The 56,733-nt window shown below is 36.3% G+C and overlaps 1 protein-coding gene across 2 annotated transcripts; it reads left to right on the forward strand.

The window, feature by feature from the left end:
- Window positions 1-15,322: 15,322 nt before the first annotated feature.
- Window positions 15,323-41,338, forward strand: LOC18443756 (Protein phosphatase 2A, regulatory subunit PR55). 2 transcript variants are annotated; one of them, XM_020673176.2, is made up of 14 exons: window positions 15,323-16,115; window positions 18,960-19,072; window positions 19,187-19,282; window positions 19,389-19,508; window positions 26,269-26,469; window positions 26,920-27,011; window positions 31,854-31,972; window positions 36,235-36,358; window positions 36,534-36,657; window positions 38,928-38,996; window positions 39,114-39,205; window positions 39,302-39,379; window positions 40,013-40,080; window positions 40,556-41,338. In XM_020673176.2, the coding sequence occupies exons 1-14, from the start codon at window positions 16,007-16,009 to the stop codon at window positions 40,690-40,692; spliced, it is 1,542 nt and encodes a 513-aa protein (XP_020528835.1). In that variant the 5' UTR covers window positions 15,323-16,006; the 3' UTR covers window positions 40,693-41,338. The 2 variants fall into 2 exon arrangements, with proteins under 2 accessions (XP_020528835.1, XP_006854000.1); XM_006853938.4 differs by having other exon boundaries at window positions 15,568-16,115; window positions 26,269-26,472.
- Window positions 41,339-56,733: the final 15,395 nt, after the last annotated feature.

Consider the following 56,733-nt stretch of genomic DNA (forward strand, 5'->3'; position numbering starts at 1 on the left):
GAGTGTTTGAAGTGTGGAAAATATGCCTCCATAAAATATAGATTAACATGTATGTTCCGAATTTCCAAAGTTAAGTTATTTTTGGAACTTAATTTAAAGCTACTGTAAACTGAATCATGCCTCTTTGGCATCCATATTCATAACTATCATGCCATGGTTATGAACCATTGCGATTCTTCACTTCTTTGAAAGTTGTTCTTACTTCTTAGCCCCTTATAAAACGATGCGTCTTTGGGGTGAACCGAACGATTTTGCTCAACTAAGGTTAATTCTCGACTCTATAAAGGGAATTAACGTTGGATACCTAATAATTCGGATTTGTATCAGCAATCTCCAATCCAGATCGATGATTTTAAAACACTTGGTTTAAGTAATTTTTATATTTTTACCCTTTGTTACTTATATCTTTGATAGATCAGCCTTAAGAGATGCTTAAAGTAACAAATTGCCTTTTTCGATTCAACTTCTTTTAAAGGGAAAGCTTTACATGTGACGCCATCACATATAAAGTGTGTGTGGCCCTTGCTTTCAATCATTAGATCTGAGTTGATGGCTAGGATGACTTGAGTCACAATGTCACAAGTTGCCTAATGAGCATCGGATCTTGATCTGACAGTTTATAATGTTTTATTTTTAATTTTTATTCTATAAATCACTTGCAATGAAGTTAGGGGCATGGATACATCTGAGAGTGTTGGGTGTGCTTTTAGTCTTATATAGGGCTAGATACATTTCAATGACCGCTCGATAAAAATTGAGGTGCGAACGTCCACTGGATAACTCATTTTGGATGAATGACCAAATAGGCTTTGCCTTTTAAGATATGTTCCTCAGTCCTCATACAAAACTAAGTACGTTCTAACAAACAATTGATTGAAGATGTCAAATATGTAGCGGAGTCCGTAACATATGCTAGATAAATGTAACATATGCTGGATAAATGTTTTAATAGACAATATGAGCATGTCTTGATAACACATGTTCATATACGTCCCTTGAAGATATTCATGTTAAGGTCTTATATACATTAAATTTCAAGAATGATTTAACTTGGGCAGTATTTGGACTTGGCTTAAACCATGTTTGCATCTATAGTCAGTTGAAATATGCTTCGATTGACACCCTAGAACTTCATGTTCTGAAATGAAGCTGAGATTCTCATGGATCCATGTTCGGGGCATTATAACCTTTCTCCTAAAGTTTCATATCAATTGGATATAGCTTAACCTATCATCTACATATCCAGGTAGTTAAAGCTGTTAGGAGATGGCTTAATCCATCATCCACTATCCCCGCAGTTAAAGCTGTTTGAAGATGGCTTAGCCCATCATCCACATATCCCGGCAGTTAAAGCTACCTGGAGATGGTTTAACCCATCATCTGCATTGCTCGGCAATTAAAACCTTAAAATCTTTATGCACCGTGTGAAATTTGGTTACAAAAGTGGGGATTTCTTAATCGATATGGGGTGTTTTCTCATGAAAGCAGAATCGTTGGATTCTTGACTCATTGCTTCAACACCCTTAAAAGGTGCAGCATAGATTAATTTGAACAACGGAAGTGGGTTGCATCCACAATCCACTATTATCGTTGACGAGTTCATGATTTTGTTCGTGCAAAATCATGGCTAAACCCGAGGTTCGCATGTTCAAAATCCAAGATAAGTATCAGATGGAAATCATGATTATCGTCAAGAGATACCTACGTGAACAAATCAAACAGCAAGATTATCATCGATTCAAACTCTCGATTGAAGAGGGGTTCGCACATTTTGATAGACACATTTTAGCAGTTCTTATTTTTCTTTAGAGAGAGGCATTCCTACAAGGTTTTACCTCAGTAAGAATCAAGAGTGGGAAAATAGAGTGAGATACTCGGGACATAAATAGAGAGATATCATCTTCTACGATCCACTTGAGACCCGTTCTCCTTAGAAGACCGGACTTGAAAGTTAATATCCATGTGTACATCCACAGGTATATGGGCCAACATGTGCCATTGATATTCTCTCCTCTATTGATATTTCTACATATTTTTCTTCTTTAGAAATGAATGTATAGGTTTCAAGGCCATAATCAAAGGTATTCGACTCATTTTCTTTTTTTTTAGCTGATGTAAATTATAACAGAGGATTAAACCTCTGGAATTGTTATGTTCCCCGTATATAAATACAAAAACCTGTGTTTCTATGATATGGAATATACGAGCAAATTTGACCTTGAATGTGATCTTCTCTGGTTTCTGTTTGGAGTTTACTTTTTGTTTAAACATTTTAAGAATCACACTTTTCCGAGCGTCCAGACATGAATGTACGTGATAAAAAAAAAATTTATTGCAATGAAAAATTACTGAAATACCTCATAAATTTTTAGGGACATTTTTGTCATTTATTTTCAAGAGAAATATTTGTTTTATTTTTTCTAGGCGCACCCCAATAAGAAGATGGGACGTCCCAAATATCACTCAAAAAATGTTTATAAAAAAATTAAAAATAAAGGTACTGGCGTACCATAGTGACATGAGCATTCCTAACCGTCCATTCAGATCAAACGAGAGATTATATATAATTTATGTTTGAGTGGGGTCACATACAACACTTTCCCACTTTTAAAAACCCTCCAAAGCATGGGGAACTTCTGCTTATAAATCACAGTGCCATTTTCAGATTTTGGTAAGCCTATCCAATAATAGGGAAAAAATCATTTTTAAGAAGCCACTGCAAGGAATCCGCATTTCAAATACCAATGTTTTGCTATAGCTTAATGCCCATCAGATTTTGGTGTTCCAAAGTACTAGGATCTCATGGGGCTCTTTTGCATTTTCTCGAATTACCACAAAACTTTGGGCGTTATAATTCTCTAGGCTCTTAAATATTGGTCTAAATTTGAGATAATAATGCTTTTGAACACTAATATTTTGTAAAAATTTGCATCTTCATATGTACTATCCATTAAATATGGAAAAATATATAAAGAGATCATTTACTTTTGGAACAAGGGGATCACAATCACTATTATCCATCAAATTTCAAATCCGATGGCTATAAGAGTGTCACTTACTAAATTCAAAATTCAAAAAAAAAGAAAAACTCAAACTTTTTCATACACCTCAAGCCATCCAATTTGATATTTAATGACTAAAAGTAATTGTGACCTCCTTGTAACAAGGATAAATGGACTCAGTATACAATCCCATTAGATATTGGTGTATTCGAATGGCAATATCTTGTAAGCAAAATTAATGTTTTGTAGTGTCCATGTTATGTTTGACTATGGTCCAAGAAGGATAAAGACCTTAATCTTTCCTTAACCCAAGCCCGAATAAAAGATGTGGGTTGTTAGGTAGGCAGCGAATATATATATATAAAAAAAAAGAGAATGAGGCAAGCACTGGATTCTTAATGGCTAACTCATACAATGAGCATGGGTATCATCCAATTAATGACTAATGTCAAATGCACTTTTCAAGAGAACCTCCCATTCACGGCTAATAAATGTGTTTTTGGTGAAAAGCTCCCCTTTGAACAAAACAAAGCTTTTGAACAAAGAATTTCAGCAATTGAAACTAGACATCGACAAATGGAAAAATGCATTGTTCCTTGGTGCAGGTCTTGTAACTACCTACAAAAGACAGAAATATTCTTCCAAACAGAGCTAGGCCAGCACTTGTCCACCTCTCTCAAACAACTGAGCTCGACTGCATGTTTTTCAAAATCGTCTCTAAGAACAAGGCATCTTCTTCCACATTGACTTCTGGTTTGTTGAATGAAAAGGCACGAATTACGTCCTCCATAGCCCCACCTCCAAATTGTGCGATATGCATAACCTGGTCAAGCACCGCAAAAGAAACAACACCTCCATTGGGTCTGAGATTACCTCCAGAATCCGTGCTCGAGTTTGATACCTCTCCTACCTCAAAGCCTTTAAGAATATGACATTTAGCAGCTGACATATACCACTGATACACCTGAAGTTCAATTCCTACTGTTGAACTACTCACCAAAAAAGGAAAAATCCCAAGTATGAGATTTAAAGACATGCCTACTCTCTAAAGGGAACCCAAATATCTAGCTCCAAACAACTAATCAATGATATTATACATGATAGATGATATTTTCTAAACAATTAACAATACAACAATATGTGGAATATATTAATTTTAGATAAAATGTTTTTACTAATAGAATTAACAGTCAGCCAATCATACTGTAACATTATAAAAAAATGCCAACCCCCATTTTTGGATGTTAGGGATATTTGGTTAATCATGACTTTTTAACAAACAACTTCTTGACTATTGAAAACCCTAAAGATGGCTTCTACGGAAATAGAAATTGGGGCATTTGGGCACTTTAGATCTATAGTTAGATGTACCCAATTTTTTTTGAAAGTTGATCATCTAGCATTTGGGGTCAAACTAATTCAAAAAGGGGTTGGCGCTGACTAACTTAGGGGGCATTGCTAATATAAGATATCTATGTGTGTGTCTATTTTCTTGGAAATATGAAAATATGATACATGAGTACATGCTTTCCCATAATGGTGATCTGATATATTTTGGAAATCAGCTTTGCAATTCTCAAGAGTGAAAAAAATCGGATATATAAAATTAACACAAAGTAAGATTATAATTTGTAATTATTGTATGAAAGCCATTCAACAATAATTTTATGTCATTACCTGGTATCATTAGGGTAACACTAGATAATTTTTGTCTAAAATTTCTATAAATACAATAGTACTTACTCACGAGACAAAATGTATAATAGATTTATTCGGAGCGTATAATGGAATTACTAAACACAAGAACTATATTAGCAAATAACAATAACTGTAACCTAAGATATGGGATTTATTGGCAGAAGATGAAAACAAAAGCCCACAATTGGAATATTGAAACAGATTTGAACCATTTGGATAGCCTCAAGATTTTGTTAGATTTTTAGATTGAAATAAAAAATACTGCAGTGTCAAGGCAATACTACCATAAAAAAAATTCAAGTCAGACTTGAAATTTTTTTTATGAAAGTGCAGCTCTCTCGCCCCAGTACAAACCTCAACCCATGACCCAATAACTCCGTGAAACCTCATAAACCCTAAATCTACTCTCTCTAAATAAACATAGCATTTTCATCGTCTCTCTCTGAAAAAACCAAAGACGCTCAGGCCCCATCCATGGCAGCCCTAGTGTCTTTGTAAAGCCAATACCCTTTCTCTATCTACAAAAGGCGAGTCTTTTCTCTCATACCACACCCCCTTCTCTTCATGAATCAAGAGAAGCTCGGGTTGCAAAAACCAGAGAAGCTCAAACCCCATCTATGGAAGCCCTAGGCGGCATCTTTGTAAAGCCAAAGCCCTTTCTCTCTCTACAAAAGGCAAGCATTTTCTCTCATACCACACCCACTGGCTCGGGTTGTAAAAAACCAAAGAAGCTCAAGCCCCATTTATGGTAAAGCCAAGGCCACTTTCTCTCTCTACAAAAGACAAGTCTTTTCTCTCATACCACACCCATGGGAAGCCCCTTCATTCTCTTCATGAATAAGTAGAAGCTTGGGTTGCAAAAAACTAGAGAGTTCAAGCCCCATCCATGGCATCCCTAGGCGGGGTTTTTGTAAGGCTAAGGCCATTTCTCTCTCTACAAAATACGAGCATTTTCTCTCATACCACACCCATGGAAACCCCTTCTCTTCATGAATAAGGAGAAGCTCAGAAGCTGTTACAAGTTTGCTTATTGTATGGAAGCAAATTGTTTACTGCTGCGAGAGATACAAGAAAATCTTTTGGATTGGCAAGATAATTTTGGAAGGGCAGAATGCGACTTTGTTTTAGTATGTTAACTCCATCCAAACAGTTTAGCATAATAATAAAAAAAAGATGGCAATGTTTCTTAATTAAGGATGAAGAAACTTATGATTTTTTTTCAATGTGAAGGTTTTTTTTATTTGACATCCAAACTGGCCCAAAAATATTGAAATAAGTAGCAATTCATCCAAAATATTTTCTTGTAAAAAAATTACTAAACAAATCCAGATATTCAAATCTTACCTTATTCCCAGTTGCCTAAATCTTTCATTAAAACTGGATCTCTCTCTGGCTCTTTATAATGATGATTTAGGTTTGGAGGAAAAGAAAATTCTTCATTCCATTACTTTTCCTCTAACTCTACCTATTATTTGAGATATATGGTTGTTTTTATATTTTTTATTTGTTTTTTAGAATATGTTGCTCATATTTTTTTTAATTCTCCTTTTTAAGGGAATATGTTACTAGATTTTTTTTATTCATTTTTTATTAAATCAAGATTCTTAATTTAGTCCTACTGTTAATGTGCTTATCTTTAAACCAAAATTCAAAGATATTAAATCAATGAAGACAGTAGAAGTTTTAATAAAGTTATAGGGAAGAAGTTTTTTTGAAAAATATAAAATATAGATTTATATTAGTTTCATTAATAAAAGACAATTTTTGAAGATCTTTTAAAAAACCTAGAGTTCTCAATACAATTTAAACAATTAGGGATTCTTGAAATAACCATATTTTAATTAGAAACTTTTTTTTGACTGAAATTATCAACTTTTATTTCTAAAATTTAGACCAGAATTACATCATTCAGAATAGAAATAGACTCAAATGAAACACCTCTTCTGGCTAAACCATTGGCAATACCATTGGCCTCCCTATACACATGATAGAAAGATATCAACAGCATCTCGGCCAAAACCAACACTTGTCCCCAAATAGACTGGAGCGTCCATAGAATTCTTTGTTCCTACCACCGTATCACATTTAAAGGATCCTCTTCCATCATGATAAAATTCTCTTGATTCATAGATTTAATGAACAATAGTCCTCTAAGCAGCACTGTGAATTCCGCAAAATTGGCAGTTGCATAAACAATAGGTCCTGTATAAGCGAGAATAATTGTCCCAGTCAAACCTCACACCACTCCTCCAATACCTACTTCGCTCGGATTACCAAGAGAACTACCATCAAAGTTCAACTTTAAGCACCCTTGAATAGGAGGTAACCACCGACCTATAGGCCTTATCCTTACTATATTAGAGAAAGCAAGGTTCACTAAATTTAACTTTTCATCAATCTTAGTAATACCCTTAACTTCTTTAGTTACAGATAGCCGGGTCCAAGTGGGATGGATTATATGCTGAATGATACAATCATAAGAAATGGCAGACCTTTCAAAAGTGCGTCGATTATGCACTTTCTATATGTCCCAACATACTGCCCCTCTAATTATTTGCCACAAGATCGACCTCAGCTTAAGTAAAGCTTGAAAGACCAATTGTGAAATACTACCCATCACATCTTGAGGTAAAGCCACCCTGAAACCTAACAAATTAAGAAATAATTCCCAAATTTTCGAAGCAAAGCTATAATGTATCAAAAGATGTGAGGCAGTTTAATCATCTTCTTTGCACAATAAACAAATGTTGGGAAAAACCTTACCTCTCTTGATAAGATTGTCTAAGGTCAATATCTTATTTTGCCCAATCAACCAAATAAAGCATTGTACTTTATGAGGCATCGGCCACTTCCAAACTTCAGCAATTTGTGGCAAAGACCATCTGTGGCGATCATGAAACATGAGGGAATACAATCCATCATGTTTATGCTCCCGTACTCGTCCGTAATAGTACTGGAAAAAAATACTTCCTGCAGCAGCGATAACAATGATGTAAATTGCATCAGCATATTCTCTGGAACTATGTCATATTGAAATTGAATATTCTATACCACTTGCTTTCCTACTAAATTGTAAGTATCAATTATCAAGGCATTAGGATTAGAAAATGAGCTTTACATAAAAAGATATCTCTCGAATAACTAAACCTGGATGAACTTCTTCTACCGCTCCAATCCAAGCTCCAAAGTCATCTACACCATATTTTGCTATAAAAACCTTACATAAAAGCCGATCTTTGAAGAAAAGACTTTGCCACTACCATTTAATTAATAAAGCCTCATTCATCATAGAAATTCTTCTAATGCCTAGGCCACCTTTACGTTTAGGGGTACAAACCCTATCCCTTCTCATCAAGTGGCATTATTTTTCCTCCCCTAAAGAACCCCATACAAAATTACACATCATCCTTTTGATCTTCTTAACCACACTCGACGGTATTATCAAAAGGGATATTTGATAAATATGTAAGTTTGCATGCAGGACCTTAACAAGGTTACTCTTCCCCAAGAGACGGGTATTTCAGCTTCTATAAATCCAGTTTCACATGAGCATACTGAATCACTTTATCCCAAACTGATATAGGAAACCTTCCATCATAAATTAGCATCCCTAGGTAAGTAATGAGGAATGTATCGACCTTACATCCAAGAGTCAGAGCCAGCTCCTAAATCATATCCGCACTTAACCCCAACCAAAGAAGGTTTGGTAATATTAACTTTTAGCCCTATAGGTGATTCACAACACTTTAAAAATCTACCAATATTCTCAATATGCTCCTTATTTTCCTTAGAAAATATCAGTGTCATCTGCATACTATAGATGAGAAATAATAGGTCCATCCTGACTGATAGGAAAGCTCAAAAAGTTACCTCTATTCACCACATTACTAATCATAAGACTAAAACACTCTGCATATATTGAAAACAACAAGGGTGATAAAGGGTTTCCCTGACGGAGATCTCTAGAGGCTTTAAAAATCCTTTTGAGCAACTATTAATAAGCATCGAGAAGTACGAAGAGGATAAGCAACCATAAATCCAGTTACATCATTTCACCTCGAAACCCATCCTATTCAAAACTTCTAAAAGAATGCTCCACTCAACCCTGTCACATGTTTTCTTCATATCCAATTTAATCACCACACCTGGTTCTTTACTTTCAACTCTTGAATGGATACATTCTTGAGCTACAAGAATGGAATACAATCCATTCTAGGGGTAAAGCGCACTTCCGAGGTGAAGGAGTTATGGAAGTATTCAATGACAACTCGATCACGACCATCATGATTATCCTATTCAACCCCTTGTATCAATAAACCAGAAGTGTCATTCTATCTCCTACGAGCACTAGTAATAGTCTGAAAATACTTAGTGTTTAAATCACCTTTCTTGAGTTATTATGCTCGCGACCTCTACCTCTAAGAAACTTCTTCAACCCTACAGAGTTCATTCAGGGAATAACATTTTCGATCCTAGATAGAACACTTTTCTCAAAAATTACCCCTTCACTTTGTATAGCTCGATCAATCCCTTGAATTTCTTCCAACACACTATCTATTTTGGCTCTTAACTGGTACCTATTTTTTTTCTTCCATCCAATCAGCTCATGCTTAACATTAAGTAATTTTTTGTATAGCTAAAAGTCTAAAGAACCATAGGTGATAGTATTTTCCCATGTTGCTCTAATGAGATCCCCAACTCTTACTTCATCCAACCATCATATCTTCAATCTAAAAGGCTTTAGGCTACCCAAGGAGTTACTTGAACTCAGTAATAGCGACATATGGTCAGAAGACAATCTTGGTCATGATAAGATTTACAAGACTATTATTCGTCCACATATACAATGCACCCAACAATGGCCTATCAAATAGTCTATGATTCGCGAGAAAAGAATTGAATAGTCTGATTGAGGAATTAATAGGGCCTCCTAAGGAAGACTCCTTAGGCGATTTTATCAAATTGAAGTCTCCCCCAACACAAAAAGGCAAATTAAACGCTGATAAAGCCCCCAACAAATCATTAAGAAACCCTTCTTTGAGAGCCACAATATTTGTTCCATATATATTCAAAAGGCCCCACGAAAAGTGGGGCACGTGACCATTGAAGAGCACAACTAACCATCTATCACCTTTAAGAACTTCAAAACTTTGCCAAATCTGGGGATTCCACAAGACGCACAAACTACCCGAAACCCCTATTGAATCGATACCTCAAAACAAATAGATCCAGAACCCCAAACTTCCCGAGCCCCTAACACAATAGGATTGAGAAGCTTGGTTTCTTATAAAATTGACACATCTAGTTTATACCTCTGAACCAAAAAAAAAGACGACCCTTTTTCCCACCCACATCCCCTAAGCCCCTTACATTCCGATTTAAAATTAATATAAAAAATGGTTGGATGAAGAACCTGGACCTTCAACGTCATGCTCAAAGAATTGACCCTCCAGCACGCATGCAACCTCCGAAGAGTCCGAGCTTTCATCAGAACTAACTGCTACCAGATCATCTTCATTCGAATGATGCTCTCTAATCAGCAACTGAGGGCCTCTAGCTCGCTCCCTGGGAGCCGACTTCTTTTCTTTGGCTCTGAACGACTATTGAACCACGCTCTTCCCCTAACTAGGAGAGCCCACAACGCAAGAGTATTTGCCTTTGCTCCACCGTAGCTACCTTCTCGACAACCTTCTCATCCTCTTTTCTTGCCATTCTCTTTGCTCTCTTGTTGTCCCTGATATCTTGTAACACCACCGCTATCAGAACATTATAATCCATACCCATATCATGAAGCATCACATGGTTCAGACGATCCTCCTTCTCACCCATTTCAACATTGTCTGGAGAAAATACAACACCCTCCACCATAAGCAACGAGCCTTCTTAGTGAGGAACAACAAGGAATAGGAGGTTTGGTCTCAGCCACCACTAGAGCCGACATGGGGTCGAAGAAATCAGGGTCAAACTTCTGACCCCCTTCACTCCCCACCTCTGAAATAGATGCCCCAACCTCCACACCCAATTCCCCCCATCATCTCCTACAGATTCTGATACTAAAATAATATCCATCGGGTCAACCAACAATGGATCAAACAATTGGCCTCCCTCTAGGGATTATCCTCTTCTTCGCAGCTCTCCTACATAGCACAATCTTTATACTATCAGCCAACAACAACAGTCACAATAACAAACTAGATATGTTCTATGAGGCTGTCAGAACAAGCTTCAACAGCGCCCGCGCTTGCACAGGATGACGGCACTCCACTGACTTCGGGGCCCAATCCACAATCTCAACCTCCTTCCTGAAAAAGTAGCCTTCAAGTCGATCCACCTTCCAAATCTCTACAGGATATCTCCCCGCCAAGCTGTCCACTCCAGCCACCTTTTGAGAGTAACACCTCAAATTAAGAGAAGACGGTGATGGTCCCGCATGATCCACCCTAGAATAATAGTTACAATTGTTCATCACAATCCCTTTATCCAAATCATTACCTTTAGTAGAAGATGACCAGCCAGCCCTCCTTATCCTCCGAGAAATGGCCAACCAGAATCCACACTTTTCAAATTTTCAAATTCTTTGCATTCCATCTTTGACGTTTTCTCTGTATGCACTGATTACGGGATGGTCATACACAGAAACAATTCGAATTTAGCCGATCCTTTACACCAACCGGTTGAATCCCAGCCTGAATATGCTTATCTCTCCTTCTTCTGACTACAGTCCACCCTTCATCAACAAACCCATCAATAACATCTGTCACTACCTGTTGCCGATAATTCACCTGAGCAACCTCAGACTCCAAGCGCGGTCCTTCCAAGCACACATCAACCAAAAGGAGATCGTGGCCCACTTATAATCTGATTTTTCTTGGGCAAGGAAGACCCAAAAATCTTTTGATTCTCACCCTTACGAAAGAATATTGGGACCTCCTAGTAGTTTATTATCAATGTCGCAAAAGTCTCAGAAGGAATTGACAATTTTTTTAAACACTGCCACATTCCACACACCCAGGGAGTAAACTTCTGACAAATACGACATGCCCCACCCTCTTTTTGCCCAATCATTGAAACAAAAAGTATCCTCTAAAGGTGGACAGAAAGAGCCTACCAAGATCATTTACCAAGATCTACCGAGCACTCTCACCGATGTCAGGAAAACCCTTCAAGTCAAACTGCACTCTAGGTATAACAACCCCATCTCGTAACACCTCCACCACCGATCTTTCTCTCACCATCTCTCTATCTATCCTCCAAATCGGATGTAGAACGTTCTCTCCTCTCTCTCTCTGTCCTCCAAACTCCAAATCCTTTAATCAGAAACTTGCTAACTATAATTCGATTTAGTTTGATTATAGGAAAGGACAAACAAGATGCAACATGTGGAGCATTGATTGTTTTATTCGCATGTGATTTGTGGGAGACGAAGAAAAACTAGGGACATGTTGTTCTAAAAGAAAGTGCTTTCCCAAGTTCAAGGGAAAGTTTTCATTGAGGTAACTAGTTTTATCACCTGAAAAAGCACTTTTACATAAGAACTATAGGCAACAATGGAAAAATGTTTTTCCAGCTATCACAGAACGTCACACTTTTCCCAAAAAATAAATGTGGAAATGCTGTAGTCCCCCCCAAACAACGACATCTTGTCCTAATAAACCAAGGGACCAAGTCTCCGAAGTGCATATAGTGAAAAGATACGGATTCGCCTAAGTCTAACCTAAAGCAATCACTTCTATATTTTAGTTTTGAGTAAACCATACAATAGTTGGGTACTTATAATGAATAGTAACATAGGTGGAATCTCAGCTGTCAGATCTTCATCATGTGGTTCAGAATGCATATCATTATATGAATTTTAATATTTTCTATAGAAATCATATCATAATGAAATTTTAGAGGTATGTACTAAAAAATAGGGTGCACAATTAACAAATATATAAAAACCTATTTTCTAAAATATAAAATGATCAAAATACCCCTAAAAATGATGGGGGTAATTTGGATATTTTAAATTATTGAAAATAATGTTTTTATATTTTTATATGGTGTGCAATAGTGTTTGGTATATACACACCCAAAATTTCATCATAGTCAGACTTATATAAAAAAAATTAAAATTAAAATAGTGATATTTATCTTGAACCACTCGATGAAGATCTGACAAATGTGATTCCACCTATATTAGTATTCATTATAGCTGCCCAACTATTGTTAGCTTTTTCTTTTTAGTATTTGAGGATACATAGATTTTTCTCACTAGAACCTCGTACAATATTTGATAAAGTTTCTCTCACTAGGACCTCGCAAAATAATTAATAAGAAGTCTAAAAAACCACAAGAATTAAATTAGCCGATACATATATGGTATCATAATGTCCCTTCTCCTTTTTTCTAGCTACAGAAGCAATGGAAATGTCTACAAATTTGGAGAAATACAATTGATTGCATGTAATTCATCAATTACATATTCTAAAATTCACATGGTTTATCAGATAGAAAATTATGCAATAAAAGCATTTACTTTTGGCATAAGAAGGTCACAATCTCCCTTCGACAGGATATAAAATCGGGCAGCAAAATTGGTGCCAATGGCTGGGTCAAAGTCCAAAAGGAATTTTTAAAAAACTTCGTGATATGCTCCAAGTTGTCGGATTTTACAATTTATGGGTAAGGGTTGAGAGTTCTTCGTACCAGAACTAAATGATCTCATAATATACAGCCCCTTACAGAAACCATTCCAAAATTTATGTCGATTTGTAGAAAATATCCATTGGAAGATTTTCACTTGTATAATGTGATTTTAGATTGGTTTGTGCTTACTTATTGAGAGAGAGAGAGAGAGAGAGAGAGAGAGAGAGAGAGGGAACCGACTTGATTGATTTAGTGTTGACTATGGCAATGCCCTCTCATATTCGAATCACATGTTGGCCTGACTTGAATGGTTAGTGTGTTGATTGTTACAATGCTATGTCTCATATTTGAATGGCATGCTGACTCACTGAAAGAGAGGTTCTATAAATGCAATGGAATTATATTACTCTTGTCAAATTGGAAAAAAAGAAAAACCCCACATTAGTCTAAATTTTATTTTTTTCTATGCTAATAGAATGTTAGCATTTGGGGTCGTATAAGATTATATACTCTCAAACGAGCAAATGGACCATCTGCTCCCGAATGAGGAAATGGTACATTTGCTCTAAAACATAGCTGGGAGTACTTTTAGGCCCTATATTTTGTATATGTATCGTGTTCAACGTAGCGACAAACCTAGAAAACATATAAAGTTCAATATATACTTTCAAAGTGCTCGAAATAATTCATCCCAAGATTGAACACATCTATCTAGGTGTATAGGAACTCATAATTTTCCACTTTTTTCTTTATCTTTTTTGCCATTTTTCAAACAATAGTAGATGGGTTATCAAAACCTGAGATTAATAAAAATCCTTCGGAGTGGGTCATATATCCAAGAGAGCAAGTGTATACTTTGCTTGTACAAGAGTATAGTTTGTGTGCCCCAATAGATTTGAGTGGTTTCCATATTATGTATACTATGCTTCGGTGTGAGCCAATTGTCTACTTGCGCCCTTTAGGCAAAAACATCCACTTCATAGTTTTTTTATCTTAAAATTTGGGAATCCACTTTAGAATCACTAAATGCACAAATTTCAAAAGGACAAGAGGTATATACTATTTTACATGTTAATGGGTTATGACTTATGACTGAAACACTATAAAGTTTTTAAACATCTTAATGGCAGGTCATTTTTAATTATGGGGGATGATTTTCCAACGGTTTCAAGAAGTTGATTCAACCATTCTTGTAGGTTGGTTTGATGGGTTCAACAGGTTACATCCCTAAAATTTTGAGGTCCAAAATAATACTGGAAGCCAAGTTTTTGCCCCAATAATCAAGTATACAATTTGTTCCGTAGGAGCACATAATTTTTGGGCAGCTAAAAGACGACATTTGCTTTCCAAATTTTAACACTTATTTTTGCTCCCATGTCCCCCATTGCATAGTGAATATAGTAAAGAGATTGTATACTTTCTAACAATGTATTTTTAATACAAGAGGGTTACGATCATTATATATGAAATTTGACAGCTTGGATGTGTCTTGAGAAGGTTTATTTTGAGGTTTGTACCCAATCAATCACACCATCCGATTTCATACTTCCGGCGTGTTTGGCACTTAGACTAACTAGGATAAAAATATTCCTACATTTAGAATTTTTCATGAAAAAATAGTTTTATGCGAGTCAAAAGTATCAATAAACAATAATCATAGTGAGCTCCTTATGCTAAAAATAAACGATCTCATTATGTACGTTTCGTGCAGTGAAAAGTACATTAAAAAGAGAGAGATTCGAGGTTGTTTAAGCATCATGGTGCAAACTCACGCATTTAGACGAGAGAGAGAGAGAGAGAGTTAAGGAGAGTGGTTTAGGCATAGCGAAAACTACATTTGCTTTGTCCAAACGGGAGTGTCATTTTTAAGTGCCAATCACATTTCTAACATTTCTTTTGCAATAGATAGAGAGGGAGAGTTATTTATAAGTTCTCTCTCCTCTAAAAAGAGAGAGTTATTTATAAGTTTTTTCTCTCATTTACCAATAGAGAGTACGTTTTCTTTATCTAGGAGAGAGAAAATAAAGAGAGTAAGTTTTTTTTTTCGAAGAGAAAAAATTTCCTCTGCTAGAGAAAATAAGTCTTTTTTAAAAAAAATTATAATTTTTTTTCATTTTCACTCGGACAAAAAAATAAATTCTCTTTCCTCTAAATAAGTTTTCTCTCTCCTCTAATGAGATAGAGAGAGAGAGAGAGAGAGTTTTTATTTACAAGTATCTCTCCTTAACACTTGATAATTGATATTGATCGGCGTGTCTCCATTTTAAGCAAGGGGTCACTGAATCCTTTCACATAAAAAAAAAACCCCTCACTTTTACTCCTTATTCCCCAAAACTTACTCATAACATCATCATTACATTATGAAATCATTGAGGGTTTTTTGGTCATTGATCCCAATTTAACTAAAGCAGCTAGGGTGCAAGTGCTGGTCCTAAAAGCCCTGGCCAAGACGATTCTCTCTCATCCCTATCTCTCTCCTCTCTCTCTCCCTCTCTCTTTCTCTCTCTACCATTTGCCCTTCGCCATGCTATCGCCACTACAAAAGTCCATGTCTCAGTAACCCACCCTTCTCTCTCTAGGAACGATCTATACCTACCTTTCTCACATGTGACGCCATGATCTCTGAAAAGGCCTGAATCTCTCTGATCTTCTGAGTCGCCATTGATTTTGGTGGAGAAATGATCGCCAGTGGTGTGGAGGCTGGCCCTTCCGAGCCTCTGCCCCCCCTTGAATGGAAGTTCTCTCAGGTTTTTGGAGAGAGAGCGGCAGGTGAAGAAGTCCAGGAAGGTATGGGTCCTTGATCTTGAGAGCCCCAAATGATTTTGTGATTGGGTTTGTTTCGTGGCATTTTGAATTGGGTTCTTACTATTTGTTTGATGGGTTTCAGCTGCTCAATTGTCCTTGATCTAGATTTTTGTCCTTAGTTTCTTCGTTTTTTTGATGATTTGGTTTGGGTTTTTACTGTATTGATTCAATTTATTGATCTTGGTGATATGGGTTTTCTTTTGTGGATCTCCTTGACTGATTTAGATTCATTAAACATTATGTGTTCCTAGTTAGAACATTTGAGTACTATGGTATTGTTACTAAATCATTTGCATGTTTTCTCGTTTAGATTTCTCTGATGAATTTAGTTTGACTCACTATTGCAAGATTTACTTTTTACGGAGGTCCGTGATACTTATTCCTTTGTTGCATTGCTAAATTGCTTTTGTCAAATACATCTTTATTAGGGCCCAATTTATGGAAACTTGAGTCGATTATGGATCTTCATCATTGATGGCCAATTTTCGGGAAGTTTCCTCAGTGTTTTTCTTCCAATTGTTGATTTTGTGTGATAGAATGTGAATAAAAGCTAGGGTTGTCATTAAGCTGCACATTGATTGGTAGCCATTACTATAATCTCATCAAAACTGCCACTTTGAATGTTGATGATTGATTTTCTCGTGTTTGTAGTTTGGACCTTTAATGACATATTTCATCATATGGGGCACAGATGACATTGCACACTATGGTTAATTTGCAAATCCATTTATGAATAGTATGGCCCATGTGCGCTATTTGTCTGCTGTGGAGGACTTTAGCATTTTATCAGACTATTTAATGTGGTGTTCAAAAAATCTCCATGCTCCCTACTCAGCTTGGGTTGGGACCCTGTCAATTCCGGAGAAAAACCTAGCAGCTGCATTGGAGTCTCCCCATCAACCCTAATGTTATTACAGGTCTGACTTGAGACTCGTCCAATTCGGATTGGGTGATTCAGGCACCCCCACGAGTCTGAGCCTGAGTCTCTGGTTTTAAACTCTGATTGGATGAGCTTTTAACTGTTCGATTTATAGCAGAACCCATTACTACATTTTACTATGTTTGAGCACTGAGTGACCATATTGGTAGAGGTGGAGAGGGCCTAGAATTGGGAGTTGGTCATTTGATGTGGCTGTCTCAATTAAAAGTGACTAGCACTGGTAGTAAAAGCTGATGACCATGAAAAATGCAAATCTAACTAGGAAAAGTGTCGAAAAGAAGATGGAGAAGGGAAAGAGGAATGTGAATGATAATGAGAAAGAGGAGCTTGAATAGGAGGTTGAGGAGATCCTTTAAACACAACTATCTTCATGGAAGTGAAAAGTCTCTCTCTCTCTCTCTCTCTCTCTCCTGTGTACTTGGGACTTGGTGTGATCGAGATTTATGAGGAAAACTTAGATATTAACTCTTAGGTTTAGAAGTTACTGAAATTTTAATTGGCCTTATTTGCTTAATGCTACTTTTCCATTTTGCTTTTGATTTACTTACTAGAAACAGAGAACCAAAAGTAGTTGTACACCTCTAGCTTAGTATTTAAAATTGTTTAAAAAATGGCTCCAAAATTTCAAGGTTTCAGCCTTGGGTTATGGTCCCATCATCTAGCTTAAGAGGCATTCCACTGATGTGGGGGCTGTATCTTTTAGTTCGTTCTTGAAAGTTATACTTTTTTTGGAAGAGTATGACGAAACTACAGAAAGAAAAAGTGAAAAATGAAAACAGTGCATTGAACTTGAGTTGCTAAGATTTCCTGTAATTTATCACCACCGCACAAAGAAACACAACATTGAACTTGAGGTGCTAAGAGTTCCTGGATTTTGATCACCATTGTACACGTATGTAATGACCATGCCTTTAAGTCAAACAAATTATGCTCTTCTATTTGTGTTGGCCTAGTTGATTCTGGTCACTCTTTTTACAACTGACCATACTGATGGGATGAGTGTACCCAACAAGCATGCTATTCCAGAATTGGTGTTGCTCTAATGCAAGGATTGATTTATCTTTTTAGAGCTTAGACACGAAAGTGAAGGTGCCATACCGGAGGTTTCTAACAATTCAGAGCTCGTATAGGGTATGTATTAAATAGAAATCTATACAAATCAAGAATGATGACAAGTGATTGATTGTATCAAATATAATATTTTATGTCAAGGGGAGCTCTTGTTACATATGCTTGGGTAGATGATAGATCTTTTAGGACTTACTTCATAGGGCCTTCTATTCTCGATGTACAACTGTCATGGTTTGCCATGTTGGCTTGCTATGATCCATGAAGTTGGGTAAGATCAAATATGATTTTATTTAGGTGTTAACAGATTGCAGCCACATGTATTGTAAATGTACTCGACTCTTATGTGGGAGACATGAGTCAACCAGCACTATTCGTGCAACAATATTGAAACTGCAGTCATCACAAGTTTCTAATGTGTTGGAAAACTCGATGCATAAAAGAGGAGTTATTCAGTGAATCTCATTCATTGTGATTGGAGATTAATTGCACAAAATTATGCCAGATAACTTTGCGAAATTACTTTTGTGGTGCTTGTACAAAGTACCATACTGCCCTGACTTAACATATATAGGTAATGATGTATAAATGACAACATGGGGCTGGCCTTTATAATATGCCAACATTCATGAATAGAAAAGTATTGTAAATTGATATACTAATCAGGGCACATCCATATGTCACTTGCATATTAGTGGTGCACACATGTCACTATGTCGGTAACAATAGATTTGTGTAAGTTATTGTATGAGTTACAGTTGGTTGTGTGTTATCATCTGGTTCATTTCATAAATTAATGGAGCTGTTCTATTTTGCAGTTGATATAATCTCAGCAATTGAATTTGATAAAACTGGTGATCACCTTGCTACTGGAGATCGTGGGGGCCGTGTAGTTTTATTTGAAAGGACAGATGTGAAGGATGCTAATTTGGTTTGTCTATTGTGTTCTTGTTTCCTTTATTGCAGTATAATATGCAGTTTTGCCTTATTTTTATGGTTTGTGGTGTTCATCTCATGTTTTTTTCATTAAATTAATTTGTTGTAGCATACTTCTCGGAGAGAACTAGAGAGGTTAGATTATTCAATCAGTAGGCACCCTGAGTTCCGATACAAGACGGAGTTTCAAAGCCATGAACCTGAGGTATACCTCACAAAGTGGTGCTGCTTGGATTTTATATTTTCTCAGCTGTTTATTGTGGGCTTCTGCTATTCTATAAGATGAACTGATTTAATCTCTGCCCGTTCAGTTTGATTATCTTAAAAGTTTGGAAATTGAGGAGAAGATCAATAAAATCAGATGGTGCCAGACAGCCAATGGTGCCCTGTTTCTTCTCTCAACAAATGACAAAACAATAAAGTTTTGGAAGGTGATGTGGATGATTTTCTTCATTTTTTGACCTGGTTGTTTTATGATTGTCTTTGGTGAAATCGATATTAACAAGCCAACAGGATTTCTCTTTCTGGTTGGCTCAACTTTTTATGTAAAATAGTTATCTGAAATTTCATCATCATCATCATTTCAATCCTTCTCCCAACTAATTGGGAAAATAGTTCTCTTGAATTTACAGTTATCTATGCTGTGATTTCTTCTTGTGCAATCTGAAACTCATTGATGTTGACAGTTGGGCTAGGCACTCATGTTATTTATACAGGCCTTGGATTGACTTTCAAGAATCTCATGGGCTGCTTTGGTGCTTAATTAGTTCCTATTTTGGGAATCAATTTTTAAAGAGAAATAATTCACTATTCGACAATTTCTGGCAATCAAACCCCCCATGTGATAATGTTTTGTAGTATTACTTGTCTATTAAAGGATTGGCCTAATTTTATGGTTCATGAGTTCTTTAGTTTACAATCATGTGGCACTATTCTATGTGAATGCATAGCTATTCCAACCTGTTTAGTGGATGCTGTACTTGTCTAGGGCACATGGTTTGAATTAAGGTGTGCACAAAATCTGTGAAAGCCGGATGAAATCAAATTTTTCTTATTTCAGTTATGTGCTCTATTATGTGTCAGTACTCGTGCAAAAGTCAATACCTGCTGTTTAGAGAGAGAATCCGTGGACTTTCTGGGGCTAACTTTATGACATTTACAATAAAAGAGTTTGGGAGTTTATCAATGTGACTGCCTGCGAATAATAAACATGGGTAAAAGGCATCTGAGCGTAGTGAGCTAGGTACAAAAATGTAACATAAGTTGAACTATAAAGATCTTAACTTCAGTTTATAAGAAACATGCCTGAACGGGAAATAAAAGATGGAGTGCATGTAAGCAGTTGGATTAATAATATTTGCCTATTTGGGTGAGTACGTATCATGTCTTGATATGCTTGCCTTCTAGTGCATGCATACTGTTCTTGAAAAAGAAGGCTAAAACCTGTTTTTTAAGGTGCTCATTTAACCTGCAGAGGCATATGTGAACTGCAAATTCCTATGCCAAGACGGCCATCCATAAGAATCTTGTCTTGGATTGCTGACCAACTGTAAGATTCCAAGGGGGATAAGTACTCTCCATACCAACTCCATTGGGGAGTTAAAATATTAGGAACCTCACTGCATCCTATAGAATGACCAAATTGATTCCAATGCCAAGTCCTCATAATCCTCACCCGTCCGTGAATTTGGGGATTAAAAAGCGGCCCTAATGAACAGACATCTGTCAAATCTCCCCTCCTAAAAACACACCTAAACATCGGACACCAAGCCACTGTTCCCTCCTCAAATGTCATGAGCTTCATTATCTACTATGATACTTGAAAATGTGAAACTTCTTAAGGCCATCCCAATGCAGTACGTATCCTGGGAAATTGATCTACCTGCTCAACTATAGATGTATGCCCCTGTGATAGGCTATCCTTGCATGATTCGTACTACTCAGCCTTTCGAAACCTGCTTAACCTACTATCCTTCCTAGTAGCCTGTTTTGTTTAATCGATACTCACCCTTATGATCTGGCATCATGAAGTTCCTGCTGTCTGCCAAACCTCAAATTCTGCCTGCTTCGTAGAATCTTGGTAGTTCTTTAAACATCCTTATGCCCTATCTGCCCTCTATCGTGACATTGCACCCCTCCCAACTAATTAAATGGAATTGAGCTTTCTCCTCTCCACCACTCTGAAGCAATTAACTCAGAAGTTTCTTAGCCTTTTGACTGCCACCTTGTCATTTGAAATACATACAGGAAGCACCCAAGATACAGGATAAAATTGCCTTAATGAGAGTTATGCAACCTTCAAGGGAGAGATATGAACCCTTCTGTGGGGCGAATTTCCACTTAGATTGATCAATAATCAGGCGATTTCTAGGGCTTTGCTTACTACATAGAGGCGGACTTAAAAGTGTTTGGTATTCTCTCCAACTTCATGGTATTACCTAGCAAATTCTGCAAGTACTGCCATATTCAGGCCCACAACCATCCCCAAAATCTTGCCAAAATTTTATTCTGTCCCGGTACTGACTTGTAACATTAGAGGGATGGGGAGATTAATTAACGGTCTGGTCCCTTGAGATTTTAGTTGGAGAAGGTATATAAAGGTCTGGTCCCTTGAGTTTTTAGTAGGAGAGGGTATATTTAACGGTCTGGTCCCTTGAGTTTTTAGTTGGAGAGGGTATATATAACGGTCTGGTCCCTTGAGTTTTTAGTCAGAGAGTGTATATAAAGGTTGGTTATTGGGACCTTCATCATTGTTTTGTTTGTCCAATCTACCGGCTGCCGTGTGGTTTTGGGTCTTGCTACTTCCCAAGGAGGTTAGTGTGGAGTCAGGAGAGTCCAATCTCTGGCAGGGTTGCATGTTTCAATTGGCTGGGTCTTGCTACTTCCCAAGGAGGTTAGTGTGGAGACAGGAGAGTCCAATCTCTGGTAGGGTTGCATGTTTCAATTGGCTGGTGTGTCACTGAGTATAAAACTCGAATTACTGTTTTTGAAAGCCTTTACACATGTTCATTCATGACTGGTAATGAGTCACAAATTTACGAAGTTGTACAAATCATGTCTAAAATCTAAACTTTTGTGTTTTTCTGACAATTTGATTTGTGATGTAGGCATTTCTCTCTCTCTCTCTCTCTCTCTCTCTCTCTCTCAAGCTGAATAGCCTCTAATTGCTTCTGATCTATCCTGAAAATCTCGTGTAGGGAAAGGGAATTGATGCAGAGAGAATAGGGAGGAAGAAAAATAAGCAAAGCAGAAAATACAAAAAAAAAAAAAGATGAGAATATACCCTCTCTTAGGGTCCATAAGGGAGTCCACCCCCAAAAAGATCTCTTCACAAAATCCAAAATAAACTTTTATTCTCTTCAGTCTCTCTTTTTCTAATCCACAAGGTACATATTTATAGAAGAAAACATCCCTAAAACCTAACTTGTTCCTTAAGAAACCCTTACAAGATGCCAACCCTTCATCTATTTTTAAAAAAATAAAGTTTCAAATTTACCCCTCAATTCCCTACAACTAAAAAAACCTCGACCTCAAGCTTATTGTGCTCATCACATCCTTCAAAGGCCAATTGAATAACTGGTGATGTAGTCCGCCATTCGCTGAGGTAGTTTGTTTTCTTCAATAAACCAATTAATCTAACCGTTTATGGGCAACTTGTACTAGAACTTCGGGATGTCGAACATATTTTTAATTTCTCTTTCGACTTTCTGATGAACCTCTAGAAGACCGACCTTAATACCAAGATCACGTGGAAGTGCCTCAGCTCGTGGTTCTTGCCACAAAATTTTCTCATTACATATACGACCGACTACTGGAGTTGGTAGTGGAGCTTGATTAATCCTTGGGGGGAGATTTGACGCCGGATCTATTTGGTTTCGAGCCGCGCCCTCTTCTCGTTGAACGATATTTGTAACCGTTGCAAGCATTGAAATTACAACGATCTCTCCTAGAATTCCATGGATCTCTCGTCAATACCTTCCATCGATTGATTTATGCTCTCGTTAAAATGCTGTTTCACTGTTTCTATTATTTGTGGCAACAGGTCACTGATCACAAGAGTAAGTTTTAATGGCATTGTGACGGATGGATCTTGTAAAGCTCTGATAGCTATTGATTTAGGAATGTTCTAGTGCCAATTGATGTAGGGAAAAGGGAATTGATGCATAGAGAAAAGGGAGAAAGAAAAATAAGCAAAGTAGAAAATTAGAATAAAAATAATAGTTGAGAGAAATATACCCTCTTTTAGGGTCTGTAAGGGAGTCCAACGCAAAGAAGATCTATTCACAAAATCCAAAATAAACTCTTACTCTCTTCGCTCTCTCTTTCTTCAATCCAAGAGTTACATATTTGTAAAAGAAAACAATCCCAAAACCTTAATTGTTCCCTAAGAAACCCTAACTAGATCTCAGTCCTTCATTTTTAAAAATAAAAAATAAATTTTCAATTTTACCTATCAATTCTCTACCACTAAAAAAATACTCCAATACCCCTAAAAATAATTAGAAACCCAAAATAATCCAAACCTAAAATCCATAAAATAGTAAAATGAACAAAAAAAAATAAAACCCCATTACATCAAAATCGTTCTTGTGAATCTTGCTAACCCCAAATGCCGAGGTTGATTGTTGTTTTGTTTGAGTTTGGAGAACTTTTGAAATTTTGTTGCATTCCTGTTGTTTTGCCATTATTGAAAGAACAACTATACTACAACTCCCTTGAGTTTTATAACTTCTCTATTGGTTAAGTCACTTAAAGAACTTCTCAATTTTCTCTGTTGTTTTGCCTGTTCTGAAAGAACAACTATACTGGAATTCCCTTGAGTTTTGTGATTTCTCAATTGGTTAGTGACTTAAAAGAATTTATCTGGAACCACATTGTTCCTCTAAAATCTTACTGGGGACAATTTTGCATTGTACTTTTTAATAGGGTCTTTATAAAAGAAGGCACCTATACTAAATGTTAGATTGGAATCACCTTCCCTATGGCATCTGTGAGAAGCAGTAAGAACTATGAAATCCAATTGGAAAATGGAAATACAAATAATACTGTCATTCTGTTGTGAGTTATGAACACTGTGGTATAACATATTTAGGAATCTCAGGAATGCGGTTGAGGTCAAGGTGGTAGCACCACCTGTGACTCAGCTACCGGTCTCGGTTTCTATTCCTACCAATGCTAACCGCTTTCGAAAGCTACTAACTGTTTCAGAAATTGCTAGCCCACTACTAACAGTTAACGTTAAAAAAAAAAAAAAAACATATCTAGGAATCTCAGGGTTCTTTGAAACCCAAAGGATTGCTTGTAATTCTGGTAGTCATAGGCATATGTTCATAACATCATTCTACCTTGTGAGATCCCATATTCTTCCTAAGATATCCTTGGATGATTGATTTCAATCTTGTTCCTGTATTCACCTCTTCCTGTTCTGACAGTCATTGAACCCCTCCAGATGCTGTATCTTGGAAAATGCTTACCCACAATGTATATCAGGGCCTCAGAGGAGATTTTATTGAGAACATTTCCAAAATGTCACACTTGTACTGATTTGCCATGCCCACTGGATTGCTGGACATGTACTATAGCTCATACAGTCTATCAAAGTTGTTTGCTGATTGATTTAATAGCATTTTGTAGAGAGTTAGGCTCTGCATGCTATCCTCACTTCCCTACTGAAAAGCTGTCACACTTGTGCCTCTAGCGGCCTGCCCAGTGACACCTGCTGTAAACCTGTAAATCACGTATCAAGGAAGACTGTTGTGGTGCCTTGCTGACCTTACTGCGAGGGTCCGTAAAAGCCTGTCAGCTGTTGAGGATAACTCCTTACTTTCGGTTTCTCTTACCAACCTATCAATCCTATCTGCTACCTTTCAGATGAATATGGTCCTACTTCCTTGAGCAAAGTTGGAATCAATCACCACAAATTGATTCTATATCATAATTGGATTTTCTAATTGAGAAGGGGCATTACTGGTGCTTTTATGAACTTGTATTGCTTAAATGGATTGGACTTCTATGTTCCACTGATTATGCTATGATCTGCAGTAAAATCTAAGAAGCACCTTGAATAGGCGAACAATTCTTGAAGTATTCATATTAGGGTTCAAATCATTAAGAACTTGAATTACTAACAAAAATTTGAGTCTTTATTTCGTCACTAGTGGAGTAGATCAATTGAGTGGGCTCTAGATGATTTCTTTTTGTTTAAAACATATATATTTGTTGCACATTCTGTCTTTGTCTCTGAAGAGCGCACCTTTTCTCATACTAATTACCTTTTTGCTGATATCTTTTCTGTTTGTTTGCTACTAGTTCTTTCGGTGTGTACCATATTTTAACAATACATTAAAGTTATTTATGTACTTTCCGTACAATTCAGCAATTATTAGCTTGAATAAAAATAGGCAAAAAAAGTTGGTATCGACATTGAATATAATGGTTCCCTGTACATGATGTTCTTGTCTTTTTGGACAGAGTTTGGAATATATCATACCACATATGCATGGTTGGTTTTGCAAGGGCTTTTGATTTGACTTGCTTATGCTTCTAATATCTGTTAGATTTTTTCCCAATTTTATGACGTATATCATTATTGTAAAGCAAAAAGAAAAAAGATTGTGGCCTCTTCGGAGACATCTGATAAAATTGGAACGATGCAGAGAAAAAAGATTGTCTCTGTGGTGCAAGTTGCTGCATAATTTGGCCTATGAAAGAACTAGAACAAAGATCACTTTTGATTGTTCATATCCAAAGTGGTGTCTCTTATGTCTTTTCAATCTTCCTTTTTTTATCATGAAAAGAAGTTCTTTCTTTTAAAAGTTTCTGATAAAATAGACTGCTTCTCTTTCCTATATTTTGGTGCCTATCCGGCGAAAATTCAAACACCTTTATTAATAATTGTTACCCAAAAGGATTACATTAACACCATAGTTAAGGACTTAGAGATATTTAGTTCCATTCTTTTTAAAACTGAGAATTAGTGTCCACAGAAATTTTAATGTTACAATGTGGCTTAAAATGTTAATGGTTGAGTAAACTATTACCTTTCTACTGTGGTAAGGTGCAGGTATGCAATCTGGGTATATATGTTTTTTTGCTTACATAATTGTATCAAATTGTGGCCTGTGAATTTTGTGATTTATTATCTTTGAGATCTGTTTTAATTTGTCTTTTCATCACTTGGTCTTTGCGTAGGTTCAAGAAAAGAAGGTCAAAAAAATTTGTGACATGAATATAGCCCATTCAATATCAAATGGTGGTGTTGCTGGAACAAGTGCAGCAACAAGCTCCAAAATGCATCTGGCAAATGGTGGATGTCCAGAGAAGTTGTTTAATTATTCAAGCAATGACTTTGTGTTCCCCTTAGGAGGGATTCCGTCCTTGCACCTACCCGTGGTAGTTGTACTCACTCTAAGCTTCTGAGTTCATCTCTACAGTGATATTAATTTGGAAAAAACATATTGTCAACTCTTTTTGTGATATTGTGGTGGCTATTCTTGTAGTCATCATCATGTCCAAGGTTGACTGCTGGTAGGTAGAGAGAGAAAAGCTTGGCAGTTAAGATGGGTTTATGTGTAATCTGCTTTTTTATTTGGTTTATTGAATGTGTCTGTGGAACATGTTTGTATGCTGACTATTTTTTCTCCTATTTTTGTGTCGATTTCTACATGAATGCATTGTCCAAGCTTATATTCCTCTCCTGGTCATTGCCAAATAAATATCCACTGTTTAATTGTAACATAGGGGTGGTTAACATTCATTAATACATATTCCTGCAACTCTCATCTCAAAATTTGGCCTGCCATTCTAGGTTTTTTAATTTGATGAATATGGTTGTTTGACCAGGTTGCCAGCCATGAGACCAGCCTGGTTGCCAGATGCAGAAGAATATATGCTCATGCACACGATTATCATATCAATTCAATTTCAAACAACAGGTTGATGACTATACTTTCTTTTTGTTTGACCGTTGTATTATGTGAAGCGAAATCCCATGTTTGCTGTTGTACTAATTAAATGTTGAGTGTTTGAATGTGGAACTGTGTTTTGTATTAACTGTCTTCATTTCTTTGGCCACCCATTTTGTCGAATGGCACCATAAACAATGCTTGTAAGATTTATAACTGTGATGATTAAAGAAATTGGAACACCTACAATATCATTATGACATTCGCTTCATGAACCAGATGTATTTCAGATTTTTTTGTGCTTCATGAACCTCAAAATATTTGGTGCATGATAACTTTATTAGGTATCATATTAATTTATTTTAGTCTGATATCAGCTTGCAAACTGTCCACATATTATTGTCAGCTTTGACGAAAACTGTTCTCCTATTCTTATGTTTTGCTATAAGACCTCTATTGAAATATTTTTCTCTTACTGTTGCTATTCAAGTTTTATGTGAGTTGGCTCTAGTAAGGCTACTGTGCAGGGACAAAATATACGGGTTCTCTTTTTAAGACTTCATCTGTTGATATATGTGGTTAGATCTGTAGGCACACAACTAACTATCTGCCATCCACGATAAATCTGAGAGGGTTGGCAACAATAGTTGAAATTTATAAATGGGCAACAACAAATGAAATATTTATTGTAAATAGAAACAATTAAGTAAAACTATGGATTCGAATTTTTTTCGACTTTGTGGGTTGTGTTCCTGTCATGGGTGTCGTTGGGTGTTTGCGTGTGAGTCTGTTCTATTTTATCAGTCAAGATGTATCTATAATATTATTGGTCAATTTTTGTTTTTGATAATCAACAGTTCATTGAATTTGATTGGCCTTCTATATCGAATTTGCGACATATAGGGGATGATCGTTTTGTGATCTCCTCCTCCTTAGAATGGAGAAATTGCCACTTTGGGGGTACTTAATTCACTATCTTACTTAAAATGACATTTGACTGCATTTTTCTTCGTTTAGGTCATTCCCTTTGAATACTGTAGCTACTTTGTAAGGGTTTGCTTCTCATATTAACATTTTTTGGTCATACAACATTTTTCCTGCATAACATATTGCAGATCTTTTGGATGGCTGTGGGGTTTTTAGCTCCCGGAAACATTGGTTCGAAGTTCACTGAGGATGGTAGCTTTTGTTTGGCTATTTGGCAACTAAATCCTTGTGGGCAGTCATTTTCCGGATTAGATTTACTACTTTTTTGGATTATGTGGATGTATGAGGGCAAGGGTGCAAAGGAGGGATGCTTGTAGGCCTTGTTTGGTACTTGCAGTCAAAGAGTTTAGCAGAACTTCCATGGCCTCTTGGAAAATTGGGTGCTACTTGAGACACTTGATAATTGATGGGTAGATGGCATAGTTCTGAGGGTCTAGGGCTGATGGCTTTTTGAAGGGGAAGATTATTGGTTTTGAAGCTCCTAATGTAGAGTCGCGAGCATGTCCTCCAGATCGGGTTCTTAAGCTTCCTTTCATTGCATATTTTTTTCAAAGCCGGCTCTGCTGGCATGGTTACTTAGGGATGAGCTTTGAAAGTGAACACCTTTATTGGCACAACAGCCTTCACGGAGGCCAAGATTTTCTCGTCTCTTATGGTTGTATTGTCCTTCGCCAACCCCCTATTTTGAGAGGGATTTTCTTAACGTCGTTTTGTCGGCTGCCACCTGGTAAGGGGCCCAGTGCTAATATCTCTTTGAGTATGTAAATCGAGAAGTAATTGAAATGGGTGATGGTTTGACTGGGAATAGTGTCACTTGTTTGCCAAGATTTAGTGCTTTCACAATGATTGTCATACGGCTTGTCCCATTCAGTGTAGATCCTTTAAAAGCGTCATGATTCTGCAATAACTGTTTACTATGACACACACACACACACACACACACATATATATATATATATATATATATATATATTTTTTTTTTTTTTTTGACCAGGTTACATAGGAATGAAACTTGAGATGTTGGGCTATGAAAACCTAGCCTCTACCGTCTTGACCCAAGCCCGTTTCCTGCTATGAAAAAATATTTTCCCATATTTTTTCTTTGAATCTATTGAAAAGCCAGAGAATTTATTTTGTCGTTAGTATGTGGGGGTAGTTTACCACTGTTAAGTACCAATCACTGTTCTTGGAAGCCATACGACAAAGCAGTTTCTAGACTACTTAGTGGCTGTTAGAGATTTGATGACATGTGGGCCTAAAAGTCATAGATTCTTGGTGAGGATTTTGAGTATCCTTATCAGGATCACTATATTTTTTTCTCAAGATTCTTTGTTCCTTTGCAACTTTGAGTGAACTTGGCACATGTTCCTCATTTAAAAAATGGGTTGGTGTTCAAGATTTCTCAAAGTTCATTGAACATCTATGTGGGATGTTATATGTTCTTTTTCTCTCACCTCTCCCTATGAGCTCATTTATTATATTTATAGGGTTTAATACTTCATTTTTCTGGTGCATGTCATGTCCTCCCTTTATTACCATCATCATTGTCAAAGCTTTTTCCCAACTAATTGGGGTCGGCTATATGAATCATGGTCTGCTATTAAGGGCTATACCTTTAGTGAAGCTATAAGTCCTCATATATTTTCTCATTGCTTCCAACCATGTCCTTTTGGGCCTACTCTTTACCTTTTTTGAGCCTTTCACTTGAACTAAGTCGCACCTCCTAACAGGTGTTGTACTGGATTTATGCCACATATGGCAGCCCACCTAATTCTACTTTCTCTCTTCTTATCGCCTATTGGTGCCACACCTAAATTCTATCGAATGTAATCATTTTGAATTTTTATGGGTAATTTTGTTTCTTGACTACCCAACATTCCACTCTATAAGGCAAAGCTAATCTCACAGCTGTCCTATAGAACTTGCCCTTCAGCTTCATTGGTATGCGGCTATCACACCGGTTGCATCTCTACTTTGCGTGCCCAGCTCTAATTCTATGTGCAACATCTTCCTCAATTTCTCCATTTTCTTGAATTATCGACCCAAGATATCGAAAGTGCATTATTTTTTGTATTTCTTGGTTGTCAATCTTAGCCACTTTCTCGTCTCTACTCCTATTATTACTAAACTTGCATTCCATATACTATATCTTAGTTTGGCTAATTTTAAAACCTATTCTAAAGCATCCCTCCAAAGTTCTAACTTTGTGTTGACGCAATTTTAGGTCTCATCAATCAAAACTATAATCATATGTGAACAACGTGCACCACGGTGCTTCATCTTATATGCGCCTGGTTAGGTCGTTCATAACTAAGACAAAGAGGTATGGGCTCAATGTTGACCCCTAATGTAGACCTATTGTCATTGAAAACTCACTCGTCTCTACACTAATTGTTCGTACACTAGTTAGCGCTCCCTCTTATATGTCTCTCACTAAGTCGATGTAGTGTTTGAAGATTCTTTTCTTTTTCAACACCCACCAAATCAAATCTCGAGGTACTCTATCATAAGCTTTCTCTAGATCAATAAAGACCATGTGGAGGTTTTTGCCCTTCACCCTAAACTTCTCAATAAGTTGGCTAAGTAGGAAAATAGCCGTGGTTGTTGACCTCCCTGGCCTAAAACCGAATTGGTTTTGTGATACATTTATTTCATGCCTTAGTCGTTGTTTAGTCACTCTCTCCTACAGCTTGATAAAGTTTAATCCCTCAATAGTTTGCACAATCCTATCTCCTTTGTTCTTGAAAATAGGTACCACAATACTTTTCTTCTATTTGTCCAGCATTTTCTTTGCTCTTAACACCTTGTTGAACAACGTTGTCAGCCAGTCAATGCCAATCTCTCCCATGTACTTCCAAACCTCTATCAAAATACCTTCTGCTCCTAAAGACTTTTCTTATTTCCTCTTCAAAGCTCCTTTCACTTCCAATATCCTAATCCTCCAAATCTATCGATGACCTTCGCCCTCGGTTCCTTCTACTGCTATGTTCATATCAGTGTTTCAAAAAGCGTTAGGCGGTACTTAGGCAGTCGGGGGGGTCCAGGCCGCCTAGCGCTTAGACAGGAGCCCTAAACCTGGGTGGCCTAGTAGAAGTTTTTTCTTTTTTTTGGGGTTCTCTCGCTCTAAAATAACCTCTAATGGGTTTTAGGTTTCAAATGAACCTAAAACCCACAATTTAAAAAAAATGGCCCAAAAATACCTTTAAGGAGCCGCATTTCCGCCCCTGGGCAAGGCGCAGGCTCTGGGCGGGCACCTAGGCGGGTTCCCAGGTGCCTAGGTAGGCGCCCAGGGATATCTGCCTAGTTTGGCCGCCTGGGCAATGCGCCCAGGCCTTCTGGACCGCCTAGGTGCTGAGTGGTCCGCTTTTTAAAACTTTGGTTCATATTGTGTTCGTCAGTTAATTAAGTTTTGGAAATATTGACTTCTTCATCCTTAGCCATGGCCCTTTGATCCTCACTCGTAATGCACTTAATATGGTCTAGATCCCTACATTTTTTCTCTCTCATTTTTGCTAATTTAAGACAACTTTTTCCGTTTCTCTTTTTCACCATTATTACCATCATATAGTTTTCTATCTATTCAGGCAATTTGTGTAATCATTTTAAACTATTTGTTTAGTAAACCTCTAAATGTGGTATTATGCAAATCTGATGGTTCTTTACCGAAAGAAGAAACTCATTACTTTATATCTCCCATTTCTCTGTACTCCCATTCACCTTCGGTTGGTCTTTCATAGAATAACTAATGACTTTTTCTGACAGAAGTTAAAAAAGTACAATATGATGGCAATGTGTAGTTTCATTCCATATATACTAGTGTGGCTTTTGATTACTACTTGTGTTTTGCTGGTCAATTCAACCACTTACAGTTCCAATGTTTTTCAGTGATGGTGAGACTTTTATATCAGCTGATGATCTGCGAATAAACTTATGGAATTTGGAAATAAGCAACCAGAGTTTCAACATTGTTGATGTAAAGCCTGCAAATATGGAAGACCTCACAGGTGCATACTCAACTTTTTTGTGGTATAGCTTGCTGTTAGGTGCTGGGTTATTCATGATGAAAGTTGGGGGATGAAGTCCTCAATGTACTATTGAGATATATTTGAGCCAATTGCCTGAGCATTTTGACTGTAGCATGCATTGATATTTCTGTATCATTCTCATTGTAGTGGGTGTATGCTGATAAGAAGCTCTGATATTATTAAAAATTCATGCCTTTTCCGCAGCAATTTGACTCTTGTTATTGACAATGCCACTACTTCAGATTTTTGTACTTTGATTCCCTAGTCCAACTTCAATATAATTTAAAGGGATTCTTTAAAATATGTAAGAAAGAGCACACATGATGTGCCATGATAGTTAAAAACTGTGATGTTACTGTGTTGCCTTGTCTAGGCTCCTATATTGTTAATTACAATAAACCTGACTCTTAATTTTGTAATTGGAATGTTCTCTTCTGGTTTTCTCTTCACACTGTATTGATATTTTTTTGTCCTTGGGTCTCTTTATTTCATTTCCTTTGTGGCTTGAAATATTAGCGTTAAAGAAGAAATATGTGGAGCGCACATTGAGAAGCCCGGAAGAAGTTTTGTTTTTCGCTTGGTAATGATATGTAAAGCACATATTCATGTGATCCTTGCCTGTTCGTGTTATTAAATAAAAAAAAATACACAGTTTGCATTAGAGAGTGTCTTAGAGTTTCTTTTTTCTTGTAAACTGTCAGCTTATATGAAATAGGGAACTGCCCCCAATTAACTCATATTTAAATCATAAAAAGTTTTTCTAAACCTTAAGATTTGTCAAGAAATCTCTTGTTTGACTTCGTATCACATTCAGCGGTGAAGAGAAAATGGCTTATGAATCACACTTGTTTCTTGCCTTGTTGGAATGAAATTAATTTGAATCTTATTGAACTTTTCAGCTAAGTATCTGAAATGATGTTAGGGGATACAAATAGGCTATGCTTTAATTTATAATTGTAGTCCACCTTGTTGAGGATTATACGATACCTTAGGCTTCTATCTCCTTATTTGTACTTCTTTTTTTTTTTTTTTACTTTAGTATATTGATGAGTGATTCTAAGGATGGGTCTCCCTAGATGCCACATGAAGTTCATTGATACCAGTATACATGTATAAGGTTGTACAGTAATTCTACATGTGCATAGATATTGTATGCCAGATTCTTTTTAGAGAAAATTACATAAGAATCCGTTATACTTTGCGATATTATCAATATACCAAATCGTTTCCGTTATTACATGTATGTCCTTTTTTTACCTTTTATAACGCAATTTCTTAAAAAATACCACTTTACTTTTTTTCGGATGTTCAACATCCGAATTGGTGGGATTTTCGGATGTTCATCATCCAAAAATAGGCCTAAAGTTGAACGTTAAATTTCCTATTTTCGGATGCTGAACATCCCAAATTAAGGAATTTTTGGATGTTCAACATCCGAAAATACCCCGATAGTTTAACGTTAAGTATAACATTTTCGGATGTTGAACATCTGAATTTAAGAGATTTTCGGATGTTCAACATCCGAAAACAGAGAAGACGAAGGTTTATTTAACTATCAGGGTATTTTCGGATGTTGAACATTCGAAATTGTTATACTTAACGTTCAACAATCGGGGTATTTTCGGATGTTGACAATCGAAAATCCCTTAATTTCGGATGTTCAACATCCGAAATAGGAAATTTCACAACTTTCAGCCTATTTTCGGATGTTGAACATCCAAAAAAAGGGTAAAGCGGTTTGTTTTAAAAAATTACGTTATAAAAGGTAAAAAACAGATATACATGTAATAACGGAAACTATTTGGTATATAACACAAAGTATAACGGATTTTTATGTAATTTTCCCTTCCTTTTATATTATATTTCTTTGATTGTTGATAAGGAGAATCAATTTTATTATCCTCTACTGGGGTTTTCATATTCTAATACACACACTTTTGGATCAGAAAGGAGACCAGATTTTGTTTTTGCCTGATCTATGAGTTGATCTAATGCTAAGCTTACTGCCTCTTTAAGTTGTTTAGGATTTCATCCACAAGAAAAGCTTTCTTCGGGGATTTCTTTGCTGAACCATAGAGGGGTTGGCCTTGAGTGTGTCCATTTGATGGATGGGATCTCCTTTTAACCCATGCTTTACTTTCTATGTGGATATGATTTCAGATTTTGAGGTGAACGAGTTAGTGTTAGCAATCATCTATTGCGGTGGAATTTTTTTTTTTTTTAATTGGAGTGTTACAAAGTATTCAGTTTGTCAAATAAGCTTACAAAGGTAATACTTCCTAATCCTATTTGCTCCTTAATAAATTAACCTGTGGCCTGCTTTGCCTGCATGAATGTCTTCTTGTATGCAAGACCTATGAACGCTGTTACTCACTGCAATTTTTTGAGTTACACATGTTTGAGATGTGGTCTCTTTCAGTTGGAGATTCACCAGCCAATGTAGTATAGGCTTTCATGTTGCTTCTTCAGTCTAAAATTATCCTAAATCATCCTATGGACCTTCCTGAGTCCTTTTCTTTTTTAATCTTAAAATTGCGTGAGGTCTCTTTATGTGTTTTTTATTGTTTGCTTTTTGTTAATATTTTCTCTTGATAATAAATTTAGATGTTTATATGCTGAAAGGTCTGGTGGGATATGTTCCATGCACAATTCTTGTGCTCTGCTTCTTGTGTTTTATCATGCATCTGCATGCTTACAAAACATCTCGTCATTCAACTTGACATGGTGTTCAATTGCAGTGAATGTTTTCTTACAAGTATTTAAATCATTCTTTATATGGAGAAATGTGGTACTCGACGTTTTTGTTCAATGTTTAGAAGTTTACAGGCATTGGAATGCTTCTGATGTGGAAAACTTGGTGTTTATGTATACACATTGACTCAAATATAGGCACATAATAAACCTGAGTAATGGAGCCCATAGGACTCATAACAGTCATTCTTGATAAAGAATAAGAGGCTATCAGAAGATTCAGAACAATTATTCTGAAGTTATTGGTCATGGTATACTAAGCACATGATATCTCTCATCATTCTTGGTTGTGAGGAAGGACACTTAGTTTTTTAGCTGCTCAGTTGTTTTACATCAAACATTAGCTCTAGGTTTTAACTGCTTGATAATAAGGGGAATTCGGGTTGCTGCTGCTGGAGTAAGATCACAGCATTTTGTCATTGTCTCTCTATTATCTATTGGGAAAGGTTTCTATACTTCCCCTACAGCATAGAAGATCTATGCTTCCCCTACCATCCAGCCGTCCAATTTTGATCAAGCCACTCACCAGTTTGATCTTAGATCCGACATCTCAAAGTATTTTTTTATTTTTAGTTTTTTTTTATACAAATTGTATGAATATGAAATTTGGTACGTGCCATCTTCTCATTGGGGCGCACCTATAAAAACTATTAAAAATAATTTTTGGATAAAATATAATGACCAAAATACCCCTTGTAACTTTCAGGGGTATTTTGATCATTTTATTTTGTTGGAAATATTTTTTTTATTTTTTTCGCTAGTGCGAGTTTAATAGAGGATTGGATGTCCAAAATTTGGTGTCAAAATAGTTTATAAAAAAAAAAAATTAAAAATAAAATAGTGTAGAGATGTGACATTGTGAGTGGGGCAATCTTAACCCTCCATTCAGAATGGACGGTTGGATAAGGGGAAGTATATAAGTTTTATGCTGTAGGGGAAGCGTAGAAAGCTTGCCCTTATCTATTTCTGTCATAGGCATCAGTTGTCTACTTTTCTTGGTTGTTCTTGTTGTTCACAACTAACAGATTGAATATTTTACCCATTTTTTCATTGTCTTATTTCAACTTTTCTTATAGTCTTAGAGTTGAAGGTGAATTTGAACACAGGTTGCAAGTTATTGGACATCATGTTGGTGTCAGAGTACATGTTTTTCTGATAGCATAAATATGGTTTGATTTTGGGTAATTCTGGGTTGATTCTTGGTCGACCGCTTCAACGTACTTTGTGTTTTGTTCACATGTCTAGATGCTCTTGCTTTTGGTATTTGATGCTCTTAGATATCTAATGTCTCTATTACCTAATATTTTTAATAGTTATAATGATTCCTTCCGTTATATTCTTTATACTAATTCCTCTATTTTGCAAGTCATTCCTCAATATCCATTCTCAATGTATTTCTTATATATTGGATAACAATGTAATTTGCTCATTTTCAGCACTAATGTCTAATTAAGACTTCTTTGTGCTTATACTTCTATCTATGTTTTCAGAGGTGATAACTTCTGCTGAGTTCCACCCGACGCATTGCAATATGTTGGCATATAGTAGCTCAAAGGGCACAATTCGTCTGATTGATATGCGCCAATCAGCATTATGTGATACTCATGCGAGATTGTAAGTGGTACACTACTTGATTGGGGCCGGTGCACATTGGTGTTTACTATTGTGGATTAGATTTATTGTCTCTGTATAGATGCTATAGACGATTTCAACCTTTGCCGAGCAGTAGTTGAAATTTTTGTTTTCTCTCTCTGCTTTCTTTTTTTTTTTTTTGGTCTGTCTCGTGCAGATTTGAGGAACAGGAGGCACCTGGATCAAGATCCTTTTTCACTGAGATTATAGCCTCAATTTCTGATATCAAGTTTTCAAAGGATGGAAGATACATTCTCAGTCGCGATTACATGACTCTCAAGGTCCATCGATGTATACTCATTTTAGTGATTGTGTTACTTCTTGGTATTTAATGTTTTCTATGGTAATTCTTAGGTAGAGGAATTCATGCTTGCTTTTCATTTGGATAATGGACTATCATAATATATCTATAATGCTTGTGATGGCTTTTTTTTGTTCTTTGTACAATGGTCTATTGAATTGATTTTTCACCATTAGGTGTAACAATACAATTCAAGTTATGGTAATTTTTGACAAAAAATATTTCAAGTTTAGAGTGCATGAATTCATGATGTTTGTTTGTCACATTTCATATTCAATCTTTGATTTTTCTTGGGGAGTGCAGTTGGAAGAAACCATGAATGATGTTCATGTGTTCTCTGGTCTTACTTTTTAAGCCGTTGTTTGAGTTGGGCAAAAGATCTCGCCGAATCCATTCTTATTCTGAACCTACATGGGTCAGGGAAATGTATGAGCCTGAAGTGGTAGAACTCTAGGCCAAAAAAGGAAAAGAAAAGATCCTAGAGTGTTGTGCATTATTTTTCCAAATATTAGATATTCCTGTGATTTCTTATGGGCTGTAGGGGGGCGTAATGTGAAATTTCCTCTTATAGAATTTTCCACTGATATATAGAAGATTAAGTACTTGAAGGGCAAATAGTTCTCTCATCTTATATATCTCGATTTCTGTAAAACTCATACAAATGGGATCTTTGGTGTTGATTGCTGTCCCTTGGATTTTATTTATTTATTTATTGAAGAGCCTAGTCCTTGGATAAGTAAAAAAAAACTGCTTTCCCTTAGATTTTCAATGTCATAGAAGAGTGAGAGCTAGCTCATTAGTCTCTATACCTTCCTCTTTTCTGTTAAAAAGTTTGATGTTCACTTTTTTAATTGCTGCCTCTTTGATTTTGTTGCACTCATATGTTTTTCCTGCCAAAAAAAGAAAGTGTAGGTATGTTTGAATTTCACTACTTCGAATGAAGTATCTCAATTCAAAAGTTCAAGGGAAGTGTCACCTCCACTAAATGTGGAGTGTCATGGGCAAATACTCTGTTTTTAAAGTGTCTATGGATCTTGAGGTTTTTCTGACGCTTCTTAGTTTGTCAAGGAGTGCCGGAACGTTGTGTTGTCTCAACATGCACCATGCACGAGAATAAAAGACATTGGAAATAAGCTTATGAGATAGTTCACATGATCAACATGAGAATTCCTAGAGTGCTTTTGCTTGTGCATATTTTGTTACAAGTGCACCATGGAGGAGAATAAAAGCATTAGAAATGAACATGTGGTATCTCATATGATCAACATGCGCATTCCTAGAGTGCTTTTGCTTGGACAACTTTGGATATAAGTGCTAGTAGTACATATGTTCATGCAACTTTCTATAGTGAAGTTTATATGTTTAGTGAGTGGGTTCTTTATATGTGAAAATGTTGTTCCAAGACCAAGAAAAATACGTCCTTTTGACCATGGCATGATGTAAACACTGAACAACAAAATCATTCTACACAATTCCTTGTCGCTTGAAAAAACAGGGTTAGGTAATGGGACCTGTCTAAGTTGAGTTGGCATTGCTGTGGCTTGAGTCCTTTTCTAAGTCGAGTTGGCATTGCCCTGGCTGAGTCTTTAAACGGAAGATAAGATTGAGTTTAGTCTTGTAGGGTCTTGATTCCTTTTAGTTATCCTTGTAAAAGGGTGGTTGATTTGGGATTTGCCTGGTCTGCTTGGTTTGTGATGTGACCAATTCCCAACTCAAGTTACGTTATTTTGAATATTGTTTCTTTTTTTATGTTCACTAAGATGCTGACGCAAGAACATCAAACCACTTGTATGTCATTTTCTGGTACCATTGCAGTTCATCAGTGTCCCATAGATTTTAATTTCTCAGTCAAGAGCTATTTCCTTGAAGTATACGCCGATTCGTTAAATTGTCCTGGTGGTTCTAGTCTTTTAGGATTGCAAAATTTTCAAAGCCATTGCTGCACCATATTTTTACCCTCAGCCGATAATGTAGTTTGACTCTTTTCCTTAAGAGGTCTTGTTCCAAAACTTATTTTTTGTGTTGAAATATGATGAGAGTCACTAGATGACATTTATTTTTGTCACTAATCAGGAAAGAAATTACTTGTGATTTACATAATTGCACAATTTATTTTACCTACTGCTCATATCTATCGGCTTATGCATATTCGTAATCATCCTCATTTGAATGATTTTGAGATCTATAAACCAAAAAACAAAATATATCTGAAATCTTAATACGTATTTTTTGTTGCTTCTGGGTCTACAGCTATGGGATATAAACATGGATTCTGGTCCTGTTTCAACGTTTCAGGTTCATGAGTACTTAAGACCAAAGGTAATTCTTCGATCTCTATGCAATTCATTTCTGACTCGAAACAATCTTGGATTCAGCAAAAACTACTTGATAACTATTTGAAGCTATCAGTAACAGTCGGGCTTTTCTCTTTTGCAGCTTTGTGATTTATATGAAAATGACTCAATATTTGACAAATTTGAGTGCTGTCTAAGTGGAGATGGACTGAGGGTGGCAACTGGGTCATACAGGTTGCAGCTCCCTTTTGACGGTCTTGTTCCATCTTTCACATTCTGACTCTTGGAACTTTGGACTGATAATTTTATTTATTTTTGCTGTGTATACAGTAATTTGTTTCGTGTATTTGGTTGTGCTCCGGGTAGTACCGAGTCAACTACTTTAGAAGCCAGCAAAAATCCCACAAGGTATATCGAGTGATTTTTTTTTGAGAATAAGGTATATTGAGTGATTTGAATTAATTCTTATTTAGATGGGGGGTTTTAGTCCTTTAGAACATGCTTATAGCCTTTTATGATGCTTATAAGACCAGTATACCTAATACACCACGTAGTCACTGATTTGAAAAATTTATATTACTCTCCAGGAGCGGTATTAAATGGTCATTTATCTCCTCTGCCTCCTCTTCTCAGCTTTCATTATCTCATAACTCCAGTTTGTTTTACTCCATTTCTAAAATAGACCCATCATGATCTCCATGAGTTATGTTGAAACTCGCTTTTGCCAAAATCCAAAAATACTTCCTAGTTCTCTACTTAGAAGCCATTCAAAAATCCTATTCTCTTCAAATGAACAAATCATTGCATGTTCTGAAAATGCGAACATGCTCTCTTAATCTGTCTTTATTATGTCCTTCCAAATTTTAAAATGCATGTAATATTAACTTTTTAATACATGAGCTACTTTCCTTTCATTCTGTTTCATCATTTCATGCTAGCATTAATATTTTCTTTGCATTGTCTATAATTTTTGCTTTTTAAAGTCAACTGCCACATGTTGGCTGTTAACCAAAAACATTGTCTGTTATGCTTATCTTATAGGAGGCAAGTTCAAACTCCATCAAGGCCTTCAAGATCACTTGGCAGTCTTACACGTGTTGGCAGACGAGGTCAGTGTTGAATTCAATTGCTATGCACTCCATGCATAACTATAAAGTCACACTTGTTAGGGCTTTGCGTGATTGAAATATGAGGCCCAAAGATCATATTTGTAAATGTTCAGCCATGGGACTCATATCTTCTACCAAATTCCTTAAAATCGAAATTCAAGCTTTAGTTAGGAGAGAAGGAAGTAACTTTTCAAACGGTGGTTACATATGTATTAAAAAGTAGGCCTCATTTGAGAAAGAAATCATAGAAATATGATCCAAAATTTGGACCTATGCAACACTTGGTATCTCCAGCTATCATAAATCATATACACATTCTGCTTTCAGCGAGGACCTAAAAATCAACTTCCCCAAAAGGGCAACCGAATACCCATGCTACAAAAGTTATCTCACGATCTCCAAGATGAGCACATCTCATATTTATGCTAACAAGATGATGTTTCTTTTTGCTGTGTCATGTATATGTATATCGTAGGTGCTCCAAGCCCGAGCTCTGAGGCAAATGGAGGCGCTTACGATCTCACCACCAAGTTGCTTCACTTAGCGTGGCATCCAACTGAGAATTCCATTGCCTGTGCTGCTGCAAATAGCTTGTACATGTACTATGCTTAAGAGACATTCTCAACTAACTTATTGTGCCTAATCTTTCGGGGTGCTGTAAAAGAAAAGGCCAGCCTGGCTCCGCAGCAACCGATGAGACGGTGCCCACCATCTTTGTAAAAGCCTCGAAACCCCAAAAGTCTTTGTTCCTTGAATTGGGGTACTGGAACCCCAAAAAATCTACGTTTTTTTGGATTGGGTCTGAAGGTTTATTCAAGAGTCCAGGAAAAGAAAGCAACTTTCACTTTGTTTTGGGGCAAACAGGTTCAAATCTCATTCTTTGTAGAGGGTAAGGTTCAGTTTTTTTGCTGTTTTGGTGTAGGTCTAAAAGATGTAACTATTCTCTCTCCTACAACCAAAGGAGGGAATGGGTTTTCTCTCACTACCCAAGTGAAAGGGGGGGTTGGTCACCAGACGTTGAAATTGGGCTCTGCCCTTGTGCTGCAATCTCCTCATTTGTTGCCTACTAGGGGCTGTTGGGCTTGTACTGTTTGGCCAGCATTTTGAGAAAGCTGTGTAGGCTTTTCTGTAGTTCTTGTTCACAGTTTGTGCTAATGGCTTTACTTTATTTTATTTTATTTTATTTTGAGAGCTGTCATTTCTTGTACCTGTCACTAAAATAAAGCATTAGAAGAAGAGGCTGCTCCTTGGTTCTCTACTGAAGCTTCTTCCCTTTGGGTATCCATTACTACTCAAAAAGGGCAATTTTTTAAAGTAGCTGTGGAATTTGTATGGTGTTGCTGAAGGGTTATATTCTGGTGGTATTCTTTTTCCAGGCTTCTTGATTTTGGCGTCCAGGAGCTCTAGAGAACATGATGGTTTTATATTTTTGGCAATTGACTTGTCAGTGAACAAGAGCATGGAAAGTAACAAATAGACATTTGTAAGTTGGTCACCAACAAAATATGCTTTAAAACTTTTGAGGAAATTTAGGTTTTAAAGAGCATCCAAGTTACATGAAGGGTAATGGCAAATACGTGTGTGGACATAATCCCAGAAGAAACTACTGTCACAGAGAGAGAGAGAGAGAGAGAGAGAGAGAGGCTAGGTAATAAAATTGAGAGATGGAGAGAGATGTTAGACAATTAACTTTCAAAGTGGGCATAGATGAAAACTATTTTTAAGTATATAAATGGGAGTGAATGTTATTAGCCCATGCGCTTTTTCTGCGCACACACCGACATTCTCTCATTCCCTCCAAAATATGAGTGCGGATGCCACAAGGATGCATTTGAGAAATTGCAGCAGTGTTCCAAAAATAGGAACCAGGATCGATTAGGTCCCTTGAAAAATCAAGTCCGATCACCAGTTTCGCATCGGTGTGGTACGTATATTGGCAATTTTAAGAAACTCCGGCTTTGTCTGAGCACCAGGCATTTATTTCACAATCTAAAATGTAATACATGACAGAGGTGAGTTCTATAGGTAAAATCAAATATCCAAATACAAGTTAAATTAGGCCATCTAAAACCAATATGAGTGATAGGGTGGCTCAATGTCAACCCGAGCACCGTGATTCCAATCGTCATCAAACTGCGAAAAGTTGAACTGCACTTCCATAGACCATCGAAGATGGGGTTGAGTTGGTAGGATTGTGCATGGTGGTACGGTAAGCCCATAAGACTTCCAGGAGTATCTCATGTCAATTCCTCTGTCTTTAAAATGGATTTTAGCAACTCAAAAGATGAAGAAATGTTGCTGTAAATTATACCCCTTCCTAACACTAGTTCCCAGCTTCTATCCAACCACCCTCATACTCAACTACTTGGGCTTAATTTCAAGCTCCTTAGGGCGAATATCATCGTATGTATCGATAGCATCAGAGAAAGTATCACCACCATCTCATCTTGCATCTCCTGTTGCATCCATTCTATATCTCCCACTAGCTCCTTGAATTGTTGTTTTCCCTCTACTTGTTCACCTCCTCCACTGGCCTGTTGATTCACACCTCCTTCGTCCTCTTCGTTGCATGTGAAGCCCTTGCAATTCCCTTTTATTGAGAAATGACTCAACTTCCACAAACCATTCCTCGAGAACATCCTCAATAAATACACGATAAATGTTGATTGATTCATAGTCCGCTTCCTTGCTCAATTGCGGCTTTTAAATAGTTAAAATTGTAATGAACATAAACTAGCTTTTGAAGTCTAATAGAAATCAAGCTTTTTCCTCCTTAGGGTATTCATCTACTGGAATATACCCCGGTATTGCGCACATCCCATTATAGAACAAGTTTAACTAAACACCTTGAGCACTATACTTTATAGGTTGAGTGCCGAGTACCATTTACCCCCTACCATTTGGATGAAAAAAAAAAGAAATAACTTATAAGAAACTAAAAGAATGAGAAGTAACTCATAAAAAAAGTATTTGAGAACTCCCTTGGATCCAGTTGATTAAAAGATTTCCTAGCAAAATATATTTTGTAAAGTACCCTTATGCATACATAAAAAGAAAGTTGGGAAAGGATGCGGTTTAATGGTTTCGACTTTATAAATATCGTAAGTTAAAAATTTTCATCATAAAAAATTGTTTCTTACTTCTTTTTTGAGCTTCAATAAGTCCCTTTCCACTTTTCTCAAGTTTGTCGTGGTGTATCTCCTACATGACCCAGAGCAAATTGATTGTTGTGAATAGGAGAATCTTGAGTTCAAGAAGAAACATAGACGACACACAAATTAACGGAATATAGCATTAATAACCACATGCACCATCATCGGTTAATCTTAAATAGGGATGGTCATCGGTTAATTGTAAATAGAGGTGGCAATGGACCCAGACCCGACCTAGGACCCGAGGGGTCGACCTGATTCGGGTTGGGTTAGAATCTTGGACACGAACACTACTCGGGTCTAGGTCTGATCGGGTCCGGGTCTAGTAATATTTTTTGGTTCCCAGAAATATATTTAACTATAGTTAAATAGACAAATATTTTAATTTTTGGAATGGGTTCGATCGGGTTCGAGTCCTACACTTTATTTTCGGGAACGGTTCCAGGTCCGGTTCCCATATCATCTTTCGAGTCCAGGTCTGGACGCCACCCCTAATCTTAATGACTATTTACATGCTTAAAAATCTAATGTCTAAACAATTTACGCGCACAGTGAATTGGACAGTCCAACAAGGTCTTCCATCACATATCTGATTGATGGTCTCCAGCACTATTTTAGAAAATGAGCAACTGGCTTCGATGGCAGCCTCCTTTGTCTCTTAAGTGCTTCGAAGAGGAACCCCATAGAAGACTTCAAATCAGCATCCATTAGCTTCAAAACTACTGCCATTGGAGTTGTATCTGCTCAAGCCTATCTCAAAACATTGCACTACTAATTATTTCTTCAACTACCCCTTGCAGCTTGGGTCTTTGAGATAAAGGGATTGACTTATTCTTTTGAGGCACCCATCTTCTTGAGCTTATATTGTGACCACAAAAGGGAATCCATGGACAAGAATGTGGCCATAAAGTTTGGGATGCCAGGCTTAATAAGTTCTTTTTCCATTGATGTGTTGCCTCATCAAAGTTAGAACTTTAAAGTGGTTATATATGAACTTCTTGATGTTGAAAACTTGAGGGAAGAGATGGACCCACCAAATTCCCAACGGTCGAAGCCAATGTCTTGAGACTGTGGATCGCAGAGGTCAAGCTTTTCCATAACAATGAGAACTCAAAAATTAATTATCTGCGTGTGCCTCTCCATGATCATAAAAAGTCTAGTTATAGACAGATGGGAGGAAGTTGTTCTCCAACATTTGGCTTCCTCTTAGAATCTCTGAGAAATGTGACCCACAATTCTTGAGAGGTGGGTAGTTATGATCTACCCGGTAGATGACGACATCTTCTCTCTCTAAACACCCTTATTTTTAGTGATAAATATTAAATCATTCAAATAAATAATAAGAAAGAGAAATATGAAACATGTTAAGCTCCATGGCCACTCATACATACCAACACTTGATTATCTCCCGCAGCTCCTCAATGTCCTTCATGTTTTTTAACTTGTCAATATCCTCCAACATCAAGTCAATATACGATGGACTAAATAGAAGGTATGTGCCAAATGCTGCTTCATGCTCATTAGATTACTCTCTACACTATTGTAGTTCCCTACAATTAGAAATAACTTGAACCAACAAAGTTGTCAATAGCTTGGCATTCCTTATTGCTCATGCGCTATCTACACAGGTGTGGAACCTCAGATAATGAGGGTGATATACTATAAATGTAATAAAGTTCTTCTCTTTCATGTCCTTCCAGTTATTAGATATGATTGTGACATGTTCTCTTGCACATTTGCTTATACTCATTAATAAATTGTTTAACCTCTATTGCATGCACATCTAAGTAGGCCCCACTGAGCTTCGCTTAATTCCAGGCTCGGCTGAGGCCATTTGGAATCTGCCGAGTAACTCGGCCTCACTCTATTGACGAGGTGAGTTTAAGGCCAATCGGTTGTACAACAATTTTATGAACAATATGTATTATACCTATATGTCATATTTAAGTCACATATGTTGTTAAGGCACTTTGGTTAGTGCTCACGCATAAAATTTTGAAGGTTTCGTAGTCTACGAATCCCACCAAAGCATCCCCTTTTTCTCATTCATAGAAGCTTTAAAAAAAATCGGTGGCCATCAGGAATCAAACCCAACCTCTGTTAGGGAGGCCTCAGTGTTCGAATCCCTCTGTTAGGCAGGTCGCCACTATCCCGCAGGACAACCAACACGCCATTTACTATTTGATGTAAAAAAAAACTGCGCACTATATATATATATATATATATATATATATATATATGGGGGTGGGGGGCGTAGCACTAGTAGAATGGAGGCCGTCTCTGGGGTAGGGCTTACCATGAGGCACATCCCGTAGGACATTGGGTAGTGCACTCTTTGTTTGTTCAGGAGTGGGAGATGTGGAGTATAGGGTCAAGCATCATAGACTAGGGGCAAGGATCACATGGTAGACCTCCTCACTTTGCTTAGTTCACTTAACCTGTTGACCTTTATCTTCTTTGTTAAGGTCGAATCAGGTCGTATCTTTCTAGGCCCTTATTGAACCCAAACTCTTTTTTGTCCCTCCCTTTCTCTACAATTGCCTTCCCCTCTTTGGGAGGGGCCAACTATTCAGGATTTTTTTCTCTTCCTTTTTTCTTATTTGTTTTTTAAAAAGATTTTTCATAAATAGAAATTGAATAACTTAGATGGAATACTAAGCATAAGTTATCGAGAACATTTGGTACCCCTTCCCAAAAACACACACACAAAAGGAAAATAAAATAAAAAAATGGGGGCATGCATATCCTCTTATTCCTTGGAAAGCTTATTAGGAAAGAATAAAAAAACCACCTGAAAAATAGTTTCTTGGAGAGAAAATGTAGTGAATAAAACCGCCCATCTTAGGAAAGAAAAACGGCTAGATTGGGGATTTTAGGGGGTTTGTTTAACCCAAAAGTAGATGTCATATCATCACCACCTGATGAACAATATAGAAATGAAAAAAAAAAATTGGTTTGGACTTTTTTAAAATGCGCCCATGAAATGAATTTTGAGTTAAAAAAGAACCATTCTCTTTTACTTCTCGTCCTCTCATTTCATGTCCAAATTTGGAAGAAGGCGGATCTTTCCCTCTGTATGGCATGTTCAAGTATGGGGAAAGATGGGATTTGTAAAGGGCAACATATGAAAACGACTGGAGTGGTAAAAGTATTAAGAATAACCTACAAATCTATTTTCTTGTGGGGAAAAATTATCCATTAAGCTATATTCTTTTTGTTTGAGATCGAACAATAATTTGGCGATTTGTGTTAAAGGGAATCGGTGAAGCAACCTCACTTGGATAATATTTGTAGTTTCCAATACATAAAAAAATATATGAAATAAAAATCAATGTCAATGAACAACTCACTTGATTTGTCCTTAAGTCACACAAGGATTTAGTGTTTCATTCCAAATCCTATAGACCGAGCCATTCAATGACTGGCATAATTCCTTTGGCAAGTCTCATTCGCCCTACATATTTCTATTTCTTTTTTTTTCTATGTTCTATTCACTATGCTCTTGAGGGGTTAAACTCCTTTTAAAGAGAATGTGTAAGTTTGTTATTCTCATGCTAATGGTCTATAGCATTTGAGATCCAAGCATAACTCATGCTTTAATTCCCCTAAAGGTAGTTAATTGGAACTAAAAAGTTGTCACCAACCTGTTAATCCTATTTTGTGAGAGAAATTTTCTATTAATCTACTAATGACTCACATAATAAGATGTCATCTAAACATTCCTATATTTTGCTAAAAGATATTTAAAAATTAAATAATATAGCATAGACCAATAAATTCACAAAATATATCATATTCCTAACACAGCATTGTGTTTTCCCTCCAATACTATATTCTACTTCTACTAAGGCCCAAAAATTAGATCTAGATATATAGCATTGCCTCATATTAACCATATGGGATTTTACATGTCCTCCAACATGAATTCCTACACTTTATCATTGGAAATTCATGAGACAAATGGGCTGATAGGCCATATTTTCCAAAATGAAAATGATGGTCAGTCGTTGCTTGCTAGTATGTAACACTTAATTCCTTAAGCCTAAATGACATTATTTTGAAATAGAGAATGCCTTTGGGTGTATCCAATATAGTAATCTATTTGTCTTCTAAGACCATCTATTAGCATCGGTATTTAGGGCGTCCGAATTTAAGTCTCGAAAATCAATACAAACTCAGATCTACCCATTTTTCTTCCATGCCAGCTATATTTTGGTTGATCATGTTGGGTACTAGACCTCATGAACGAATTCAGGGATAAGAATGGGAACTAGACCTCATAAATGAATTCAAGGCTAATAAGCTTGTCAACTTCAATATCTACATGGGCTACTAGCTTGAGAGGGGACCTACATTGACCTTGCAATGCTCGCTTTGTATTTAGATTTGCTTCCAATTTATATGTGGTCATTTCAGGGCCCAGTTCTAGCATTTCCTAATATATATACATTTGAAAATATCTTGATTATTTTGTGGGAAGGGTTTGTATTCTTCCCTCTCATGTTCACTTAAGGTCTCACTTAGAAAGTAGGCCTTGGATCACCCACTTCACCAAGGTCAATTTTTCTCAATTCATCGACCGTGGCCATCAACTTCTAATTGTCAAGCGGTAGACTTTGCTTTGATCATTTTTATTATCTTCTTATGTTGAGGAAGGCTCTTCTTCTTCTTTGATATTTTTGGTGAAGTTGGAGACATACTCAATATCACTTTCATATGAGGCGGCGTATTCCATAATTATAACCACGGGAAATTATCGCAACCTTCATGGTTTATGAACAAAAGGAGTTGGGGTAGTGGTGGTAGCACCTCTATACCTTAGTCACTACGTTGTGGTTTTCATTCCCACTGATACCACCCCTCTAACAACTTCAAAAAAACTAACTGTTAAACTATTTGAAAAAATGGGTAGCGCTCTGTCTTCCCCATTAAATTACCGGAAAAAAAAAAAAACTTCACAGTTTATTTGAGATACTAGCACCAGCTTTAAGCAGATTGCGCTCTTCATACGTGTATTTAATTTCACACTGAACTATTGGCCCCTTTCGATGAGGTTGACCATGTAGGCTAAATCACTAGCCACTGATCATAACATGTCACAAGCTTCTCAGAATTTAATCAGATGATATGCTAGGTCAAAGCGAGGATACCTAGAAATGTATTTATACATGTTAAAAGCTTTCTCAGGGGTGATTATAAAGCCCTAATGGATGAACTCTTTTCACATACCACTTCCCTCACTTTTCTTTTTTGCTTTTTTTGTGAAGGGTTTTTTTACTGCACATTGTGTGTTAGCCTTTCTTGATTTCGCCTTGAGAATATTTGGAAGACAAAATCCTCACCCCTTTAATTTGGGATATATTTAAGAAACATCCTTAATAACTTAAAATGGGTAATTAAACCTTTTGTACCATTCAGGTCATCATTTGTTGATGGATCACAATTCATGTTATGCATTATAGTGTGGGCTTAATGACAATAGCGATATCATTTAGGTAGTGAACTGTTCTCTTTGAGAGAAACAGTACCATGCTTCTCCTGATTCTTATTGTTTTCCTTTGTTCAATCAAATAGGTTTGTGGCTTGGGCTCTGCGATGAAAGGCACCCTCTACTTCCACCTTTTTAAGGAGGATATGAATGAGAGACTTAGCTTGAATTTTGATAGCAAGCCCTTGTGATATGTCATCAAAAGATTCCTAAATTTTGGTTCTCTCAGTATTCTTTTGCTTTTAAGAGCCCTTAATTACCTGGGGCCTTGAGCTATTTGATTAATTTTTCTTCCCGACTACAATGTTGTCATTTTGAAGGTAGAATTTAGCATTCAATAATTGGATTTAGTGCAACTGAATGGTTTCCTATCAGAAAGCTGTTTATTTTGAAATTCCATTTCAAAAGTATTTGAAATATTGACATACCATGGAAGTAATGACTCTAATTTCGTGGAGCCACTGTCTTCTCTGGAAGACATTATAGGAAGTTTTCACACTGATCACATAGAAAAAATGTAGGAGCATGACTCTCAATATCAACTTTGTAGTCCCTGAGGTTTGTTGGTGTGCTTGATTAAAACTGTGTATCATAAGGTTTGTTGGTGTGCTTGATTAAAACTGTGTATCATAAGGTTTGTTGATTGCAAGTTGTTAACCATTAATTCCAACATGTAAAGGATTTTTAAGGGAAGGTGATTAACGGAAAATCCATAATCAAGCATCACTCTTGCTATTTGTTCATCATTCAAATCACATGTCATGTATTTTTATTGGTATGAGATCTCATGATTAGTTGTAAATCATCATTGGCGAAGGTGATGGTCATGCACATCGGAATAACCGATTCTAGTCCTCAATTCGGTTTGCATGGGCCTACTAGTCTTGTTATGTGAGATCAAGGATTTCCTTAGAGTCTTGTTATGTGAGATCAAGGATTTCCTTAGTACCATCTTGAACTCTTTAGACATTATGGCTTGTTTCATTAGGGTTCTTCTAGGTTTATAGGTCGTCAAAAGCCCGAAAAACTCCTTTTGGTTTCCCGGTACATGTTAACTATGTTCAAAACTATACGATCGGGATTAATACAGCAAAACCGTAGTCAATTAGAATAACCAACTTAAAGCATTATTATAGAGGTGAAAAGTTAACCAAGGTTTAATTGCACCAACAAGGTCTAAATTTGTTTAATTGAGGTTAATATACTCACTACAAAGCCCAAGTCTCAAATAGAACTTAGCTTTCCGTAATCCATTTTTGTATTGAGTTTCAAAGGGGCATCTCAAACTAACTCAAGATTCAAATGACCCCTTTCTTTAACTGTTGGACTCGGACTCGGACTCAGAGGCACAAGAAAGAAAACAGAAAGAGGAAAGAAATAATGATTATGAAACAACAAGCTCGATGGCCAAAGCCATTGACAAAGAGAGGCTTGCAAAATCTAAAGAAGGTATGGTGAAACTGTAGGCATGCATCAAGGGGACAGTGACCATTGCAAAGAAAGAGGCAAAGGGCATTAAAATGAGGTGTCCAAGAATTGATATGACTCTTTTATAAATCCCACAAGTCCTAGGACAAATTTTGAGTAGGGTAGGGAACTTTGGAAGTAGAGTTGTCTCATCCGTTTCTATTGATGGATTTCTATGTAATAAACTTCTTGCAAATCAACTATAGTGAATCAAAGCTCTAATTTCATGAAAAATATGTTCATATCTTTTATTGCTTTTAAATGAAAAATAATAGAAAGATTGGTTTTCGCTAAAAAAATATGAGATGGCGGACCACTAAATGGCCCAAGGCCTTGATTTTTTTTCCAAAGCTTAAATTTTCTAGGAGGATGATGCAGATATAAATTAGGAAAATTAAAATTTTAGTATTATTATTTTTTTGTTTATTTTTCTTAGGAATGAGAGGATTTCATGCCTGAGTTGTTTAGATATTATGGTGGTGTGTGATTTGTTTTGATCACTAGGGTAGGATTTTGCACATGATTTGGGAGGTGCTTGATTTGTTTTGATCAATTGAGTTGGTTAGTTTTTAAAGAGATAAATATAAATAGGATAAGTTTATCAAGAGGGGGTTTTATCTTCTCAATTGTAGATAACGTTTTGCCTTTTAGGGGAAGCTTTTGATTAGGTCAAACGTGAGGTTATCATCTAGAGATAACTCTCAAGGGTTAAAAGAAATAGTCTTTTAGTTAGGACGTATATTTTCTACAGGGAGATTTTAACATGAGATATCCTTTTGGAAGCCAAATCTTTTAGGACATGAGGTAGTAGAGTAGTTATAAAAGGAAGTTGTACAATGTAATAGAAAAGAAAAACATTGGTGATTAAGTAAAGAGTTGATCTTGTGAAAATATATTTTGGGGTGGACTCTCTTGCAGATCTATAGAAGGGTATATTATCTCACCTTTAATTATTTTTTTTATTTTAATTATTTATTCCCTTCATCTTCCTAGCATCAGTTGATATCAGAGCAAGTAAGATCCATCAATCACAATGCCACTGAAACCTTCTCTTACACTCGAGAATATATTGCCAAAAATCATGGAGAATGTGGGTCAACAAATTCAAGAGAGCATAAACACATCTTTGGAGAGTATAAACACATCCTTTGAGGGTATTCGATGAAATATAAGTGAAACCAATCAGGGGTGCAACAGTTGCATTAAAGATTGCAATGGTTGGAGGATGCCATTTATTAAGAAGAGGGCTCCCACAACTACTTGGATTTGATGTCAAATCTCAATGTACAGATGAATCGAGTTACCCGACCAACTCGTGTTGCTGATCCAAAACGTCAAGAACAAACTTGCAGACGAGATCCACATCTTATAGAATGTCTACGATATCTACTTTATAGATTGTAATCAGATGAAGAAGAACATGAAGAGGTAAAAGATTAAGAATCAACTACCAATCCAAGCATTAATCACACTTACAGCCTGCTTCAGAAGTTTAGTTGATTGAGACTCCTGAAATACAAGTGGTGGAAGGTGCAAGAGATTTTGACATCACAATAATAATGTGTATATAATAATCAAATGTATATTTTTATTTATCATCTATTGTTATTGTATATTTATGTAGGGATAGTTTGGTCCAGTGTCTAAAAGATCGGTCGATTCGTAAAAAGTTGGCCAACTAGCTCGGGATTGGTTATTGGCCAATCCTGATCAAGCCCGATTCCAACGGTCATGTATGCAGGAAATTTTTTCAGTGTACTAATCGGCGATTTGTTCTAAAAATCGACCTATAAGTGCACTGTCACAGTGCAAGTCTGCAAAGCTGGCCTTCTAACATTGTTTATATATTTCTCCTTTTTTTTCCTTATTCTTTTATTTTTCTACTTAAAACTTTATATATTATTACAAATTTTTTGACACGATATCTATGCGGCTAGCCCGTATATTAATGAAATGCGGGCTTGGCAATAGATATATTTTTTAAATATAATTTAATCCTAATTTTTAGAGAATATATAATCTTTAACATAGAGATCATGAATATGAAAAAAAAAAAAAAATGAAAACTGGAAATAATAATTATATTAAGAAAGCATTTGGACCGTTAGTTACAAATTTTTTTAGATGGACCACCTATTTGCATCCATCTTTAAGATGGATGCTTTATACCTCTTGACCGCATATTGTAGAAATGAGGTCCAGCCGGCATGAAACAATTTTTCCAAATTTTTTATTTACTAACTGCAGCGTTTGTTGCCTTGTGCGAGTAGACTCAGATACACCAGAGTTGGTTGGGTGAGACAGGGTGCCAAACCTGTAAGTCCCTCAACTCAGGGGGATATAAAATTTATTCATTGTTCATTTGATTTGATCTTCAATCTAAGATACCTACACCACCAACCCCCAATGGACACATAGACACAGATATGAGAGAGAGAGAGAAATTTATCAAAATTGTCACAAAGAGACGAACAATTTTATATTTTACCTATATTTTTAATTAAATTCCAAAATACTCAAAAAATAACAAACATAGTCTTGAGTTGAAATATTATACTATTTTATAATATTATATCATATTATATTATATATTATTTATTTATATTTATTTTATTAATGTAATTTATATTAAATAGCATAGATTGATTACAAAATTATGTATAATATATAATATTAATATATGTTTATTATATATTGATCACTGAAAAGATATTGCTTCAGGCCCCTAATCATTTTCTCTTAAACCTAATTGTGCGTATAATTTTTATTTTATTTTGCATTTTTACGGGACGACATAAAATAAAATAAAATAAAATAATAAAATACAACTAAATTTTAAACATTTTTTACAATTTTTTTGTGATTCTTTGAGTTTATTGGGGATTTGTTTTTACGAAAATTGCATTTTCAGAAAAAATCGGGGCACTAATCGCCCGATCTAGTCGGAATTGGTCGAACTAATCGGATCGAGCCAAGACCGATTCATCGATCTAATATGTTGTTTTGAACAGTGATTTGGTCTAAACCAAACATGTATGTATTGTATATAAACCCTTTTAGGGTTTCATTCCTTCTAATGAGAATTGATAAATATTGTTTTTCTCTCTAGATTGCTCTTGGGCTCCTCACCTTCTCTAAATCTAACATGGTATTAGAGCAATAAAGATCTGATAATCTCTGTTCTGTTGCTGCTCGTAGATCATTCGATAAATTTTATTTTCTCTGTGGATACATCTTCCGTATACTTTTCCTTTGCTTCTCACTGATGGCTACATGACCAATCTGTGAAGGCCATCACATTATCATTCCTTTTAGGTACTAGTATTGGCTTCCTTTTATTTTTCTTTTATTTACATCCTACCCATACAACATCTTTATTTCTCTTAAGTATTTTCTCTCTCTCCGTACATTTTGTCTTTTTCTCTTTTTTTACTTTGTCTTCTTTCACATTGTCTTCTTGTTATCTTGTCCTCTTTATTTTAGGTTTTATTCTCTTTATCTCAATGTGTCACTTCTCCCTCTATCACCTTACATACCTTCCATCTTAGGCACATTTCTTTTTTTTTTCTTCTTCTTCGGCATTTTGCCTAAAATCCCATACGTGCGATATATTATCCATTACAAACCTCATTTTCAAAAAAATTCTCTCTATGGAGTCCAAAAGTTTTTCAGAGAGTTCAATTATTTATGTTTGTCTTGATGAAAAGAATTTTGTGGTCTTTCTAGATGCAAAGCTTTCTTATGGGAATAAAATTATAGGGCTATATTGATGGTTTTGTTCCCCAGCCTAAGGTGAAAACGGGTGTAGTGATTGGCTTATCGTAGACAGCCCTATTGTGATATGGATTATGAATCCAGTTGAGCCAAAATTGAGTGCAACCTCACGTATCAACCTAGTGTCAAAACAATATGGGATTATTTACACAAAATTTATTCTCAAGAAAACACTACCCGTCTGTATACCCTTGAACAAGAGAGCATGAAGATACAACAAACAAACTCATCAATTCAGGATTATTTTAATAGTCTCTTAGGCATATAGAATGTGATGGGCTCGAATGGAGACAGAGCCAGCCACTAAAGTTGTTATTAAAGTACAACATTAGCCTCATTTATTTCAATTCCTTGATGGGATTGAAAGCATGAGAGCATCAATTCTTCATCGTACTCCCACTCCATCATCAGATAATTGTCTTTCAGATCTCCTTGCTGAAGAAACTGTTTATGCTCTCTTAGGGTTTGCAAATCCACCTTACAAGATGTCACTGATGTGGCCTTAGTCATTTCCAATTGCCCTAACAAGGATGCCAATTATGTCCAAGTGCAGTATAACATATGCAAATAAAAAGGACACACGGCATATCGGTGTAAGAAGTAATTTTTTTGCAATTACTGCAAGAAGCCATGTCATGTAATTAATAATTGTCGAAATACCTTGAAGCATGTGGGAAGCCTCCTGTACCTAGTCAGACACAATGGGCTGCAGTCGCATCTATTCTTAGTCCCACCAGCACAAAGGATGTCAGTTCAATGCACTCTCATTCTACCTCCACATCTATTACCCTTGCATCCATGCCATAATTTCACTCCATTGACTCAACTACACTCCAACAACTTGCATATGTTTTAGCTACCATGGATTTTTTAGGTAACTCAAAAATTTTGTCAAACACTTGAATCATAGACTCAAGAGTATAACATCATTTGATGGAACTATTCATTATCCTTGATAAAACCCTATTTTGAAAATATAACTTATTTTACAACTAATGGGTCACTAGTTCATGTTATCTACTCTGATAATACTAGTGTCTTTGGTCCATCTGGTAACTTCTACCACTGGAAGATGCCCATCAGGTTCTCAACCTTCCAATTAATTTAATATATGTTGGCCAGTTAGTTGATAATATGTGTTTTGTTTCTTTTTCTAATAAAAGGTGTGTGGAGCAAGATCTAGCAATTGGGAAAGTGATTGGGAGATACACTAAACAAGATCGGCTTTTTACAATTAGTTTCAGTGAAGCCTGTTCCCACTTTTCACAAGTTCTGTCAATTCGTTATCTTTTCCCTTCTCCTCATAAAATAAGTCAATCAAATTCTCTTTAGTAAGTTTGGCAATGTAGGTTAGGATACCCTTACTCTTAGAAAATGATTTCTCTTTTAAACTCCAGACTTTTACTTGCTGCATTCTTTCATAGAAAATTTGATAAGAATATTGTTTGTGAGAGTTGCAAGTTGGCAAAACACTTGGCTCAACATTTTCCTCATAACAATAATAAAGGTATTCATACTTTCTTTTTAGTGCACTCTGATGGTTAGGGTCCTACTCATGTTCTTTTTATTAATTGATTTTCTTATCATGTAACATTTATAAATGAGTATACTTGGGTTTATTTGTTTAAACACAAGTCATGTATAATTAGTGTTTTTAATGACTTCCATAATATGATAAAAAATCAATTTGAGAAAAATATTAAAGTTTCTAGGTCTAATTCTGAGAGGAGTATATATTTAATGAATTTCAAGCATATCTTCATACAAATGGCGTATCCATCAACATTCATGACCTCATACCGTTGAGTAAAATGACGTTGCTGAAAGAAAACATCATCATATTCTTGAAACTGCTCGTTCTCTTCTTATAAGCTCTCATTCCCCAAAGAACATTTGGGCTGAAGTGATATATACTGTTATCTACCTTGTTAATCTTCTTCCTATACCAGTTTTGAATGATGTGTCACCATTTCAAAAGCTTTTTAAAAAACTACTCACATTTACGTGTATTTGAGTGCACTTACTTCGTGCTTCTACCATCCCTTACATGTGATAAACTCTCTTCTAAGTTTGTCAAATGTATTTTTGTAGGCTATCCAACCAACCAAAAAGGATATCATTGTTTTGAGCTTTCTAGTAATCGCATTGAAGTATCCTGACATGTTACCTTTTCTGAACACATACCCTTCCATCAACACCTCTTACATCTTAATTCACCCATACATGGACCTGAGTTTTCCTTTCTTCATGGATTCGATATTCCTCGTTCTCAACATGATAGTTCTCATTATCATGGAAATCAAGGATTACCATTTTTTGTAACTAACTTTGTTAACCCGTCTATGTCAAGTGTTAATCTACACCACTTCCAGTTGTTAATCCTCCCATAACTCCTGTGTAGCTTTGGTGGTCACTTTGAAAGCCAGTTGTACTTGATCATCTTAACTTATTAGTGGTTAGCCCATATCATACTGACTATGTCGTAACCATTATTAATCTATTGCTTCATGAGCCAGCATCTTATTCTGATGCATCTAAACTCCAATGTTGGTGTATAACTATGAATGATGAATTTACAGCTTTAGAGGCAAATCACATTTGGGATTTTGTCTCACTGCCTCCAAACAAGTATGTCATTGGTAGCAAATGGTTTTATAAGGTCAATTTATGAGTTAATGTCACCTTTGACCTGCACAAGGCTCAATTAGTTGTTCAAGGTTATGCCCAAGAGTACGACATTAATTATAAAGAAACCTTTGCTCCAGTTGCTAA

This window comes from Amborella trichopoda, chromosome 5 (genome assembly GCF_054954075.1).
Source record: "Amborella trichopoda isolate Santa Cruz 75 chromosome 5, AtrichopodaSantaCruz75HAP2 v2.0, whole genome shotgun sequence".
NCBI lineage: Eukaryota > Viridiplantae > Streptophyta > Magnoliopsida > Amborellales > Amborellaceae > Amborella > Amborella trichopoda.

Excerpts from the sequence above, each read along its gene's own strand:
- LOC18443756 (XM_006853938.4), top strand. The coding sequence starts at position 16,007 with ATGATCGCCAGTGGTGTGGAGGCTGGCCCTTCCGAGCCTCTGCCCCCC. Across the intron at positions 26,473-26,919 it reads CCTTGCACCTACCCGTGGTA|GTTGCCAGCCATGAGACCAG; the intron begins GTTGTACTCACT and ends TTGTTTGACCAG. Across the intron at positions 40,081-40,555 it reads TACACGTGTTGGCAGACGAG|GTGCTCCAAGCCCGAGCTCT; the intron begins GTCAGTGTTGAA and ends TGTATATCGTAG.